This window comes from Abrus precatorius, unplaced genomic scaffold (assembly GCF_003935025.1).
Source record: "Abrus precatorius isolate BTA unplaced genomic scaffold, Abrus_2018 Scaffold10, whole genome shotgun sequence".
In the NCBI taxonomy this organism is placed as follows: Eukaryota; Viridiplantae; Streptophyta; class Magnoliopsida; order Fabales; family Fabaceae; genus Abrus; species Abrus precatorius.
In genome coordinates, this window is record NW_020874292.1 from 17,042,294 (window position 1) to 17,114,382 (window position 72,089).

A 72,089-nucleotide genomic window follows, 5' to 3' on the forward strand; every position below is an offset into this window, starting at 1 on the left:
ATGAAGAATCAAGTGTTATGTGTTGGGCGTAGCCACTTTGAGTGCATAGAGTTAACACTTTGAAGAAGAAAATTCATGAAGATCAAGAGAGTAGCTATTTCAAGTGTTCATAGTAGCTACGCAGAGAGCGTGTAGCCACTTCAAGTGTTCAGAGTAGCTACGCCCAAGGCCAATTCAGAATTGCACAGTGTGCGTAGCTACTTCAAGTGTTCAAAGTAGCTACGCAGTTAAGCGCGTAGCCACTTCAAGTGCTCAGAGTAGCTACGGAGTAAGCGCGTAGCCACTCCAGGCGCTGAGAGTAGCTACGCAAAGCTACACGTAGACACTCTAAGTGCTGAGAGTGTATGCAAAATAACAGAATTTTGAAAGACACTTCTAATTGTCATCTTTGGACGATTTGAGTTCCTATTTCAGTTGTAGAAGCTTCTAGAAGACCTTTCATGCTATAATCCTCAGAGATTAAAGTCTGGAAGTGGAGAAAACGGGAAAACATTATAAATAGAAGTTAAGAGTTCAGAATTGGAGGTCTTTTGCCATTTTTTGTTTTCTTTTCATTTTTACACCTTAGGAGAGTTAGAGAGGGAGATTGGGGGTGACTTCCAAGCTCTGGACCTTGAGGAATCAGGCTGGGGATTGGATTTATGAAGAAATTCTGTAGCTCCTCTTCTTTTACTTTTTCTCTCTCTTTTTTTTTTAGGAACATGTTTTGATTTCTTTTTGTTAGGGATCCATGGATCCAAATTTGATATTGTGATGTAATTTTGGATCTGGACCTTGAGGTTTTGATTGAATTGAGTATGTGATTCTGTTCTTAATGTAGTTGTGAACTAATCCTTCATTCAATTGAACCTAGAGGAATCTTCATCAATGGAAATTGAGTTTATTTCTTAGATCTGAATCATATGCCTAGGTTATTGAGATATTAGGAATAAGTATCATAATCTAATAATCCTATAATTTCCAGAACTTAATGCAATATTTGATTGAATTTCACCTAAGGAATTAAGGAGGTTTAATTAGGTATTAGGATCAATGATGCAAGGAATTGTCCTTTGGTTAAAGAAGTGAAATTGATTATCAATCAATTAGAATTCTTAAGAGTCCAGAATATTATTACATTGCAATTGAAAATCTGGTGAAGTGATTCCTAACTATTTTCCACATAGCATTTTAATACAAAATTCGTATTTTTATTTTGCTGTATTTTTCAGATTTCTGCACTTTATTGCTTTTGTTTGTTAAATGATTCAAAACACTCCAAATTTGTTTGGCTCAACTAGTTATTCATTTGTGAAGTGGTAATTGATAGACCTAATCCCTGAGGACGATACTTGGGACTCATATTGATTTCCAAATTTTATTACTTGCTACAACTACCTAGTACACTTGCTAGTTAGTTCTCCAATTATGTAACAGGAAGCACATTAATAAATAAGCTCAGTCAATTCAGTATTAAAACTAATTTGCTAGATACAATTCTTAATAAAATTCCATCTGAGCCTATCATAGGCCTTTTTTAAGTCTAGCTTAATCATCATACAACCATTTTTTTTCAATTTATTAATAGAATGAATCAACTCATAAAGGATTAAAGTATTATTATGCCCTGTCTTCCAGGAATGAAGGTGGTTTGATTGGTAGAAATTAAGCAAGGCAAGGATCCTTTGATTTTGTTAGCTAAAATTTTTGTAATAATTTTGTAGCTAATATTTCATAAGGAGTAGGCTTAAAGTTCTTAAGATGATTAGGGCAATAGAAGTAGCATTAACCTCAACAACTTTAGAGGGGTTACTGAAGACATTGGACCCAAAATCATAGACAAAAGGAGCTAAAAAATCCCATTAACTTTTAAAGAATAAGGAATGAATACCATTAGGCCCAGGTGATTTCAGGTTCCCTTTACTGAATAAAGAGAATTTTATTTCTACCATAGTCATCTCAGCATTCAAAATACCCACCTCAAAATATTCAAGGAAGGAGGAGAAGAGGAAACAGTGCTAAGGAGAGGGCTATTAGGGTAGGGATCAGAGTATATGTTCTTGAAGTAGTTCACGACAATGGTTTAGAGTCTCTGGGGTCAAATTTTCAGTTGTTCAAAGTCATCTCTAAGGGTTTTAATAAGGTTTCTTTGCCTAGGGATTAAAACAACATTACAAAAAAAGTTGTTGCTCCTGTCACCTAGCCTAAGCCAATTAGATTTATAATGATGAAACCAAAACATTTCTTCCTGATCTGAAGTCTTTTGATACTTTATCTACAATTTTTTCATAAGGTTACTCAGGAAAGAGTATCAATTAAGGCTAGTTTATTGGAGATACCCTTAAATTTATTTAATAATTATCTCTTCCTTTTAAAAATATTATTAAAGGTATTTATGTTCCAATTAGATAATTTTTTTTTTTTGGAAACAAGTAATATTTTCACTCGAAGGTCTAGAAGCTATCGAAGAATTTTTAACTTGGTTAGAAAAATCACTATGATATATTTATAGGGCCAGAAATTTAAAAAGCTTACTATGAGACTCAAAGCTATCCTTATCTCTAACTTTTAGCTAGAGTCCATCATGGTCATATTTTAAGAGAGGAAGGTGGATAAAAGAGTTGTTTTAGAACATCATTCTCTAAGCGTCATTAACAACAACTCTGTCAATTCTTTCCCAAATATTGCCTTTATACCAAGCGAAATGGTTTCTTTTAAAACCCAAATCCTAGCCACAAGTATCCAGACAATCAGCAAATTGCTAGATAAGTCTCAAACTAGCAGGCCTACCCTAGATTTTTCATGTTGATAGAAGACTGAATTGAAGTCACACCAAGGCTTATTCTGTCACGACTGCTTTTTGTAAAGGATCAATGAAATTTTGAATTACTACTCCTAATTTAATTTCATTTATGAGATAATACAGGCATATTACAAATAATATAATTTTCAAAAGAAATTTTAGACTTTAACATCCAAATAAGCAAAATAACAAAGCCCCAAAGGCATTTTCATATAATACAAAATTTATATAAATGTATATACATAATTACAACAATTGCTAGAAATGGAGTTTAAAATACAGTCTTTACATAATGGTTACATCAAACCATTAGGTCTATAGCCAAGTAGCTTAGGTTTATACTAAAACCTGGACTAATAAAAACTAAGCTACATATCTCAATCTTCAACCCGAACTACTCCTTAGCCAGACTCTCCAGCATGGAATGTGGATACTCCACGTGTCACTCCTGCTCACGTATCACCATACGATCATTGCAGCACACATTAGAACACAAATAAGTGCAAGGGTGAGCTTATATTAATAAGAATTATAGCTATAGAGTATGAAAATATTAAAATCATTTAAACAAAACATATGGTTCACAGCAATCAGCACAACAACTTCAATCAATTAGTGCAACATGTTCAGCCCATTCTTAGCCCATCTAATGCAAATGTAGAGATTCAATTTCATCTTGTTTCACTGCCTAAGTAATCGAGAAGAACTATTTTCTGGTCTGGGAGTGACCCATCCTGGTATGTAATGCAGCACAACTAAATCAACATAATATGGCACAGCTAAATCTATTCTTAGCCTCAGCAATACAACAATATATATATTTTCACAGTAAAACCAAGCATTTCATAGTATTGATTAAGCATTTCAGTACATATTACATTTTTGGCACATTTATCACATCTTTTCAGCATATTAAGTTCTATCACAACATTTCAAACATTTATCTCAAGCATGGAATCATTTTCTACCGTTCACAAAACAACAGAGATCCCACTCGGTCAAGCATGCTCTGGGTTTGACCTTAAGGTTTATCTATATGTCAATCATTTTTAACTAAAGCAAGATTATGAATGATATCATGATAGCAAGATTATGAATGTCACCTTCTCAAGAAGTAAAATTGACTAGCAAGTATACTAGTGTTATTGTAGCAAGTTATAAAACTGTTAGAACTATTTTTGAGTCCCAAATATCGTTCTCAGGAAATAGAATTCTCAAATATCACTTCACAAGTCTACAATTAGTTGAGCCTAACAAAATTCAGATAAAGTTTAGAAGTAAAAGCAACAAATATTAAACTCAGAAAATAGAACAAAACAAAGATCATGAAAATGTGTATTTAACAGATGTAGAAAACATAGTTAGGGACTTATTTTACCAAAATTTCAGTGTTGATTCAATAAAGTTATGAACTTTTAAGCATTTAGATTGAATGACAATCAGTTTCACAATGTATTAATCAAAGGTTAATTCCTTAACTCAATGAATCTAACATTTAATTCAATCACTCTAATTCCTTAGATCTGATTCAATTAAATGTTGCATTAAGCATTAGAAACTAAAAGATTGCAAAATTAAGATGACTTATCCCTAAGAAATCAATAATCTTGGTAGTTGATTCAGATATGAGAAACAAATTCAACTTCCATTGATAAAAGTTCCTCTGTGATTAGTAAATCAAATTTACATTTAATAACTGCTTGATTAATAGAATCAACTACTCAATCCAATCAAATACTTAAACTTCAAATCCAAAATTAATTCAACACTTCCATTTCAGATCCATAATTCCTAACTGCAAAGATTTTTAGCAACCATTATAAAATGAAAAGAGAAAGAAAGAAAAGAAGAAGATGAACGGAGAAGCATCTTCAAGACAATCTTCAATCTGATTCCTCAAGATTTGAAGCTTGGTGTTCATCCCCAATCTCTCTCTCAGACTCACTCAACACCAAAGAACAAATGGAAAGTAAAAATGAACAAAAGATCCAAACAGATCTGAGCTAACTCATATTTATAGAATTTTTGCCTTTATGGCGTGGTCACTATTTTTCACTATAGTAGCAACACAGAGGCCTTTCTGATAATCTTCATGACTGGAACGATAACTATTCTTCATAGAAGTAGTAACATAGAGATTTGTGGTCTGCGCGTGTTCACTTTCTTGAACAATAGGAGACACGCGCAAATTGCAATGATGGAAGGCTTTCTAGAACGATCACTTTTGTGAACAAAAGTGATAACGCGCATCTTGCTTTGATGGAAGCTTCTCTGAAACGATCACTTTTGTGAACAAAAGTGATAACGCGCACCTTGCTATGCTAGAGAGCTCTCTAGAACGATAACTATCATCAGTGATAGTGATAACGCACAGGTCATCTTTCAATATTATGCTTTGGAACAATCATTTTTATGAACAAAAGTGATAACGCGTAGCTTGCTTTCCTAGAGGCTTATCTGGAACGATCACTTTTGTGAACAAAAATGATAACGTGCAGCTTGCTTTCCTAGAGGCTTCTCTGAAACGATCACTGTCATTAGTAATAGTGATCACGCACAGGTCTACCTTCAATGTTAAGCTCTGGATCGATCACTTTTACCAAGAAAAGTGATCACGCCAGCTCTTGCTTTATTAGACCTTGTTCCTTGATTCCAATTTTTGCTACTTTTCTTCTATCTTTTCCTTGATCTTCCAGCCCTATGAACTTAGCTCAGAATTTCCTACAAAAATATGATTGAATCAGTAATTTTTTACACAGAAAATTCATAAAATCTAAACAACTATATATTTTGACAAGACTTTGAACATTCTATTATTTTTATGAGTTTTTCAGCTTTTTTCAACATGTTTTCTTTATCAAATGTATTAAAACTATGGTAAAATACTGGTAAAATATGGATTTATCACCACCCCAAACTTGAATTTTTGCTTGTCCTCAAGCAAATCAAAACATATTAAGGGCATGAATTCATTCATCAATTAAAATCCATAATGAAAAACTTTTTACATATTAGAACAATTCAAATTTTCAAAATTCATTCCACTTTAATCCATTCTGATTATTTTATTACTGAGTCATTTACCATTTATCCATCATGACAATCACACTTGAATCATCTTTTTGCTGCAAAATCTTATTCATTTCAGTCAAGCAAATCATCAAAGCTATATGCAAGTAGAATTTAGAAATATTATCATAGCTCTCAGGAAGTTTTTCTTTCTAACTCAATCAGTGTTTAGTTTTGTGTTTACTCTCAGCATCACCAAATTCATCAAACTTTACCATAAGCTTGCCTATATTCTCAACCTCCTTTGCATATTTATAGTTAATCACAAATTAAGAGGACTTTTTTAGGTAATATTGAGGCTAAAGGACAGGTGTGAGTTCAATGAATTAAAGAAAGCAATGCAGCTGATTCCAAACAGAAAAAGGTGCAATTTAAGTAGATAAGCTCTATACTTAGTATAGGACTGCATCACTTGTTTCTATTATGTATCAAACATAATTAAATCAAAACACAATTTCAATTCTGCAAATTGATTATCAAACTTTTCCTTCCTTTTTGATTTGCTACTTTCTTTTTATTCCTTTTTCACTAACTTTTCTATTTGCAGCTTTTTATTTCCTTTTCATATTTTTATTTATTTTCTCTATATGACTTTTCTAACTTTGCTATTCTCTTCTCCACCCCAAACTTAGAACATTGTTTGTCCTCAAGTAATGCACTAGAAACTTGATACCACCCCAAACTTAGTTTTAAAACTTATCTTTGACTAAACTCAATTTTCCTTTTTCCATTTGGATAGGTGACATGGTTTTTCTAGGAAGTTTGTATTGAGGTTGATCAAAGAAAGGTTATCATCTCAAAGGGGTTAAACTAAGATATGCAAGAGAGAAAGGAGGTTTATTTGGCTAACTAGGTGTAATTGAACAATGGCCTTCATCCTTTATGTGATTACTGTAAAACTGCATATTTAGTTAAGAAACAAAGCAAGTTCCAGAGAGTGTATCAAAATTTGAGATTAGTCACACATCAAAATGTAAAGGTTCAAGTCTCACCAAGGAAGTAAAGTGATAGTATTCATCAATTCAGTTCACAATTTACTTCAAAAATTTGCATGAATAAAATGGCAAGACTTCCTTATTTTAAAAATACAAGTATGACAATCATGTTAAGAATGGGAAAAACAACTTATGTAATTCAACAATCAGAATTTCAATCAAGTGGAAATCAGGTTTAAATCAAAGGAAAACAAAATCTAATCTAATATTTTTCTGTTTTCTGAAAATTTTATGCAAAAATAAAGTTGGACACATGAAAATAGAGGTACAGAATTCAACCCCTCTTTCATGGTAGCTTTCCATATTTTAGAATTCCATGCGCTGCTTGTTCAGGACTTTTGAGAGCATGGTCCGCACAAAACATTATAATTATTCATCAATTAACAAGCAAAAATCAATTAAACTTAAACTAGTAAATATTTAAAGCATAATTGCTTACAATCAAAGTTAAACCACAATGTAATTACAACTACAAAAGTCTGAAAACTAATTATAATCTGACTACACAAATCAACTACATGACATAATTTAAAATTCCTAAGCTATTCTTCTGCATCCTCTTCATTTGAGGTATCCTCCTCCAAATAATTGTCTTCTTCATCCTTTTCTTCTTCTGCAGCTGCTGCTGGCTGTGGGAAGTGAGTCCTATAGATAGGAAGATCTTTGAAAACTATGGACCTAAGGCACTAAGCATTTTCTGCCACTTCTGGTGTGTGGTACAATTCATCTTTGGTCATTCCCATCTTTTAACCAATATTCATTAAGACACACTCCAACAGCATTATTCCAGACTTCACACTGCTTGCAATTCATTTTACCTTTTAGCTAGTGAGTTCTTTCTTTTAGCTAGGAATGCTATTTTGTCCTTCATCTTCATTGAATTTTTTCTCTTGAACTGGAAAGGTAGAGGAGCTGCTGATGTACAGAAAGTAGTAGCATAAATTTCCTTCACTATTGCTACTAAAATTGAAGGTGCTGCTCTGATCCTTTCCTGATATTCACCAAATTCTATCCCTGCATCCTCACACAACACAGTTATTAATGTCTAAGATACAACCACTAATTACTTCCCCTACATTAATATACATGTCATTCACTATAGCAAATAAGAGTTCAGTCTTTTTTACTGCTAAACATGAATAAGCTGAGAATGAAGGCATTCCACACTTTGGCAAACGGTAGGAGGTTCTTGGTGGTAATGCACTTGGGTTTCTCTGCTGTGTTCAGCTCCCATGTGGTCCCTGGTCTTCCAATCCTCTGCAGGATTTCAACATAGTCCTTGTCTTGAAGGTCTTTGAAAGCACTGAACTCTTGTTGCCCAGGTTGTTTTTGAGTGTTGATGTTGTCAGCAGAAAAATCAACCCTCATTCCCTTGACCATTGTGTGGTATTTTGGTATCTGATCTCCCTTGAACCTCATAGCATTTGTATAAAACACCTGTGTAATTTCTCTCTAGCCTATGCCAGCTAATGAGCAGAAGGATTCCCAATCTCTTTTCTGAATCTTTTCTTTGTACTCTGGGTAATTGTCTTCAGCAATTTCAAAGGCTCTATCCTGTACTATTTTCCTTCTTAGAATGTTAGCTCTGAAGTAGTTTTCATGAGCTATACTCCTGAATCTTGGGTCATGTTGAGGAATTGGCCTTGAGGAAGAAGCTGCTGCTAGTATACCCTTCTTTGTTCTTAGGGTTCCCCTTAAAGATCCAACTGGAGTGTTGTTAGATGTTCTTGCCATTTTTCAGATACTTGTTAAAAAAAATCCATTTTTAAAAAATTGCTAGAATACATTCTGCTAAATCATGAAAAATGCAGATATATATAGCCACAATGAAGTATAGAATGTAGGTGTAAGGCATTATTAATCAAAGTTAAGGGAATTTCACTTTGTATTCACAATGTACAATAAATTTCAGAATCATATTGAATATGCTCTAGCCTTCAGTTCTAACACAGAATATCAGAATAATGCAGACGAACACATCCAGAATTTCAATTAAAATTTTCAACAAAGTCCCTTAGTTCAACTTACTAAAATATCACAATGTAGCTACGGTTCTTCCAATGAAATTGTCAAATAAAGTGAGAACTTAGCCACATTATCCTTTAATTTCATGTTTAAAACAATCAATATCAAAAAAGTCTCAGTTTCCATATTTAGGATTTTCCAAAATTTTTAACAATGAAAAACCCTAATCTTACTTTGCAGATATGAGAAGGAACTTACCTGGAGTAGAGTTGCTGAAATGTAGATTCAAATGTGCTAGAAATGGTAGATTGCTTGATCAAACAATTCACAGAGAGTGAAAATCTTAGAAAAATTATCGAAGAAATGTGGTTTTAGGTTTTGGGAGTGTGTCTGCGTGTTCACTCTTTTCTGAATATATAGTCACATAGATGCACGTGACCGCTTTTAAGAACTCAAATAGTTCACTTTTTCAATCCTAATCCCTTCACTATACACTTACAACATAAAACTCAATCCATTCAACACAGTTAACTCCAAAATGCAGAAAAATGCAGAATCACAGCAATTAGAATTGCAAACATGAAATGAAATGAATATCAAAATTCAAGTACAACTCTAAGTAAGGTAAATTGGTTCAGAAATGTGAGTTGCCTCTCACAAAGCGCTCTTTTAACGTCACTAGCTTGACGTTAAATGTTCCTCACTGTTGAGGAACCAAGTTAATGCAGAAGTTATTCTTAATGACTTCTTCTCCATGGTAGATCTTTAATCTTTGGCCATTTACTTTAAGTTCTCTTTCTTCTTTTTGATCTTCAAGTAACACAGCACCAAAGGGAGAAACTTCTTTCACCATATAAGGTCCTGACTATCTTGATTTGAGCTTTCCAGGAAATAACTTCAATCTTGAATTGAATAGCAGAACTAGCTGCCTTGATCTAAACTCTTTCTGCAGGATGAATTTATCATGTATTCTTTTAGTTCTCTCCTTATACAATTTTGCATTTTTATATGCAAATTGTCTGAACTCCTCAAGGTCATGTAACTGCAACATTCTCTCTTCTCCAGCATTGGTTAAATCAAAATTTGACCATTTAGTAGCTCAATATGCTTTATGTTCAAGTTCCACAGGAAGATGACATGCCCTTCCAAACATTAATTGATATGGTGACATACCAATTGGTGTTTTGAATGCAGTTCTATATGCCTTTACTGTGTCATCTAGTTTTCTTGACCAATCCTTCCTTGAACTATTAATTACTTTCTCCAAAATTTTCTTGATTTCTCTGTTCGAAATTTCAACTTGTCCACTGGTTTGACGATGGGAAGGTGTTGCTATTTTCTGTTTTACTCCATACTTTTCCATAGCAGATTCAAGGTATTTGTTGCAGAAGTGAGATCTTCCATCACTTTATCTTCATTTGTTCTGGTTGGTATAGCTTCAACCTACTTAGACACATAATCCACTACCACAAGTATATATTCATGAGAAAAAGAGGTTGGAAAGGGTCCCATAAAGTCTGTTCCCCACACATCAAACAATTCTACCTCCAAAATGTTGTTCAAAGGCATTTCATATCTTCTAGAAATGTTGCCCACTCTTTGGCATTTGTCACAACTCTCTACATTGGCTTTTGCATCTTTGAACAATGTAAGCTAGAAGAAACCTGCTTGTAGAACTTTAGTAGTTGTCCTAGAACCTCCATGATGGCCTTCATAATCTGAATTATGGTAGTGCCATAAGATATCAGCTTGCTCTTTCTGTGGAATGCATCTTCTCAATATACCATCCACTCCAATTTTGAATAGATGAGGATCCTTCCAAATGTAGAACTTGCTGTCATGAAGAAACTTCTTTCTCTGCTTCCAACATATTCTCTTTGGAATATGTTGAGTAGCCTTAAAGTTTGCTATATCAGCAAACCAAGGTAATTCTTCCATAGCTAGCAGCTTTTCATCAGGGAACTCCTCATTAATGTCATAGCAATCTGATTGCAGTGCTTCCAAGGGTTATCGAGACAAATGATCTGCAACACCATTGTCCTTTCCCTTCTTGTCTTTAATTTCCAATTCAAATTCCTGGAGTACCAAGATATATCTCAGCAGTCTTGGTTTGGCATCGTGTTTAGAAAGCAAGTATTTCAAGGCAGCATGGTCAGTATAAACCACAACCTTTGATCCTACCAAATAAGATTTGAACTTATCAAAAGCAAACACTATTGCTAGCAGCTCTTTTCCAGTGGTTGTGTAATTAATCTGTGTAGAATTCAAGACTTTACTAGCATAGTAAATTACATGCAGTCTTTTATCTTTCTTTTGTCCTAATACAACACCTATTGCATTGTCACTTGCATCACACATTAGCTTAAATGGTAAGGTCCAGTCAGGTTTAACAAGTATTGGAGCAGAAATCAACTTTTATTTTAAAATGGAAAAAACATGCAAACATGATTCATAAAATATGAATTCTGCATCTTTCATAAGCAAGTCACTATGAGGTTTGACAATTTTAGAAAAATCCTTAATGAACCTCCTATAGAACCCTGCATGGCCTAAAAAGTTTCTAATTCCTTTTATATTCACATGTGGAGGTAATTTACTAATCACTTCTATTTTAGCTTGATCAACCTCCATTCCTCTCACAGAAATCTTATGGCCAAGCACTATTCCTTCTTAAACCATAAAGTTACATTTTCCCAATTCAACACCAAATTAATGTCTTTACATCTCTGCAAAACAATGGACAAGTTAGATAGGCAGTCATCAAATGAATCTTCAAATACAGAAAAATTAACCATGAATATTTCAATTATTTTCTCAACCAAGTAAGAAAAAATAGCAAGCATACACACTTTTGAAATGTGGCTGGAGCATTACAAAGCCCAAAAGGCATCCTTTTATATGCAAATATTCCAAATGGACAAGTAAATGTAGTCTTTTCTTAGTCAATTGGATCCATACCAATCTAGTTATAGCCAAAATATCCATCTAGAAAGCAATAAAATGCACGACCAACTAACCTTTCTAACATTTGATCTGCAAAAGGCAAAAGAAAATGGTCTTTCGTGGTCACATCATTCAATCTTCTATAATTTATGCACATCCTCTAGCCTGTAACTATCCTTGTAGGTATCAATTCATTTTTTCATTTGGTACCATAGTCATTCCTCCCTTTTTAGGTACTACTTGTACAGGACTTACCCAGCTGCTGTCTGAAATAGGATATATAGTTCTAGCATCCAATAATTTCATGACCTCTTTTCTTACCACTTCCTTCATGGAAGGGTTCAATCTTTTTTGAGGCTGCACAATTGATTTAAATTTCTCTTCAAATAAAATTCTATGTTTGCAAAAGGCTGGATTAATATCTTTTAAGTATGATATGCTTCATCCTATTGCTGACTTGTGTGCTCTCAAGATTCTCAATAGCTTTTCTTCCTCTTCTTCCTTGAGTTCATTGCTGATTATAACTAGATTTTCGTGATTTTGGTCCAAAAATGAATATCTCAAGTGAGAAGGTAGTTGCTTGAGTTCTAACTTCTGAGTTTGTTCTTCTTCTACTTCCTTTTTCAATTCTTCCTTGATTGGTTTCGCTGCAGGGGTCAAGACTGGTAGAGTTTCCAATTGCTACACAATTTCCATAAGGTGTTCTTCTTTATGCATCACAGATTTAGTATTTCCTACAACTATGGTTTCTTTCAACACAGAAATTTCATCAAATTCATTAAGATAATAAGGAGTAATAAGAGAATCCAGTATATCCACTCTCATACATGAGTTATCATCAATTCGATACTTGAGTGCTTCAAAAACATTAAATATTACCTTTTCATCCTGCATTCTAAGCATGAGCTTTCCCTTTCAAACATCAATAAGAGCTCTTCTAGTTGCAAGGATTGGTCTTCCCAAAATCAGAGGTATATTTGCATCCACTTCCATGTCTAGAATGATAAAATCTGCAGGAAAAATAAATTTGTCAACCTTAACCAACAAATCTTCTACAACTCCATTTGGATAAGTGAAAGATCTATCAGCTAATTATAGTGTAATGTTGGTTGGTTTCACTTCTTCTATTCTCAACTTCTTCATGATAGCTAGGGCATGAGATTAATGGTTGCTCCTAGATCACATAAAGCTCTTCGTACAGTATATTTTCCAATTTTGCAAAGGATGCTGAAAGATCCTGGATCCTTGAGTTTTTGAGGAAGTTTTCTTTTAAGAATAACACTGCATTCTTCTGTTAATGGCACTGTCTTGTCATGGTCCAACTTCCTTTTCTTGGAAAGCAATTATTTCATAAACTTAGCATAAGATGGCATATGCTCCAATGCTTCTACAAAAGGAATGTTGATCTGTAGTTTCTTGAACACATTCAAAAACTTTCAAATTGCTCCTCTTGCTTAGGATTCTACGCTCTTTGAGGATAAGGTAACCTTTTATATTTTTCTGGATCAATTGGTCTGCAAGCATCCTCAAAGAGCTGCTTCCTTGTCTTTCTCTCAGAATTTGTAGGAGCTTCTACCTAATATTCTGAATGTTCTCTCTTTAGTAGCTTGAAATTTTCTTATTGCAGATCTTTTTCTATTCTTCCTTCTTCTACTGCATTACTCACTTTCTTTTCTGTAGGTTTTGGACTGGCTACCATAGCTGATGAATCCATATTTCGACTGATATTTTAGCATAATTCTAACACATTTGATAAGAAAAATACATAAAGAAAGCAGGAAAAACTCAGAAAAAGAGAAGGAATTGAAGTTTTGTTTAAATTTGTAGTTATTTTAGCAATTGTGAAATTTTTGCTTAGGAATTAAGTTTTTAATCTTGTTTTTGCAGGAATAAATTGAGCAAGGATCATATCCATGGAGGTTTGATGACAAGGAAGAGGACAGAAGCAAGTCTGAACTCCAAAAACACAAGAATCAGAAATTGCAGACTGGGCGTGATCACTATTGTCAGTGAAAGTGATCACTTCAGAGCTCAAAGAAGAAGTGAACCTGGGCGTTACCACTTTTATCATTAAAAGTGATAGTTCCAGAGAGGCAAAATATCAGGAAAGCTCTGCGTAACCACTATTGTCATCAAAAGTGATCGTTCCAGAGAGTCTTCAACTTGGCGAGTTGCGCGTAGTCACTTTTATCAGCAATAGTGATAACACGCAACTACCTTGGCTCTGCGTTGTCACTTTTATCATCAAGAGTGATAGTTCCAGAGAGCTCTCAATATCAGGAAAATGCGCGTGGCCACTATTTCTGGGAAAAGTGTTAACACGCAACCAAAAACTCTCTGCGTAACTACTATTTCTAATAAAAGTGATGACGTGAAAATCTGGGAAATTTTATAAATACCATAAACGATCCGAAAAAAAGGGATTCTGTTCATTTTCAGTTTTTTAGTTAGCTTCTTGTTAGAGGAAGTGAGAGAGGGGAGTGGGGATTTGAATCTTGGAGCTTCACGAAAAGGAATTGGAGTGGAGCAAGCTTCCATGGCGTTTCTGAGTTTCTTCTTCTCTTATTCTCTTTCTTTTCTTTTCTCTACTGCCATGGCTGTGTAATTCGTTCATAGTTAGGGATTGTAGATCTGAAATGAACATGTTGAATTGATTTGGATCTGAATTTCAAGCTTTGGAATAGATTGAGTGATTGATTCTGAACTTCACGTGGAAATTGAATGGAAATTTGATTAACTAAATTCAGAGGAACTCTTGTCAATGGAAATTGAATTTGTTCTTCAGATCTGAACCAATCACCGAGATTATAGTTTTCTTAGGGATAAGGAACTTTGATCTTGCAATCTTTTGGTTTCTTACACTTAAAGCAATATTGAATTGAATCAGATCTAAGGAATTAGAATGGTTTAATTGAATGTTAGATTCACTGAGTTAAGGAATTAACCTCTGAATAATACAATGTGAAACTGATTGTCATTCTTTCCAATTGCTTGTTAATTCAGAACTTTATTGATTACACATTGGAGTTTTGGTGAAGCAATTCCCTAGCTATGGTTTCTTCCTCTGTTATCACATAACTGTGTGTTCATTGTTCTATTTTCTGCAAGTTCATTTTACTTTTAATTGTTCTAGTTTGCTGTTATTACATGTTACTACTCTCCTTCCAATTTCGAAAAAGCTTAAATGGTTATAATTCTATGAAGTGGTATTTGAAACCTAAATTCCCTGTGGAGATGATATTTGGATCTTAAATTTACTCATTACTTGCTGCAATCCTAGTGCACTTGCTAGTGTAGATTGCGAACAACAAGTTTTTGGCGCCGTTGCCGGGGAATTTTGCATTTCAATATCATTAGTAGAAAAGTAACTAGATTGAGCATTTATTTTGTTGCTTTGCTTTCAAATTGCTTTCTGCATAATTTTACTGCACCTTGTGTAGTATTCTGCATAATATTTCTGTCTGCTGCATAGAATTTTTACATCCTTGTTTACCTGCATAATTTTATTTTTCATTGTTCTTCATATTTGTAATTGCCATTTTGCATATTTTTACATGATTTTACAATTCTTTAACTGCTAGATTTAAGTTTCTATATGCTTTTACTGATAGATTTTGTATGATTTCTGTTGTGCATTTCTGAATATTAATTGTAGTCTAATTTTGCTTCAATCTGATTTGTATATGCGTGGTAAAAACAAGAATAAATCAATTCTGGTCTTTGATCCTGACATAGACATAACTTTGAGAAGATTGAGAAAAGAGTCTAGAGTAGAAAAAGCCATAGGGAGTGATAGTGAATTAGAAGCTGTCCATTCTCCAGAATTTCAGAGTAATCCTAAAGTGAAAAGAACATCTACACCCTTGAGACAACCAAATCCAGCAATAGAAATGGCAGAGCAGAACAGAATTAGAACATTAGGGGACTATGCTATTCCTAACATGCAAGGTTTTAACTCTTCTATAATTAGGCCAACTATTCAAGCCAACCATTTTGAGATGAAACCTGCCCTACTACATTTAGTCCAACAGGATCAGTTTTCTGGAGGAAATTCTGATGATCCTAACTTACATATTTCAAATTTTCTGCAGCTATGTGACACCATAAGAATGAATGGATTTATTGAAGAAGCTATCAGATTAAGAGTATTTCCTTTTTCCTTGAGAGATAGAGCAAAATGTTGGTTACAAGCTCAACCACAAGGAAGCATCACAACCTGGACAGAACTTGTGAATAAGTTTCTAACTAAGTACTTCCCTCCATCCAAAGCTGCTAAGTTGAGAGGAGAAATTACATCCTTTGTGCAGCAAGAAGGAGAATCATTGTATGAAGCTTGGGAAAGATACAAAGAATTACTTAGAAGGTGTCCACATCATTGTATCCCAGACTGGATGCAATTGGAAACTTTTTATAATGGGATGAATGCAGTAACAAGAACAATGGTTGATGCTGCTGCTGGAGGTTCATTAAATACAAAGTCCTTGGAAGAAGCTCAGAGAATTATTGAGATGATGGCATCTTCAATGTATCAGAATTCAAACTCAAGAAATCAAGGAAGAAATTCTTGTCATGAAGCTAAGGTTCTCGAAACTTTTCTTGCACAGAATCAGTTACAAAATCAAATTTTTTCAAAACAATTAGCTGTCTTAACACAACAAATCAGCAATCTGCAAACAGGGAGTATGCCTACCAGTCAGCTAAGTTGTGATTTTTGTGGAGGAAACCATGTAAATGGTGCATGTGAGGCATCCACAAGTGAACCACAAGAGAAAGTGAATTATATGAATAATTTTCAGAGACAACAGCCATCATATCCCCCTGGATTTCAATTTTCGAATAATAGAACTCAGCAGTATTCTAATTGGAATAATCAATATTCTGCTGCAAAGAATTCTAACTCAAATTTGCCTTTTTCTAATGCAGGTCCAGCAACACAATAGCCTTATTTTCAGAGGAATTCATCCACTCAACCTCAAGGAAATCAGAAATTTTCCAAGCCTATGAATGAGAGGTTGACTGAGATGGAAGAAACTATGCTGCAATTCATGAAGGTGACTCAATCAAGCTTCAAAAACCAAGAAGCTTCCATGAAGAAACTAGAAACACAAATCAGACAATTAGCTGAACAACTATCCAGCAGGGATGAAGGAAGATTTCCAAGCAATACAGTAATCAATCCTAAAGAGCAATGTCAAGTCATAACTACAAGGAGTGGAGCTGTAGTTGCAAGCCCTAAACCAGCAGAAAAGGAAGTAAATGATGCAGAAGAGAGAAAAATTGAACAAGATCTGCAACAAGGAAATTTTAAGCTATTGAAGTAAGACCATTCAGAAGAAAAAGTAGATGTTCCTATGAATTCTGAGAGGAAAACCAAAAAGCAACTCTTTGAGGAAGCTTGTAAGCCAATAGATCCAGAAAAATACAAGAGGCTGCCTTATCCTCAAAGAGTCCAAAATCCTAAACAAGAGGAACAATTTGAAAGGTTTATGAATGTCTTTAAGAAATTACAAATTAACATTCCTTTTGCAGAAACTTTGGAGCAAATTCCTTCATATGCAAAGTTTATGAAAGAACTACTTTTCAGAAAAAGGAAGCTAGAGCATGATAAAATAGTACCTTTGACAGAGGAGTGCAGTGCCATTCTCAAGAGAAAGCTTCCTCAAAAGCTGAAAGATCCTGGATCACTTAGCATTCCTTGTGAAATAGGAAACTGCACTGTGGGAAGAGCATTGTGTGACTTGGGAGCAAGCATAAATCTGATGCCATTGGCTGTTCTACAGAAACTTGTCATAGAGGAAGTGAAGCCCACCAACATTACACTGCAGCTAGCTGATAGATCATACACTTATCCATATGGAGTTGTTGAAGATTTATTAGTTAAAGTTGATAAGTTCATTTTTCCTGCAGATTTTGTAATTCTGGACATGGAGGTGGATTCTAACATCCCTTTGATCCTAGGGAGACCATTTCTTGCAACCGGGAGAGCCTTAATAGATGTGCAGAAAGGTGAACTTATGCTTCGAGTTCAAGATGAGAAGGTAGTGTTTAATGTGTTTGAAGCTTTAAAATATCCAATTGAAGATAGTACATGTATGAAGGTAGATATACTGGATGCTTTTATTACACAACGCCATATTAATGAAATTGATGAACTTGCTGTGTTAGAAGAAATAATATCTGCAGGGAATAACAAATCTGAACTTCTACATGAAGAATACATCATGGAAGTGCAGCAGCAACTAGAAGCTGTGCCAATTCAAAAATCTACAGAAAATTCAGTGAAGGAGAAGCTAGAAAAGGATGATAAAGAAGAAGAAAAGCAAAAGATAGAGCTGAAACAACTTCCTTCCCACCTGCGGTATGCATTTCTGGATGAGAAACATGAAAATCCAGTCATCATCAATAATGAACTTAAGGAAGAACAAGAGGAAAAACTGCTGAGAATTTTGAGAGAACACAAATCTGCAATTGGATGGAGTATTGCAGATCTAAAAGGTATAAATCCTTCATTTTGTAAGCACAGAATTTTATTTGAAGAGAATTTTAAGCCTTTCGTGCAGCCACAAAGGAGGTTAAACCCAGCCATGAAAAAGGTAGTTAAAAAGGAGGTCATGAAGCTGTTAGATGCAGGAATAATATATCCTATTTCTGACAGCAATTGGGTAAGTCCAGTCCAAGTTGTTCCAAAGAAAGGTGGTATGACAGTTGTACCTAATGAAAAGAATGAACTTGTCCCTACTAGGACTGTGACTGGATGAAGAATGTGAATAGACTATAGGAAATTAAATGATGCAACCAGAAAAGACCATTTCCCACTACCATTTGTAGATCAAATACTAGAAAGACTTGCTGGACATTCATTTTATTGTTTTCTTGATGGGTATTCAGGATACAACCAAATAGCTGTGGATCCTTTGGATCAAGAGAAAACTGCATTTACATGTCCATTTGGAGTCTTTGCATATTGGAGAATGCCATTTGGTTTGTGTAATGCCCTAGCCACTTTCCAAAGATGCATGCTTTCTGTTTTTTTCTGATTTGGTAGAAAACATCATAGAAGTGTTCATAGATGATTTCTCTATTTTTGGTGATTCTTTTGATGATTGTTTAGCTAATCTATCCACTGTTTTACAGAGATGTCAAGACACTAACCTTGCGTTGAATTGGGAGAAGTGCCATTTTATGGTACAAGAAGGCATTGTTATTGGTCACAAAATTTCAGAGAAAGGAATGGAGGTGGACCAAGCTAAGATAAAAGTCATTAGTAAATTGCCTCCACCTATCAATGTTAAGGGAGTTAGAAGTTTTTTAGGACATGCTGGTTTTTATAGAAGATTCATAAAAGATTTTTCTAAGATTGCTAAACCCTTGAGTAATTTACTTATAAAGGATGCAGATTTCATATTTGATGATAGTTGTTTGCATGTATTTTCTGTTTTAAAAGAGAAACTGATTTCCGCACCTATTCTTGCAAAACCAGATTGGAAATTACCTTTTTAACTCATGTGTGATGCAAGTGATAGTGCAGTGGGTGCTGTGTTAGGACAGAGAAAAGATAGGAAATTACATGCTATCTATTATTCAAGCAAAGTGTTAAATCCTGCACAAGTGAATTACACAACAACGGAAAAAGAACTTTTAGCTGTTGTATATGCTTTTGATAAGTTCAGATCATATTTAATGGGTTCAAAAGTGATTGTATACACTGATCATGCTGCTCTTAAATATCTTTTGACAAAACAGGATGCAAAGCCCAGGTTATTAAGATGGATTCTACTCCTCCAAGAATTTGAGCTAGAGATCAAAGACAAAGAAAGGGAAAGAAAATAGTGTTGCTGACCACCTATCCAGATTACCTTCGGAGAGTTCAACCACTGAATCATAGGAAATAAATGAAGAATTTCCAGATGAAAAGCTGTTTGCAGTGGAAAACATGCCTTGGTTTGCTGACATTGCAAATTTTAAAGTCACTCAATTCATTCCAAAGAGGTTTACTTGGCAGCAAAAGAAGAAGTTCTTACATGACAGCAAATTCTATGTGTGGGAAGACCCATACCTGTTCAAAATTGGAGTAGATGGATTACTTAGAAGGTGCATTGCACAAAGTGAGCAAGCTGAGATACTATGGCATTGTCACAATTTAGAATATGAAGGCCACCATGCAAGTTCAAGGACTGCTGCAAAAGTTTTGCAAGCAGGTTTCTTTTGGCCTACACTCTTCAAAGATGCCAAGAAGTATGTGGAAAACTGTGATAAATGTCAAAGAACTGGAAATATCTCAAGAAGACATGAGCTGCCATTAACTAACATCCCAGAAGTGGAACTATTTGATGTATGGGGGATTGATTTCATAGGACCATTTCCCCCATCATTCTCACATGAATACATTCTAGTTGTAGTGGATTATGTGTCTAAATGGGTAGAAGCAATTTCCACTAGATCAAATGATGCAAAGGTAGTGATTTCTTTTATAAGAAAGAACTTTTTTTCAAGATTTGGTGTGCCTAGAGTGCTGATAAGTGATGGAGGTACTCACTTCTGCAACAAGTATCTTGAAGCTGTATTAATGAAATATGGTGTGAAGCATAAGGTTGCTACTCCATACCATCCACAAACAAGTGGACAAGTAGAGGTTTCAAATAGAGAAATCAAGCAAATTCTAGAGAAAGTAATGAACAGCTCAAGAAAGGATTGGTCAAAGAGGCTGGATGATTCATTGTGGGCATATAGAACTGCTTTTAAAACTCCAATTGGTATGTCTCCATATCAGTTAGTATTTGGAAAGGCCTGTCACCTACCTCTAGAGCTGGAACATAGAGTGTATTGGACTACAAAATGGCTTAACTTTGATCTGTCAAGTGCTGGAAGGAAGAGAGTTCTGCAGCTGCATGAATTGGAGGAATTCAGACAACAAGCTTATGAAATGCAAAGTTGTACAAAGAAAGAACCAAGAGAATCCATGATAAGTTCATTCTACAAAAAGATTTCAGACCTGGCCAGCAAGTGCTGCTATTCAATTCAAGATTAAAATTGTTTCCAGGGAAACTGAAATCTAGATGGTCTGGACCATTTTTAATTAAGGAGACTTCTCCCTTTGGAGCAATTCTTATAGAAGATTAGAAAACAAGGAGGGAATTCAAGGTTAATGGCCAAAGATTGAAGATCTATCATGGAGAAGAGTTTGCAAGAAACATATCATGCTTGAAATTGATTCCTCTCGAGTGAGGAACCACTAATGTCAAGCTAGTGACATTAAAGAAGCGCTTTGTGAGAGACAACTCACATTTCTAACCCAGTTTAAGCTTTCTATAGTGTTTTTAGAATTCTGCATATTAATGTTCTGTAAATTTATGATATTCCTCAAAAATTCTGCAAAAATACTACTGAATCTGATTTTCTGAGGTGCATTTGGATGCTTAAATTGAGAATTGATGAGGTGAATGTGAATCAAAGGGTTAAAATTCTGCATAATCAGATTTTCCAATTTTCTGTTCTTCTGCTATGTAATTTTGCTGCGTATCTTTGTTGAGGTGAAATTAATATGTGAATTGAGATCCAATATGTCTAATGTGTATTTGCAGAATTAGAAATATGTATAATCATGTTTTACAATTTTATCCAAGTTCTGCATATATGTTGCTACAGCTATCTTTATGAATTGAATCTGATAAATAGTCAGAGGTTTGAAATTGAGATTCAATGTGGAGAGTGTGTATTTGATGGATTCAAGAGTGAAAATTGAATTAATTGAGGTTTTAGAGGTATTTGATTAATGAGAGGAGTCACTATTTTGCAGAAAAGAAGCTACGCTAAGAGTTCAGTTTGGAAGATCTATGTTGGAACAATCACTTTTTCTGATAAAAGTGATCACGCAGAGACAAATGGAAATACTAGCTCTCTAGATCGTTCCCTTTTATTGGCAAAAGTGACTACGCACAGGTAAGTAAACTTCCAATATTTTTGCGTAGTACTTTTATTTAAAAAAGTTATCACTTTGCTGCGCGTTATCACTTTGCTTAGCAATAGTGATAACGCACGGCTCACTCTGAAAAATCCACTCTCTAGAACATTCACTCTTACGAATAATAGTGATAACGCTGGGAATTTTAATAACATAAAAGTCACTTTTATTCTCTAAAGTAGTCACGTGCTTAGGTGTGCCTATAAATAATGCTAAGGGTGAATACGCACATACGTTTTTAAATAAATTAAAAAATCCCTTCCCTCTCTGAGAGCTCTCCTCATAAATCTCTGCATTGTGATTCAGAAACTTCTTCTTCCATGTTCGAACATCATTTCTGCATCTTCAACCAAGGTACACTTCCCTTACTTCTGAAATGTGTGATTGGGGTTTTTGTATGTGTTTAAATATTTTGCGGAAGTTGATGAAAAAAGGGTAACTAAGAATGTTCGAGGCATTTAAATCAATTTGGGGAATAGAAAGTACTGAGATTAGGTTTTGCTGTAATTTGAGTTCTCTGAGAAGATTCACTTTTGCATTGCATCTTTCACATTAACAAAATTCTGCAGAAAATTACCTTGACCTAAAAAAAAAAAGATTCAAATTGAGTTTTGATTGAGAGATATTGAATTTAAAGTCTGAAATTATCTACTGAGCTGTGTTCTGCATATAGTGTTTTGAGAAAATGTCGAGATAAGTGTTGGAAAACTATTTTGATATTATTTGCTTCAAGAATAGAATATGTCAACTATGACATTTCTACTAGATAACTGACATTGCATTGCAAACTATATGTATCACATTCTGCAGCATTTTAGTTGACTTAAATTGAAGTGTGTGAATTGGTTGATAGGAAATCTTTGAATATGATTATTTAAAATTACCTGCTATGATGGAACCACTTCTTCATTAATCTGAAAATTACAATAAGTGAGTTGCAACAATATTTTTGGAAATTGATTGAAACCTGAACAGATTGCTCTGCACTAGCCTAATTCTTTATGACAGTGAACACATCCTGAATTTCTAGATTAGAAGTATCCAAATTTCTCTGAATGTGATGGATTAATGTTGAGCATCTATACTGTGCATCTGTATAATACATGTTTTGACAGCAGACTTAAATTCACACTCTGAGGCTATTTGGTTCAAAATAGAATGGATAATACTCTAAATAGTTGTTCTCTGTCATGTATGTTAGTTGATGGGATAGTTGAAATCACATTGCACTATATGAACCAAATTTCTGCACAATCTGAATTGATAGCAACAGAATTTTCTAAAACTGTGGAATTGGAAATTAGAATACATAACTGTGCTGAAAGTGAGTTAGACATTAAATTGGGAATATCTGAAATGCATACTTGATTGCAAAATGAATACAACTTGTGAATTTTTGCTGACAGCACAAAATTGGTTTGAAAATTTGGTCAAGGCATGTAATTATCTTTCTGTGTTATCCTGATATTTGATAAGAGTGTGTACTCTGAAATCCTACTGTTAGATTTTGCATGTTTTGACTAAGTTGTGCAATTGGGTGTTGATATTTGCATGTGAATGATATTATTAACAAATTGCATGCTGTGAAGCATTAGAAAAATTAAAATTCTGCAAATTGCTTGATTGAACCTTCTGCAGTATAGGATTATTCTATGGTTCTAAAAATTTAAACTGACAGTTATTCCTTTCTTGCAAAAAATTACAAAATGGTTAGGACTTCATTCAACACACCCGTGGGTCCTCCCAAGAAGAAGCAAGCTCCATTTTCTACCAATCCTGAGAAGAAGAAAGCTGCATCTTCCACAACTCCAACAAGAAAATCTAGCAGAAATCTTCAAGCTAGGAATAATTCAGCTGCAAAGAGGGCTAGAACTGATGGTGCCTCGAGTTCTTCACCTATTCAAATCTCTGACCCACCTCAACCAAGATCACCTGAACCTTCACCATCTCCACCACCTCAGACAAGATCTCCTGCACCTACACCTTCACCTTCGCCATCACCTCCACCAAGAACAGCTGCACCCTCAGGATCTTCACCACCTGCCACACATGATCCAAGATTCAGAAGTTTGGCTCATGAAAACTTTTTCAGAGCCAATATTCTAAGAAGAAAAATTGTTCCCGACAGAGCTTTCCAAATAGCTGGGAACAATTATCCAGAATTCAAAGAGGAAATCCAGAAAAGAGGCTAGGAATTCTTCTGTGCAACAGCTGGCCTGGGTTGGAGGGAAATCACTCAGGAATTCTACGCCAATGCCATGAGGTTTAAGCGAAATCGAATCTCTAAGTCCAGCTCCATGGTCAAAGGCATAAGGATTAACTTCTTACCAGCAAACATCAACAGGGTGCTGGAAATTAATACTGCACAACATGCTGCACAACTGGGCTTCAAAACATTTAAGGAAAGTCCAGATATTGATTTTGTGCAGATTCTGGAAAGGATTGGGAAACCAGGAACCACATGGGAGCTTAACCAGTCTAAGAAGCCAAAGCACATTGTCACCAAAAATCTTCTGCCCTTTGCCAAAGTATGGAGCATGTTTATCTTAAACTCTTTCATGCCTGTCAAACATATTTCCACACTAGCTGTCAAGAGGGTTGCTCTGCTTTTTGCCATAGTCTCTAACATCTACATAGATGTGGGAGAAGTCATAAGTGAATGCATTTTGGGAATAATGAAGACAAAAAGGGATTAATTAGCCTTCCCTTCAGTAATTACATTACTTTGTGAAGACGCAGGAGTAGAGTTTGGCGATTATCAAGAGAAAATTAGAGCTGCACCATCCATTTCTGCAGCTCTGATCAAAGAGATTTATGTAACTATCTCCTGCACCTCTGCAGCTCCAATTCCTTCACAATACAAGAAAGAGAAGCCGATGATGATGAAGGACACTCTGAAGCAGCTAGCTGAAGGGCAGAATCAATTGGCTGAAAGGCAGACTGAGCTGTACAATAGCCTCAAAGCTGGAGTTATGTTAATGGAATGTATTATGCTGAACATTGGTCAGAAATTGGGAATGACCAAAGATGAAATGTATCATACTCCAGACTTGGCAGAGAATGCCCAGTGGTTTCGTTCTTCTGTATTCAAAAATATGCAAATCTACAAAACCCACTTTCCTCAGCCAACATTTGAAGAGGTAGTGGAAGAAGAAGAAGAAGAAGAAGAAGGTTCTGAAGAGGAAAACTCAGAGGAAGAAGATACAGCAGGAGACTAGTTTAGGAATTTAATTTTTGTTATTAGGAGTTTGTAAATTTCTGGTAGTTTTAAACTTTTTGGGTTGTAATCACTATTTGGTACAATTTGGGTTAATTTTCACATACCTATTCTGCATTTATAATAGCTTTCTAACTAATTACCTTTCTCTTGCTATGACTTGATGGAATTCTGGTATTTTTGTGCAGAGAATGTCACACACACAACACTCACACACAATGGATGGTGACACTTGCACAAGCTGCCATGAAAGTGGGGTTTCATTCTCTACCTCTTGTTCATGTGTTAGCTTCACATTATACTGAATTAATTTTGAAAAACACCAAAATACTAGAATAGATCATAAACTGCTGGCTGTGAATCAAATAAAAATAATTGACAATTTTGTGAATTCTGTGTGAATTTCTTTTTAAGTTGTTTTTCCCATTCTCAAAATGAGATCACACTTGTATTTTCAAAAATGAGGCAGTTGCCACTAGGTGCATATATTTCTGAAAAGTGCATTGTGTTTTCATTAATCCACATGATCACTTATAAATACCTAGTGAGATTTGAGCTTTCTAATTCTATTTCTTGTGTGATTAATCATATTTGGCTGCATTCCTTAGAACTTGACCTTGTTCTTAATTGAATATGCATGTTACAGTTTTCACCCACATGATAAAGGCCATGATTGATATCGTTAGTTAGCCTAAAATGCATTCCTTTATGCTTATTTGCCCTAGTTCACCCCTTTGAGCTTAATATTCCTTTTTCTTGAATTAACTTCATTACAAGCCTTATTGAAAAACCAATTTTACCATTCAAAAAAAAAATAAAAAATCAGAGGCATTGTGAGTTTAATCAAGAAGGAGTTTTAAAACTAAGTTTGGGGTACATCCATTTATGTTGCTTGAGGACAAGCAAATCTATAAGTTTTGGGTAGGGGAATAACAGGCTATCTAAAGTCTGAAAAGCTATCTAAAATCAGAAAATAAAAATACAGTGTTGTAGAAAAATAAAGAAATTATGCAACAAAACTGGCTACAGGAAATTCTAAAAAAAAAAAATTGAGTTCAAGAGAAAAAGAATTGTAGTAAAAAGCTGCAGAAAAAGTTTTGAACTCAGAAAAGTAAGGAAAGAAAAATCAACATGACAATTCTGCTGCACAAAAACAAATTGATTGCTGCAAAATTAAGGAAGTTAAGGAGAAATGAGGAAAAACCAGAGTAGTTTTTAAGTCATTCACTCAAAATGCCTCTGATTTGTTTTTAAAATTGCAAATTGCTCCTTATTTTGTTCAGTATCTGCCTTAACCTAAGCCATGTTATAACCTGTAAAAAGCCCTCTGGATGTGTGATTAACTGTATTAAGCAGAGGAGATGGAGAAATTGGGCAAGCATATGGTAGAGTGTAGCTGAATTGATGATTATAGAGAGAAAACAGTACCTAAACACTGTTGAGCAATGAGGAAAACACTGTCCAGTGAGAAGTGATCATGATTTTTAATGTTTCTCACATGAACTTGGCTGATATATATTCACTTAGATAGCAATTCGTGTTTAAAACTTAAGGAATGCATTGTGATTGCCATGCTGAGTAATTGGAAGAACATCTTAAATGAAAATTATGCAGAAAATACGGAATTATAAATTGGAAAATTCTAATATAGCAGTTTGTGAATTGGTTTTTTGAAAATTGGAAGAATTACCCTTGGTTTAGTTTGATTTGCTTGAGGACAAGCAAAAATTTAAGTTTGGGGTAATGATGAATCCATATTTTTACTGATATTTTAGCATAATTCTAACACAATTAAGAAGAAAAATATATGAAGAAAGCAGAAAAAATCAGAAAAAAAGAGAAGGAATTAAAGTTTGTTTACATATGTAGTTATCATAGCAATTGTAGAAATTTTGCTTAGAAATTAAGTTTTTAATCTTGTTTTTGAAGGAATAAATTGAGCAAGGATCATGGAAATGGAGGCTTGATGACAAGGAAGAAGAAAGAAGCAAGTCTGGACTCCAAAAACACAAGACCAAGAAAGTGCAGACTGGGCGTGATCACTATTGTCAGTAAAAGTGATCACTCTAGAGTTCAAAGAAGAAGAAAGCCTGGGCGTTATCACTATTATCAGTGAAAGTGAACGTTCCAGAGAGCCTTCAACCTGGCAAGTTGCTCGTAATCACTTTTATTCATAAGAGTGATCACACGCAACCACTTGAGCTCTGCGTAGTCACTTTTATCAGCAAGAGTGATAGTTCCAGAGAGCCTTCAATATCAGGAAAGTTGCGCATGGTCACTTTTTCTCATAAAAGTGTTAACGTGCAACCATAAACCTTTTGCGTGGCTACTATTTCTCATAAAAGTGATAACGCGCAAATCTGGGAAATTCTATAAATAACAGAAACATGCAGATTTTTAGGGATTCAGTTTTATTTTTCCGTTTTTCTGTTAGATCTCGTTGAGAGAGCTTGAGAGAGAAGATTGGGGTCAAGTCTTAAAGCTTCCACAAAGAGGAATCGGATTGGAGCTTCTAGCCATGGCTTCTTAGAGTTTTTCTTCTTTTTCTTCTTCTTTTTCTTTCTCTACTCCCATGTCTGAGTAGTTTTCTTGTAGTTAGGGGTTTATGGAACTCGAATTGATGTATTGATTGGACTCTTGCTTCTGAATTTTGAGTTCTTGGATTAATTGAATTGTGAATTCTGTTTTTCTTGCAATCTATGAATGGAAATTCATTTGATTCATCTTAGAGGAACAATTACCAATGGAAGTTGGATTTGCTTTTCCAATCTGAGTTAGCAATCAGAATTTGGGGATTTTTTAGGGATAAAGAGACCTAATTCTGCAATCTTAAGGTTCTAAGTCTTAATGCAACTTGAAATTGAACTTCATCTAAGGGATTGGGGTGGTTTAGTTGCTTGTTAGGGTCAATGAGTTAAGGAATTAACCTTTGGCTATTGCTATACGAAACTGATTGTCAATTAACCAAGTTCTTGAATATTCAGAGGCATAATTGAATTAATACTGATATTCTTGTGAAGTAAATTCCTAACTATTCTTCATTCCTATCTCATTTCATTACATACTCTATTTTTCTGCAAGTTCTTTGCTTTAATTGCTTTGGTTTACTGCTATTACATGTTACAAATCTCATTCAAATTCGTATGGCTCAAATGGTTATAATTCTGTGAAGTGGTACTTGAAATCTAAATTCCCTGTGGAGACGATATTTGGATCTTAATTTTACTCATTACATGCTACAATCCTAGTGCACTTGCTAGTGTTAGATTGTCAACAACAATATGCACGGCCACGCTGATGCTGCAGAAACAAAATAAGAAAAGGAAGAAGCACCATCAACAATGTCAAGGCCTCAAGAACTTCGAACCCTTTTCCACAAAGGTTGAGAAGCAATCAAAAGGACCCATAGTTCAACAAATTCCTTGACATTTTGAAGAAGTTGCACATCAACGTACCCTTTGTGGAGGCCATCTCTCAAATGCCTAAATATGCTAAGTTCCTCAAGGAAATATTATGCAATAAAAGGAGGTTAGAGGAATTCAAAATTGTAAGGCTTAATGAGGAATGCTCCGTAATCGTTTTGAAAAAGCTACCCTCAAAACTCAAAGACCTAGGGAGTTTTACTATTTCTTGTACTATAGGTAGCTCTCATTTTGATAAAGCCCTATGTGATTTAGGGGCTAGAATAAATCTAATGCCTCTCGCTGTTTTTAGAATGTTGGGTATGTAAGAACCCAAACCTACCTCTGTTTCTTTGCAGTTAGCAGATAGATCCATCACTTACCTAAGGGGTATAGTAGAAGACATCTTGGTAAAGGTAGACAAATTCATCTTCCCTGCAGATTTTATTATACTAGACATGGAGGAGGATAATGAGATTCTCATTATTCTGGGGAGACCATTCTTAACCACTGGGAAGACGGAAGACCATTATAGACGTCGAGCAAGGGAAGCTCACATTGAGGTTAAATGATGAAGAAGTTATTTTTAAAGTTTTTGATTCTCTTAAACACCCTTCTAGTTTTGAAGAAATTCTTTAAATATATAGTTAGTTTGGCATTTATGAATTTTCTGTGTAAAAATTAATAATTGAAGTGTGTTTTTGTAGAAAATTCTGAGCAAAGTCCATGAAGCTGGTAGATCAATGGAGAAATAGCAGCAAAGTAGCAAGTCTGCACTCAAAAAACATGGCCTATGGAGTTTAAGCTGGGCATGGTTACTCTTGCCAGCGAAAGTGAGTGATTTATAGCTTAAATAAGAAGTTGAGTGTGGGCGTGATCGCTACTATCACTGAAAGTGAACGTTCCAGAGAAGTTCAATCTCAGCAGAGCTGTTCATTACCACTCTCGCCAACGAATGTGAGCGTTTCAGAGAAGGTAGAATTTCAGCAAGCTCTGCGTTACCACTCTTGCCAGTGAAAGTGGATGTTCCAGAGAGGAGTGTATCAAGGCAAGTTGCGCGTGGTCACTCTTGCTCTCGAAAGTAATCACGCACACTCCTAGACCTCCTGCGTTGCTACTCTTATCAACGAAAGTGAATGTTCCAGTCTTCTAGAAACCATATGAGCTTTTGCATGGCCACTCTTACCAACAAGAGTGACAACGCACAGAATCGGGATTTCTATAAATACATGTCTCAAGGTTAGAACTCAGGGTCTTTTGTTCATTTTCCATTTTTCCTGTTAGATTCTCGTTGGGAGAGAGTGAGAGAGAGGAGTGGGGTTGAACCTCGAAGCTTCAAGAAGAGGGATTGGATAGGAGCTCATGGATATGGCTTTTCTGAGTTTTTTCTCTTCTTCTCCTTCTTTCTCTTTCTCTATCACAATGTTTGTGTAATTCTTTGTAGTTAGGAGTTTATGGAACTCGAATTGATGTATTGATTTGATTCTTACTTCTAAAATTTGAGTTTTTGGATTAATTGAGTTGTCAATTCTGCACTTTATGTAATCTTTAAATAGAAATTCATTTGGTTAATCAAAGAGGAACATTTGCCAATGGGAATTGGATTTCATTCTCTGATCTAAATTAACAACCAGAATTAGGGGTTTCTTAGGGATAAGTACACTTAGTTCTAAAATCCTACGATTCTAACTCTCAATGCAACATGAAATTGAACTCCACCTAAGGGATTAGGGAGGATTAGTGGATTGTTAGGGTCAATGGGTTAAGGGATTAACCTTTGACTAGTTATATGTGAAACTGATTGTCAATTAACCAATTGCTTGAATATTCAGAAGCATAGTTGAATCAATATTGACATTCTTGTGAAGTAAATTCTTAACTATTCTTCATTCCTATCTCATTTCATCACAACTTTCATATTCTGTTTTTACTGCAAGTTTAATTCTTTGTATTGTTATGGTTCATTGCCTTCATATGTTACATCCTTTCCAAATTTGTATGACTCAACTAGTTTTTGCTTTGTGAATTGGTAATTGAACTCCTAATTTCCTATAGAGACGATACTTGGATCATAAATTTACTCATTACTTGCTACAACTCCTAATGCACTTGCTAGTGTTTAGAATTGTAACAAGTTTTTGGCGCTGTTGTCGGGGAATTGAGTTTCAATATCATTAGTAACAGAAAAATTGCTAGATTGAGTTTTGTTTTCTTAATTTTTCTCTATAGTTAGTATTATATTCAAGTACTCTATTCTGATTTTTAAAGATAAGTGTAAGATACAGTAGATAATTTCTGCATGATTCTGCAATTTTGCAGTTGTTAGACTTCAATTTTATATGCTTTTGCTGATATTTTTTTGCATAATCTTTGTGAGTGTATATCTTACGATTGAGTTTTAGTTTAACTTGTTAATTTTGATTTGTATATACGAGGGAAAAACAAAAATAAAGCCACTTTGGTATTTGATCTAGACATAGACCAAACTCTAAGGAGGCTAAGAAGTGAAGCAAGATTTAAGCAAATTCAAAGAAAGGAACACAAAAGTTCTACACCTCTACCTTAACCCAGTCAGATTCCAGGACAACTAAAGATGGGAGAACAACCAAGATTGAGAACACTAGGGGACTATGCAGTTCCTAATTTACAAGGATTCAATTCTTCTATTCTAAGACCTACAATTTAGGCCAACCACTTTGAGATAAAACCTGCACTTCTAAATCTGGTACAACAAGACCAATTTGTGGACACCATTCAAAAGATCCAAATCTGCACATCTCCAATTTCTTGCAACTTTGTGACACAATTAGAATCAATGGGGTAAGTGGGGATGCAATCAATCTTAGATTATTCCCATTCTCACTAAGGGATAAGGCCAAGTGTTGGCTTCAAGCCTAGCCACAAGGGAGTATATCAACATGGGCTGATTTGGTGAACAAGTTCCTAATCAAATATTTTCCCCCTTCAAAAGCTGCAAAAATCATAGGGGAGATTACATCTTTTGTTCAGCAAGATGGAGAGCCTTTGTATGAGGCATGGGAAAGATACAAGGAGTTATTAAGGAAATGTCCTCATTACTGCATACCTGAGTGGATGCAACTTGAAATATTCTGTAATGGAATGACTACTGCAACTAAAACCATGGTAGATGCAGCAGCTGGTGGTTCATTGAGTTCAAAGACTTTGGAAGAAGCCCAGCAAATCATAGAAATGATGGCATCTTCGATGTATCAGAATATGAATGAAAGACAAGTTTCAAGGAGAGGAGGATATGATGTAAAATTCATAGAAGCCATGTTTGCTCAAAGTCAACTTCAGAATCAACAATTTTCTGAACAGATTGCTGCCTTGACTCAACAAATAAGTAACATGCAGACTGGTGTGGTTCAAAATTCACAACTGAGTTGTGATTTCTGTGGTGGCAACCATGTGAATGGAGCTCGTGATCCCACAGTTATAGATCAACCTGATTAAGTTAACTATATGGGCAATTATCAAAGGCCATAGCAACCATATCCACCTGGTTTCCAGCTAAATAACAATAGAGGACAGCAGTTTTCTAAGTGGAATCCACAGAATTCTACTGCAAGAGGAAATACAGCTACTTCACCTTTCCAAAGTGCAGCTCCTCAAGTCCAGCAACAATATTTTCAAGGAAGTTCTTCTGTACAATTTCAGAAAACCAAAGGTATTCAAATTCAAGACCCTTGAGTGAGAAAGTGAATGGAATTGAAGAGACACTACTGCAGTCTATGAAGGTGACATAAACTAATTTCAAAAATCAAGAAAGTTCTATAAAGAAGTTAGAAACACAAATTAGGCAGTTGGCTGAGCAACTTGCAAATAGAGATGAAGGAAAGTTCCCTAGGAGCACAATAGTGAATCCAAGCTATAGCCACTAGAAGTGAAGCAGTAGTTTCCAGCCCAAGAAAGAAAGATGAAGCCACCAATTCGAAGGAAGAAAGTGAGCTGAAACAAGAAGATTTTGAAAGTGGGAAATATACTATGTTAAAGAGAGGAGATGATGAAGAAAATTGCAAAAACAAGCAAGATAAAAGGGGCAAGAAGCAGAGATTTGAGCAGGCCTGCAAACCTATTAATGAAGAGCAGTATAAGAGATTACCTTTTCCAAAAAGAGTACAAGATCCTTGACAAGAAAAGCAGTGTGAAAGGTTCATTGATGTGTTCAAGAGGCTCCAAATTAATATACCATTTGCAGAGGCATTAGAACAAATGTCTTCATATGCAAAGTTTATGAAAGAGCTCTTGTCTAAAAAAGGAAGCTAGACATGGAAAAATTGGTACCACTCACTAAAGAGTGCAGTGCCATTTTACAGAGAAAACTGCCTCAAAAGTTGAAGGATTCAGGGTCATTTAGCATACCCTGCTCTATTGGAAACTGCACAATAGGAAAAGCTCTTTGTGACTTGGGAGCAAGCATAAATTTAATGCCTTTAGCCATTATGAAGAAGCTGGGAATTGTAAAGGTAAAGCCAACAGGGATAACACTTCAACTTGCAGACAGATCTTATACATATCCCTATGGAGTAGTGGAAGACCTTTTAGTCAAGGTAGACAAGTTTATATTCCCTGCAGACTTTGTTATACTTGATATGGAGGTAGATGCGGATATCCCTCTCATATTAGGAAGGCCATTCTTAGCAACAGGGAGAGCCTTAATAGATGTGCAGAAAGGTGAATTAATGCTAAGAGTACAAGAGGAGAAAGTCATTTTTAATGTATTTGAGGCCATCAAACATCCAAGTGATGATATGAGCTGCATGAAGATTGATGTAATAGATGTTGTGTTACCACATTCATTGGAGAAAAATGATGAAAGTGCAGTCTTGGAAAGCATATTAGCTGCAGTAAAATGTAGTATTCATGAAGAGTAAGATGAGGAAGTGAAAGACTTCATTCTGCAATTAGATTCCCTTTCCTGTATGAACAATGAAATAAACCAATTCAAGGAAGAACTACATCAAGAAGAGAAGAAAGAAGAGCCCAAAGTGGAGCTCAAGCAATTACCCTTTCATTTGAGGTATGTGTTTCTTAAAGAGGGCCATAACAAACCTGTCATAATAAATAGCAATCTGTAGAAAGACCAAGAAGAAAAGCTCTTGAGGGTGTTAAGAGAGCACAAATCTGCACTAGAATGGCAGATTTCAAATTTGAAAGGTATAGATCCTTCTTTTTGCATGCATAGAATTTTATTTGAAGAAAAATGCAAGCCTGCTGTCCAACCTCAAAGAAGACTTAATCCAACTATGAAGGAGGTAGTGAGGCAAGAGGTGATGAAACTACTAGATGCAGGAGTTATTTATCCAATTTCAGATAGTTCATGGGTAAGTCCGGTTCATGTAGTGCCTAAGAAAGAAGGTATAACTGTTGTTCCAAATGAAAAAAAATGAATTAATACCCACTAAGACAGTAACTGGAAGGCGAATGTGCATAGATTATAGGAAGTTGAATGATGCATCAAGGAAAGATCATTTTCCTCTTCCATTTGCTGACCAAATGCTAGAGAGATTGGCTGGGTTTGACTACTATTGTTTCCTAGATGGATATTCTGGTTACAACCAGATTGCAGTTGACCCAAGAGACTAAGAAAAGACAGCATTCACTTGTCTTTTTGGAGTTTTTGCATATAGAAGGATGCCATTTGGGCTGTGTAATGCTCCAGCCACTTTTCAAAGGTGTATGCTGTCCATTTTTTCTGATATAATTGAAAGAATTATAGAAGTTTTTATGGATGATTTTTCTATATTTGGTAATTCTTTTGATCAGTGTCTAGCTAATTTATCTCTTGTTTTGCAGCGTTGTCAAGACTCAAATCTTGTGCTCAATTGGGAAATGTGTCATTTTATGGTACAAGAAGGAATAGTCTTAGGACATAAGATTTCAGCAAGGGGAATGGAAGTGGATCCTGCAAAAGTAGAAGTGATTGAGAAGCTGCCTCCACTAGTAAATGTTAGAGGAATAAGAAGCTTTTTGGGACATGCTGGATTCTATCATAGGTTCATTAAAGACTTCTCTAAAAATACAAAACCATTGAGTGAGTTGCTGAGTAAGGATACAGAATATTTTTTTTTTATGATAAGTGCTTAGCAACTTTTAATACTTTGAAAGAAAAATTAATTTCTGCACTTGTACTTGTTAAACTAGATTGGGAATTACCTTTTGAGCTGATGTGTGATGCTAGTGATGTAGCTATAGGAACAATTTTAGGCCAAAGAAAAAACAAAAAACTGCATGTTATTCATTATGCTAGTAGAGTTCTTAACCCTGCACAAATTAATTACACTATTACTAAAAAAGAACTCTTAGCTATAGTTTTTGCATTTGACAAGTTTCGGTCTTATTTGATAGGGTCCAAGGTTATAGTTTACACTGACCATGCTGCTCTTAAGTATCTTTTGTCAAAGCAGGATGCTAAGCCCAGATTATTAAGGTGTATTTTACTCCTTCAAGAATTCGAGTTAGAGATCAAAGACAAGAAAGGGAAGGAGAATGGAGTTGCTGACCACTTGTCAAGATTACCACTTGAGGCAATACCATTTGAAGTATAGCAAATAAAAGAAGAGTTTCCAGATGAGAGCTTATTCAAGATTGAATCTCAGCCTTGGTTTGCTGATATGGCCAACTTTAAAGCTACAAATCATGTTCCAAACTGGATGAGTTGGCAGCAGAGAAAGAAATTCTTCCATGACAGCAAATATTATGTGTCGGAAGATCCATTGTTGTTCAAAATTGGAATAGATCGGCTGCTGAGAAGGTGTATACTAGAGGAAGAGCAGGAAGATGTTTTGTGGCATTGTCATAGTTCAGAATATGGAGGACACCATGGTAGTTCAAGGACAACAGCCAAGGTCCTATAATCTGGTCTTTTCTGGCCCACATTGTTTAAGGATGCTAAGAACTATGTGGAGAGATGCAATAGATGCCAGAGAATGGGAAATATTTCCAGGAAAAATGAGATGCCACAGCAAAACATACTTGAGATAGAGCTATTTGACATGTGGAGAATAGACTTCATGGGTCCTTTCCCTACTTCATTCTTGAATGAGTACATGCTAGTAGCAGTGGACTATGTGTCCAAATGGGTGGAAGCAATTCCTACTAGATCCAATGATGCAAGGACTGTTATTTCATTCATCAAAAAGAACATTTTCTCAAGATTTGGAGTTCCCAGAATTCTGATAAGTGATGGAGGAAGCCATTTCTGCAACAAATATCTAGAATCAATCCTAGAGAAGTATGGAGTCAAGCATAGAATAGCTACACCCTATCACCCTCAAACAAGTGGTCAAGTGGAGGTTTCCAACAAAGAAATAAAACAGATTTTGGAGAAGGTGGTGAGTAATTCAAGGAAGGACTGGTCCAAGAAAGTGGATGATGTTCTGTTGGCATATAGGACAGCCTTCAAGACACCAATTGGCATGTCTCCTTATTAGCTAGTGTATGGAAAGGCCTGCCACTTACCAGTGGAGTTAGAACATAAAGCCTTTTGGGCTGTAAAATGGTTGAATTTTGACCTTTTGTGGTGAAAGAGGTATTTCCATATGGTGTTGTACTAGTAGTAGATCCAAAGGATAGGAGAGAGTTCAAAGTGAATGGGCAGAGACTAAAAATTTACCATGGTGGTCAAGTAGAGAAAGCCCAAGTGTGTATGAAATTGGTTCTTCTTGAATGAGGAACAACTAGTGTCAAGCTAGTGACATTAAAGAAGCGCTTTGTGAGAGGCAACTTACATTTCTAACCCATTTTAAGCTTTCTGTAGTATTTTAGAATTTTGCATATTCATGTTTTGCAAATTTCTGCTTTTCTGCAAATATTCTGTTAAGTCTCTTTTCTAAGGTACATTTGAGTACTTAAATTGAGATTCAATTCTTAGAGTGTGTAATTGAAGGATTAGAGTGTGAGAAGTGAGTTAAGATTTAGAGGCATTTAATTAATGAAAGGAGTCACTATTTTGCAGGAAAGAAGCTATGCAGAGAATACATTTTGAAGATCTCTGCTGGAACAATCACTTTTACTGACAAAAGTGACCACTCAAAGACAGATGGGAAAACTAACTCTCTGGAACGCTTCCTTTTACTGGCAAAAGTGGCTATGCATAGGTAAGTAGACTTACAATCTTTGTGCGTTACTCCTTTTATTCAAAAAGTTGTCACGAGGCTGTGCGTTATCACTTTGCCCAGCAATAGTGATAACGCACCCCTCACCCTGAAAAATCAACTCTTTGGAACACTAACTCTGATTAAAAATAGTGATGACGCTAGGACCATTTAATGATGCAACGTTCACTTTTGATTTTAAAAGTGGTCACGTGCCAAGCGTAACTATAAATACTCCTTAGAGTAAACACACACACACACTCTTCACTCTTAAAATTTCCTTTATCTCTCTGAGCATTTTCTGCATTCTTAATCGCTATGTTTGTCGACCTAGCAACATGTTTTTCATCCACAGTTCTGCATTTTCCTACCAGCTACGCTTACCCTCATATCTCTGAATCTAAAGTTAGGGTTTTATGTGTTGATGTTTGGGGAACATATCGAATAGGGAAAAAGAGGGCATTGTTTTGATTTTATTTTATTCAACAATAAAGAAGATAATACTCTGAATGGTGTTTCCTGATATCCATGACATTTTTAAGGAGATTCAATCTGCATTGTGCCATTGCTCTGAACAAAATTTCTGTAGAAATGAGATTGGCTTAAAAAGACTTCAGTAAAAATGTTTGAACTGAAATTGTTATTCAAATCAGAATAGTAATCTGTACTTCTAACTTTTAATCCATTTTCGATAAAAAAGAAATACTTTGAATAAAAATTGTGAAAATGATTGTTTGGAGTTACATTCTGCAATGTTTTCTGGTTTTAAGTTAGAAAAAAATCTCAAATAAACAATGAGAAACTATTCTGGTATTATTTGATTCAACAATAGAATGAACAAAATGTTGAATAAGTGTTCACTATCATTCATGATATTTTTAAGGAAAGTCGAACCTACATTGCACACTATTTGAACCAAATTTCTGCAGAACCCAATATGTCTAAATAGACTTTTATGTAAGTGTTAGAGTGTGAGAAAGTGTGCACTCTGAACTTACAAATTAGGGATATCAATTTAAAAATTTTCTGAATATGGTTGATCAATTTTGTGCATCTGTGCTTTTATATCTGAATTTTGACATACCCTGTTCTGCTAAAGTAGCTGTTATGCTGAAATTACAGAGTTTGTTGGAAAATAGATTGATAACCTGTAATAATCCCTCTGCGTTAACCTAATATGCTCTGAGAGTGTACACTCTGAACTCATCTATTAGGATTTAATATGCTTTGACTGTGAATGCTTAATATTGTGCAGTTGTACTTTTGTATATGTATGATTAATTTTGTCTAATAGTAGACTGCATGATTATATTGTTAGAAGAAATGAATTTCTGCAAATTGCTTGATTGAACTTTCTTCAGTACAGAGATCTATACTTTCACCATTATGTGTTACAAATTTAAACTGTCAAATTACTTTCTTTTTGCAGAAACTTAAAAATGGCCAAAACTTCTTTGAACACACCAGTTGGCTCCTCCAAGAAAACTCAGGCTGGATCTTCCAGCAATACTCCATAGAGGAGATACAACAGGAATATTCAAGCTGGAACCTCCAGAAACACACCCAAATCAAAGAAGGTCAGAACAGATGATGCATCAGCTTCATCTCCAATTGAATTATGCGATCCAAGATTCAGGAGCATTGCTCATGAAAACTTCTTCAAGGCATATATCCTGATGAGGAAAATTGTCCCTAACAGAGCATTCAAAATTGTTGGGGACAATTACCCAGAATACAGAGAGAGGATCCAGAAGATGGGATGGGAGTCCTTCTGTTCTACAGCTGGCCTGGGTTGGAGGGAAATATCCCAGGAATTCCATGCAAATGCCATCAGGTTTAAGGGAGACCAATTCCCTAGGTACAGCACAATGGTCAAAGGGATGACAATAGATTTCTCACTTGCCAATATCAACAGGGTTAATAATGGATGTTTTTCCTACAGATGTTTAAAAGATTTGTCGCAAATCCTCATCAAAATTTAAACAACTTGATGTAGTACTAGGGTTACCCTAGATTGTCTCCCATGAACATTGGTTATTAATCTTCATTAAACATGTTGAAGGCATTAATTGAACAAACAATTAAAAGGGGGGGTTTCATGGTTTCAAATCAAAATAAAGAGCAACGAACAAACAAGTTTAATTAATTCAAACAAAAGAAAACAACAATCCTTAGTTCATCCATAAAGATTCTATCCTCATTCCACTCAAGATTTAACATTCATCCTCTCTCCCATGAATTAGGTTAATTTAACAGGCGAAAATCAACCTTATTGTCCTAACAAAATTACGCAATTTGCTAGGCTCTAATCTCTCATCCCAAAGTTATGCAACCTTAGAATTAAACTTAGGATTAAGCAATCCCTAGTTTAGAATCTCCTTAAAATGAATTAGGGTTAATTAAGCAATATCCCCCTCATTCACCATTAATTCAATTCAAATGACAAGGAAGAAGTAATTCATGAGAAGAAAGAAATTATATTATCATTAAAATCAAGGAACTCAAGAATCCATGTGAACTTACTAAGGATTACACAAAATTTAGCCCTCCATGGAAATGGGGGTCAAAAACACAGTTTGGAAATGCAGAAAATTCATTAACATTAATGTAAAAGCAAGAGAAATGAGAAACAAAACCCTAGGTTAGACCCTTGGCTGTCACCCAAGGTTGCCCTAAGCTCTAGAAAATCGTCCTAATTTAGTAAGGAAGAGAAAAGATATAAAAAGTGTAAGAACTCCCTACCCAAATTTAGCAAAAATCTATTTATACTAAAGCTGACGCCCTCCAAAGTAGTTACTTTTCTTCTTTCATAGTAAACACGCGTACCATCAGTTGGATTTTGCCTCTCTGGAGTGATTACTATGAACTTTCATAGTAACCACGCGCAGCACTGGGACATTTTGGACTCACTGGAGTGATCACTATGACCTTTGATAGTAACTACGCGCAACACCTTCAATTTACATGCTTTGGAGTGATTACTATGAACTTTCATAGTAACCACGCGCAAGTTTAGTGGATTCTGGGCTGCTGTAGTTGTCACTTTAAGCTTTGAAAGTGATCACTTTGGTCCCTTTGCTAGAAGTGGCTTGCTGTAGTTGTCACTATCAATCTTGAAAGTAGTTACTTTCACCTCAAATTCCTCAAAATCCAATAATTCTTCAAAATAAGCTTGGGAATTGATGAATCCATATTTTGACTGATATTTTAGCATAATTCTAACACAAATGATAAGAAAAATATATAAAGAAAGCAGAAAAACTTAGAAAAAGAGAAGGAATTGAATTTTGTTTATAGATGTAGTTATTTTAGCAATTGTGAAATTTTTGCTTAGGAATTAAGTTTTTAATCTTGTTTTTGTAGGAATAAATTGAGCAAGGATCATATTCATGGAAGTTTTATGACAAGGAAGAGGAAAGAAGCAAGTCTGGACTCCAAAAACTCAAGAATAAGAAATTGCAGACTGGGCGTGATCACTATTGTCAGTGAAAGTGATCACTTCAGAGCTCAAAGAAGAAGTGAAGTCTGGGCGTTACCACTTTTATCATTAAAAGTGATAGTTCCAGAGAGGCAAAATATCAGGAAAGCTCTGCGTAACCACTATTGTCATCAAAAGTGATCGTTACAGAGAGTCTTCAACTTGGCGAACTGCGCGTAGTCACTTTTATCAGAAAAAGTGATAACGCGCAACTACCTTGGCTCTGCGTTGTCACTTTTATCATCCAGAGTGATAGTTCCAGAGAGCTCTCAATATCAGAAAAATGCGCGTGGCCACTATTGTAACATCCTATATTTTGATTTAAATAAAATGAGGTTTATTAAAGTATAATTGGAATAGAATTGGATAGAATTTATTTAAAAAAAAAAAGTGAACAGTAAAACCGCCTATGAACAGTGTCGATGAACAGTAAACTGCCTATGAATAGTAAACCGCGTATGAACAGTGAAACCGCCTTTGTACAGTGACGATGACGTCATCAATGACATCAGCATGACGTCATGGCTGACGTCACATCCGCGTACAGTACGCGTACAATCCGTGTACAGTACGTGTGCACAGTGTTTCTAGCGTGAACAGTTACCGCGAACAGTGTTTCCGGCATGAACAGTAAGGCAGTGAACAGTGTTTCCGGCGGTGAACAGTAACTTCAAAATTTTTCTATAAAAAGGGGGTTGCAGACGAAATTTTCATTTCTTCACTCCTATCCAAGGTTCTCAAAGGTTCTAAAGTCATATCTCGCCATTTTCTCCCATACTAAACCTCCTAAACTTAGATTTTTCTTCAGATCTGTGATTCTACGTTCGATCTAAAGGATTACAAGTAAGTTTTTCTAAGTTTGAAGTTAGATTTACCGTTCGTTTCTCTTTTTCTTCTTCTTATAGATGTTCATGATGTTCTTAGGAAAACCTCCGTTCTAGAGTTAAACCTTCGGTTAAATCCTTGTAAAAGCTCTGTTTTGAGGTAAGGGGGCTCTACTTTATCATTTCGTTATGTTTATTACTTGTATTCTCATAGATCTTGTCATGTATGTAATTATATGTGAAATAATCCCTGTTTTATGAGAAATAATCGGTGAAAAGTGAGAATAATTAGTTGTTTATGTGATTTTATGATGAGTACATGGTGAAATTGGGATATTATGTTCAAATAGGGCATGATAAGGTATATTGAGGATGGTTGATATGATTTTATGATTTTGTGATATAAAATATACGAAGAGATGGATGTTTCATGTTTGAATATATTGTGTTTTATGTAAAAATGATGTGTATTGTGAATGTGCCATGGTTTGATGTATATGATGAAAAGTATGTGGAAATATAATGAAAAATATGTGTAAACATGATAAATGGCATATGTGAACATGTGAATATGCTCAAAAGAGTATAAGATGGAAAAAGATATGATGTAAATAGTTACAGAGATACATTGGGAAGTGGAAGATGGAGACGATATGGGATATCTTGGGGAAATGCAGGGTGGTGAGTGACATTCGGGATTGTGCACGGAATATTGTGTTCGAATGCACCACATGGCCACACACTCATTTCTCGACTTGACTCCTGACCATTACCTTTGCTAAGGGGCCGTCTATTGCATGCGTTGTATCCGTATTGCATTGGGCCATCCGGCGACTATTTACATGAATGTGTAAGACCTCGAGATAGAGGCATCGGATAACTGTGGCCACAAAGCACGGTAAGCGCAGATAAAAGTAAAAGAAATTGTGAATCTGTGTAATGTAATGCGCGTTGAGATGAGAATATGCTTTATATAACCTTGTGATATGTAATGCCATGATGTTTTCGTTAATCGTGATAAGATGTGTTTTGTGAAGAATGTATATGTTATGTATGAGTGGTAGGGTAGAGACTCACCCTTACACAACATTTTTCAGGAAACCAGGACGAATAGTACCAGGCTCACAGTGCATGGATGGATGAGAACTGCTATAGGACTTAGTTATTTTGAGTTATGTAATAAATATTTTCAGTTCTATAGCGTTCTTTTGAAAATGTTGTAAAACTACTATTCCTCTTTATTGCTGATGAAAACTTTAGAATCTTTGTTTTCCTAAAGTACTTATGAATTAATGAAATTTTACTCTATGAACCTTATATCATTTCAATGTCTTTTCCTTATTAGAAAGTTTTGAAGGAAAATTTACTTTACCATATTAATTTTTATGAAAATTTATCATGTATTGAGGAAAGAAATATAAGGTGTTACAACTATTTCTGGGAAAAGTGTTAACGCAAAAATCTGGGAAATTTTATAAATACCAGAAGCGATCTGGAAAAAAGGGATTCTGTTCATTTTCAGTTTTTTTAGTTAGTTTCTGGTCAGAGGAAGTGAGAGAGAGGAGTGGGGATTCAGATCTTGGAGCTTCATGAAGAGGAATTGGAGTGGAGCAAGCTTCCATGGCGTTTCTGAGTTTCTTCTTCTCTTCTTCTCTTTCTTTTTCTTCTTCTGCTGCCATGGCTGTGTAATTCGTTCATAGTTAGGGATTGTAGATCTGAAATGAACATGTTGAATTGATTTGGATCTGGATTTCAAGCTTTGGAATAGATTGAGTGATTGATTCTGAACTTCACGTGTGAATTGAATGGAAATTTGATTAACTAAATTCAGAGGAACCTTTGTCAATGGAAATTGAATTTGTTCTTCAGATCTGAACCAATCACCGAGATTTTAGTTTTCTTAGGGATAAGGAACTTTGATCTTGCAATCTTTTGGTTTCTTACACTTAAAGCAACATTGAATTGAATTAGATCTAAGGAATTAGAATGGTTTAATTGAATGTTAGGTTCACTGAGTTAAGGAATTAACCTCTGAATAGTATAAAGTGAAACTGATTGTCACTCTTTCCAATTGCTTGTTAATTTAGAACTTTATTGATTAAACATTGGAGTTTTGGTGAAGCAATTCCCTAGCTATGGTTTCTCCCTCTGTTATCACATAACTGTGTGTGCATTGTCTTGTTTGCTGCAAGTTCATTTTACTTTTAATTGTTCCAGTTTGCTGTTATTAGATGTTACCACTCTCTTTACAATTTCAAAAAAGCTTAAATGGTTATAATTCTATGAAGTGATACTTGAATCCAAATTCCCTGTGGAGATGATATTTGGATCTTAATTTTACTCATCACTTGCAGCAATCCTAGTGCACTTGCTAGTGTAGAAAGTTAACAACAGGAATTCCTGCACAATATTCAAATGATCAAAACATGTAAAATAAACTATCTAAATCAATGTAAATTAACCAAAAACTAAGAAACCTATATTATTTAGCCTAATTGGAATATTCATCTTATTTACACTATCTAAGTCTATTCTTTTCTATAAAAAGTAATAAATGATGTATAAAAATTTAGTAAAATGTGGATTCATCACAACTCCAAACTTAAACTTTTGCTTGTCCTCAAGCAAACCAAAGTTCAAGGATTTAAGTAAAAAAGGCTGGACTTATCCAAAAAAATTTCTCAAAATTTTTCTGTTCCAATTTTTCAACTCTAACATACACTTCCTCCATTTCAAAATCATGGAGTCATTCAACAAAGAAAGCACACTCATATCAATTAATTTTATGCAAAGTCCCATACAAGTGAAACAAAAATTCGACAAGGTTCATCATACTTCACACAATGCAAAGAAATTATCAAGCTCACAAGGTGGTGTTTCACTTTTCACTCGTCAGTGTTTCAGGCTAGGTATTTTCCTCAATACATGCAAATTGCTCTACCCTACCATATGCTTGCCCATATTCTCAATCTCCTTTGCCTTAATACAATGATGTACCTATCAAAAGGGCTTGGTTGGTCACAAATAGGGATAGGTAAGGTTCAATTTGATCAAGGAGGATCAAAAGCTCAAGTGGGATTTCAAGATAGGGGAATCCTTTTGAGTGAGTGAATACAATAATTAGAATGAAATGCATCAAATGAGGTATCCTAAGAGGTTCAAGCATTCTTTCACCTTGTTTTTATCATTTTTCATTATGTGAAGATCTCTTCAATCTCTTGGACCTTGCTTCATTTTATTTTATTTTTCTTTTTTCTTTTTTTATTTCTTTTATGATTTCTTGGACTTTGACAACCACTCTTTTTCTTCAATTTTAAGCAAAATTTATTTTTACATGTATTAATAACATGTATGACGTCCACCACCCCAAACTTGAGAGGTTGCTTGTCCTCAAGCAACTACCGTCAAAATCAGCACCCCAAACTTAGTATTTGCATACACTCTTGATGTAACTCAAAAGAAATACGTTCTTGATGGGAAAAAAATGTTTTGGCAAACTAAGTTTGGCAAAAGAAAGGAATGTAATGCAATAAGGTGCAAAGGTGGGCAATGGTGAGTGGGTGTGTGTGTGTGTGTGTAAAGGAGGCCTCAATCATCTAGATAAAAATTGCATAATGCATGTTCAACTAAGAAACAGGGCAAGTTCTAGAAGATAGATGCAAAATTACATGGAACATACACACAGAAAGAAAATTAGGGATCAATTCTCTACCATGGTAAAAATGGTGATAACTACTTGACATCATGTGAGGATAAATCACCTTGCAAGAACAGATATTCAACATGGCATGGAGAGAAAATTATTTACAAAAGTCGAGTGTGTTCATGAACTGAATGAAAATTGCAGTAAGAGTCTAGAATTGGAATTACAAAATTGGATTCAATAATTAAAAAAAAGAACAAAGATATATTTTTGTATTTTGATGTATAATTGTGCAGGAAAAATGAGGTTAAGAGTATATGAAATAGAGGCAATGAACTTCACCCCCCCTTTCAAGAATGATAGTGCCTCAACTCATGGCAACAAAAATTGATGCTCCTCTTGATGGAACTGAGGGCATTCTCTGCACAAAGAGACAATAAATTCAGCACCAGAAGAAGCAAAATACTCAAATTTAGATAATATATATATATATATATATATAGCATAAAAGAGTTAGGTTGCTGTTCAGAGTAGAAGCAATAAAGGGAAATTAAAGGCAGGGAAAATAAATGGAAAAGTATACTAATTACAGGAAAATTAGCAGAAAAAAAAATGTACAATGAAAGAGAAGGTTAAATAAATAACAGAAATAGAAATTTGAAGCTAAATTGCATCCTCAGCAGAGCTGGAGGATAGGTCATCATCAGCTGCATCAGTGTCGGTGTCTTCATCATCCTGCTCCTCTACTGCTGCTGTTGCTATTGGGTCTGGTACTTGCTCCCCCTCTGAGCTGCTATCTTCCTCTTCCTCCTCTTCTTCTGCTGTAGGTGTGAAAGGTCGAAGATCACTCTGAACTGCTGCTCGAAGATAAGGGACTGAGAAGGTGGGGGCATAGTAGATCTGGTGAGCAGTCATCCCCACCTTCTTCCCTATGTTGAGCAACATAGTCTCTGTAAGGGTCAGAGCAGCCTTCTACCAGCATGTATAGCATCTTGTCGCAGAGCTATTTCCTTCAGTTGGTCCTTCATTTTGGAAGGGAAGCCTTTCTTTCCTGCAGGTTGGGGAGGCATCTCTGGGGCTGAGCTCTTCTTTGCTTTAAACAGCTCCTTCACCATAGCTGTGGTGATGTAGGGAGCTGCTCTGATTTTCTGCTGATATTCCCAAAGTCAACTCCAGCATCCTGGTAGAGCATAGTAATGATGGAGGGAAAACCCATGGAGTCCTTCTTCCTAGCTAGGATCTCCATGATGGCATTGCTAATAACATCGCCAACATGGATGGGCATCATCGTCATGATGGCATAAACTAGCTCTGCCCTCTTCATTGCCAGGGTAGATGAGTGCATGACTGGCATGAAGGAGCTAAGGATGAAGATGCTCCAGACTTTGGCAGGTGGAAGGAGGTGCTTTGTAGTCAGATTCTTGGGCTGGAGCTTCATGTCAAATTCCCAGTTTTCTCCAGCCTTGCATATTGCTTGAAGGATTGGCTTGTAGTCCTTTTCCTCCAAGTAGCTGAAAGTAGTGTAATCCAACTGTCCAGGCCTCTTTTCAGGAAGAGGAATGTTGAGGATCCTCTGGATGTTGGAAGGGTTAAAGTCTATCACCTTGCCTGTTACCATGGAGTGCCTGTAAGGGAAATCATCTCCCTTAACCGTGAAGGCATTGGCATAGAACTCCTGGGTGATGTCCTTCCACCCATGCCCAGCACATGTGGTGAACAAATCCCATCCCCTCTTCTGGATTTCCTGCTCAAATTGAGGGTAGGTCCCTTTTTGCAGGTTGAAATTCCTGTCCTGCACAATGTGTCGTTTGAGAATATTGGCTTTGAAGAAATTCTCGTGAGCCAGGGACCTAAATCTGGGATCATGTGCAGGCTGAGGCCTGGAGGAAGAAGCAGCTGTCTTGGCCCTCTTGGCCCTGAGTGCGTTCTTTCTAGGAGTGTTTGCCATTAATCTGCACAAAGAAAAGGGATAAATGAGTGATAGTGCAGAATTAACCATGTAGCAAGAATTTTACACCATTTGAAAATGAAAGAGAGAAAATGCAAGCAATTTACAGCACTATTGCAGAAGAAAGTAGCTACTATGATGAATGAGAGTAGTTACTTTGGCAATAAAGCATGACAGAATGCAGAGGTAATGTGTAGGCATAATTTCACAGCAAATGTACAGGAATCAGAGAAAATTTATGACAAATCAGAGTAATTCTGCATACAAAAGTAACTACTATGCTAGTTAATAGTAACTACTTTGACAGTGACAGAACAGACATTTAGGCACATGCAGAGTAGTCACTATGAACTGAACTTTGCCAGTGTTTTGCAATATTGAAATGATAAAAGTGGCCACTATGATTTCAGTGAAGCTTAGCAGCATGAAAATAGCATGTAGACACATAACACTTGCAAGTTCAAGCAACAAATGAGGTCCAATGTAGAAAGAAATAATTTTCAGCCCAAAGTGATCACTATGTGTTGGCAGGTAACTACTATGACAGCGAAAATAGTTTCAAAATGAAATCCATAATTCATGTGTTTAAAATGCAGAATAGCACATGTCATATAGTGAATCATGGTCTGCAAAAGAGGTTCATTTGATGGTCTGGAAAATTTAAACACATTGTACATTTGGATTCAATCAAATGAATTCCTAACTTCTGAATCAAGCTGTGACATGTAAAATGCAGAGAACAGCTATGCATAGGATGAATGCCACTAGATCAGCAAAGGTAAAACGCATGTGCAGCAATATGGATCTAATTTCAAATCAAATTTTCAGAATTCAGAACAAGGAATGAGTGAAAATGTAATTACAGGGCAGTGCAACTGAATTAGATCAGCAATGAATGTATGAAATGAGCAGAACACAATATATTCACAGAGAGTAGTTACTATGAATGTTGATAGTGACTACTCCAGAGCAAAAACACTTCAAATTCACAAAGGAAAAATGCAAATTGATTTTTGATCATGAGAATTGGAATTTCAATGCATAGAAATCATAGTCAGGACTAAAACGAGCCTAGGGGAAGCAGAATTTCAGCATTACATACATAGTGATCACTACGAATTATGAAAGTAGCTACCCTAGGGTTCAAGCATGTCAATTTGCACACACAGAATCAAATTAATCACCCCACTAACTTAAAATCATATAATTATCCCTACAGAAATTGATTCTAACCAGTAATTTCAACTAAAATTGGTTCTAATAAAAAATCCCTAATTGAAAAATGAAGAACCCTAACGCAAAGAGTGAGGAAGAGGAAATTACCTGGATTGGAGTTCTTCAAATCAAGTGCAAAAGTGCAGGGAATTGACGTTCAAATGCAAGGAATTGAATTCGAGGGAGTGGGTGCTCAGGAAATTTGAAGAAGAGTGAAAATTTCTCAGAAATGAAGAGTGAGAGTGAACGTGAAAGGGGCCCTATTTATATTAAAATGTTGGGCGTGGTTACTCTCAAGAATCATAGTAGACACGAGCAAGGGATTTAGCAAAATTAGGGTGCGCGTGGCTACTATGAACTTTCATAGTAATCACTCTAGAGGCGCCTTTCTAAGTTAATTCAAAAGAGGCTGCGCATGGTTACTATGAACTTTCATAGTAACTACGCGCATAAAATGTTCAAAAATGGTTTATGTAGTGGTTACTATGAAAGTTCAAAGTGACCACTACAGAGGCGCCCTTCATGTGTATTTTCCCAAAGTGTTGCGCGTGGCTACTATGAACTTTCATAGTAGTTACACGCAGACCAATGAATTTAAAAGCCTTCAAAGTGATCACTATGGAAATTGAAAGTGAGAACTACAGAGAGCAAAGTCACATACCTTGGCGAAAAGTGACCACTATGGCTTGGGAAAGTGATTACCTTCATGGCAAACTTCAAAATTCTTTCTAAAGTGAATGCTTGGTGCCATGGAAATGGTTATTCCTCCCTCTCTACTTAGACTTCCATGTTTGTGCAAAATGAACTAAGCAACATGACTAGTAACACAGCTCAAATGAAAGAATGCTTATTGAAATCAAAAGAGAACTAGAAAGTGCTATAAAAACTGTGAGTTGCCTCTCACAAAGTGCTTCTTTAACGTCACTAGCTTGATGTTTTATGGAGCTCTCACTCCAAAACAACCAAAGAATCAAGAACAGCTAGAGGTTGTTCTAGGAAAACTTCCTCCACATTAGCCTCAAGAGTAGGATTCCCATGGAAGGGCTTCAGGCGATGGCCATTCACTTTAAAAACCTTGTTTGTGGATTCACTTTTTACCTCCACTGCTCCATAGGGAGAAATGGAAGTCACAATGAAAGGTCCGATCCACCTAGATCTGAGTTTTCCAGGCATGAGCTTCAAACGAGAATTAAACAGCAAAACTTTTTGACCTATGAAAAACTCTTTCCTTGTTATTTTTCCATCATAAAAGGCCTTTGTTTTCTCCTTATAAATTCTGAAGTTTTCATATGATTCAAGGCGAAGTTCTTCTAATTTTTGCAAGTGCAATTTCCTTTGTTCTCCAGCTTTGTCTATGTCCATATTGCAGGCTCGCATTGCCCAATAAGCACGATGTTCTACTTCTACTGGGAGGTGGCAGGCTTTTCCATAGACAATTCTGTAAGGTGACATTCCCAAAGGAGCCTTGTATGTTGTTCTATAAGCCCAAAGAGCATCATCAAGACGCTTGCTCCAGTCTTTCCTATTTGGCTGAACAATCCTTTCCAAAATCTTCTTAATTTCTCTGTTGGAGAGCTCAGCCTGCCCATTGTTTTGGGGGTGATAAGGTGTAGATACTTTGTGCACTACTCCATACTTTCTCAGTAGAGTCTCAATGGTTCTATTGCAGAAGTGGGTACCCTGATCATTAATCAAAGCTTGAGGTACTCCAAACCTACAAAACAAATGAATACGCACAAAATCTGCAACCACTCTTGAATCATTAGTTCTTGTAGGCTTAGCCTCTACCCACTTAGAGACATAGTCTACAGCAAGCAAAATATGTAAGAAACCAAAGGAAGGAGGGAAAGGACCCATGAAGTCTATACCCCAAACATCGAATACATCACAATATAAAATGGATTGTTGAGGCATTTCATGCTTCAAGGTGATTACCCCTCCAGTTCTTTGACATCTCACACATGTAGAACACACTTGCCAAGAGTCCTTGAAGATTGTAGGCTAATAAAAACTTGCATCCAATACTTTCCTTGCAGTCCTTTGGGGCCCAAGGTGGCCTCCTATAGTGGATGCATGGCAGAAATGAAAAACTGATGCAATTTCTTCCTCAGGAATACACCTCCTAATTACTTGATCACTATAGAACTTCCACAAATAGGGGTTATGCCAGAGGTAATGCTTGGCATCATTCTTGATATTTTCCCTTTTACCCCTTGGTGCATCTGCTGGAAAAGCTCCTGCAACTAAAAAGTTTACAATATCAGCAAACCAAGGTAACTTTGAAGTACACAACTCTAATAGTTGCTCATCAGGGAAATCATCTTTTAGAGGAGTGAGTTCAGGGACTCCCTCTATCCTGCTCAAATGATCTGCCACCAAATTTTGTGCTCCACTTCTATCCTTTATCTCTACATCAAATTCTTGAAGTAGAAGCATCCACCTTATTAGCCTTAGCTTTGAATCTGTCTTTTTCAAAAGGAACTTAAGAGCAGAATGATCAGTAAACATCACAACTTTTGACCCTAGCAAGTATGATCTAAATTTATCCAAAGCAAATACTGTGGCCAATATTTCCTTTTCAATTGTGGTATAGTTACACTGTGCATGATCCAAAGTCCTAGATGCATAATAAATGACATGTGGATCCTTACCAAACCGTTGTGCCAAGACAGCACCCACAGCAAAATTGGATGCGTCACACATGAGCTCAAATGGAAGTGTCCAGTTTGGTGGCTGAATGATGGGGGTTGTGGTCAAGGCTGTCTTAAGATAATAAAACGCCTCCTTGCACTTGGCTCCAAACTCAAAATCAATATCTTTCTCCAGTAACTTGGAGAGAGGAAGGGCTATCTTGGAAAAATCCTTGATAAAGCGCCTGTAGAAACCTGCATAGCCAAGAAATGCACGCACCTCTCGTACGCAAGAGGGGTAAAAAAGCTGTGAAATGACATTAAGCTTAGCAGGATCTACCTCAATTCCCTTCTCAGATATTATATGACCTAAGACTACCCCCTGCCTAACCATAAAATGGCGTTTCTCAAAGTTCATAACAAGGTTAGTCTTTATACATCTTTGTAAAACTCTATACAAGTTTCCTAAACATGCAGAAAATGATGACCAATATACAGTGAAGTCATCCATGAAGACTTCAATACAATGCTCAACCAAGTCAGAAAATATGCTCAACATGCATCTTTGAAATGTACCAGGAGCATTGCAAAGCCCGAATGGCATTCTCCTATATGCAAATGTACCGAATGGGCATGTAAAAGTGGTCTTCTCTTAATCCTTAGGAGCTATGCATATTTGAAAATAACCAGAGAATCCATCTAGGAAGCAGTAGTGAGACTTACCTGCCAGGTGCTCCAACATCTGATCTATGAAAGGTAGAGGAAAGTGGTCTTTCCTGGTTGCATGGTTGAGCCTCCTATAATCAATGCAGACTCTCCAGCTGTTCTGCACTCTAGTGGACAAGAGCTCATCCTTCTCAGTCTTCACCACTGTAATACATGACTTTTTGGGCACCACCTGCACTAGGCTCACCCATGTGCTATCTGATATCGGGTAGATGATGCCTGCATGGAATAGCTTGGTGATCTCCTTCTTCACCACCTCCAATATGATCGGATTTACCATCCTCTGGGGCTGTCTCACTGGCTTAGATCCTTCTTCCAACAAAATTTGGTGCATGCACAGGGAAGGGCTGATTCTAGGGATGTCAGCCAAGGTCCATCCAATAGCCTTTCTATGCTTCTGAATCACATCGAGCAACTGCTCCTCTTGGTCCTCATCAAGCTCAGTGGATATGATCACAGGGAGCTTCTCACCTGCTTCTAAATAAGCGTATTTTAGATGCTTAGGCAAGGGTTTAAGCTCCAAGATGGGAGGCTGCTCAATTGAAGGCAGTGCTTTAGCACTTTCATTTGAAATGATCTCTGCAACATTTAAACCACAAGGGTTAGATTCAATTATACTTGTTGTACTCAATGAACCACATTCTATCCCTTTTGATTTTTCAATATCATTAATGTCAGAAGTTGTAGAATCTAAATCTAGAAAATCAGCAATACAAATATCACACAAAGATGAATTAGTACAATATTCACAAATTTTAGTATCTATGGTATCTACACAATCAGAAAAATCAACGAAAAAGTCTCCTAAAAATTCAACAAAACTATTATCTATCAAGCTATCAAGAACATCAACATGGAAAATTGAATGCTCCTCAGGTGAGTGCTTTATAGCATCTAGTATGTTGAAGCGAACCACACTCTCTCCAAACTCCATAGTGAGAGTTCCAGCATGTCAATTTTAGTCCTTGCCATCTTCAAGAATGGCCTCCCCAAGATGATTGGTGCAGCTCCTTTTATAGGCTCTTCTTCTTGCATGTCCAAGATGTAAAAGTCAGCAGGAAAGATCAAATCATTCACTCTCACTAGAACATCCTCCATAAGGTTGGCTGGATTAGTGGTGCTCCTATTTGCTAGCTGGATGATGACACCTATGGGCTGTAATGGTCCAAGAGACAAAGATGTGAAGATAGATAAAGGCATAACATTAATAGATGCACCTAAATCAAGCATGGCATTATCTATCCTATTGTTTCCTATAATACAGGGAATAGTAAATGTCCCTGGATCTTTGCATTTCTCAGGCATGGAAGTTTTCTGCCTCTCAAAGAGGGTTGATACATTCCTCCCCATATTCACTCTTTCATTACCCTTTAGTCGCCTTCTATGAGTGCATAAGTCCTTAAGGAATTTGGCATACTTTGGGATTTGCTTGATAGCATCTAACAAGGGGATATTGACTTCAACCTTTCTAAAAGTATCCAAAATTTCTTTGTCAACCTCTTCTTGCTTCTTGCGAGGCTGAACCATTCTTTGAGGGAAAGGAATAGGAACGGACCTCTCTTCTTTGTCTACCACTTTTGGTTGACATGGTGTGGTCGTAGGTGCAGGATGCTCTTCGCTCTCAACCTCTCCTTCTTCACCTTTTGCAGCTAGAGTGCAACTAGGATCCTTTTCCTTAAGCATCTCTGGCTCTTGCATCACCTTACGAGATCTCAAGGTAATGGCACTCACATTCTTTGGGTTTGTTACAATTTGTGCAGGGAGATTGCCTGAACCTTGAGATTGAAGTTGATTTAGGGATAAAGCAAGTTGACCCATTTGATTCTCCAAGGTCTTAATACTTGCTTGAGTCTGTTGTTGGAAAGCCTGACTCTGTTGCTAGAAATTGAGATTATTCATAGTGAGTTGCTTCACAAGGTCTTCCAAGGATGACTCACTCTTTTGAGGTGCAGGAGTTAGTGAAGAAGATGCTTGATGGTGCGGCTGAGATGAAGATGATGGATGGTGATGTTGCTGGGCTGGATATGGCTTACTTTGTCCAGCTTGATGCAGTTGGAAATGATTGTTGGTTGGTTGGCTAGAGCTTTGATGCTGTGCATTTCCTCCCCACCTTAAGTTAGGATGGTTCCTCCAACCGGGATTATATCTATTAGAAGATAAATCCCAGCTTTGTTGTTGCTGCAGCTGCTGAAAAGGAAATTTATTAGCATAAATATTAGCAGCATAAGCTTGAGGATTACCTTCTGAAGATTCAGTTTCTTGCAATGTGGGGCAACTATCAATGAAGTGATCCGTAGATGAACAAATCCCACAAAGCATGGCTGGAATGGATGGAGGTGGAGGTGTATATGCAGCAGAATTCTTTTGAATGGATGCCAACTGTTTTACCATAGAAGCCAACTCATCTAGCTTATGCTCCAGCTTGTGTGAATCTGAAGTTTGAATTTCATTAACACTCCTAGAGATGATGGAATTTTGCCTTGTAGCAAACTGTTGAGAGTTAGCTGCCATATTTTCAATGAGGTTTCTAGCGACAGTGGGAGTCTTGTCAACTAGGGCTCCCTCACTAGCTGCGTCGATCATGCTCCTATCCATTGGGTGTAAGCCCTCATAGAAGTATTGGATTAGGAGCTGGTCACTTATCTGATGATGGGGGCGGCTAGCACAAAGTCTCTTGAAACGCTCCCAATATTTATACAAACTTTCCCTCTCCAGCTGCCTAATACCACATATTTCCTTTCTATTGAGGCAGCCCTTGAGGTAGGGAAAATTTTTTTCAGGAGCAATCTCTTAAGGCTGTCTCAACTTGTAATAGAGCCAGGTGGAAGATAATACAACCAATCTTTAGCCAAATCCATAAGAGAGAACGGAAAAGCCTTCAATTTCACATGCTCTTCAGGAACACCTTGTGGTCTCATTGTAGAGCAAACAATATGAAATTCCTTGAGGTGTTTATGTGGATCTTCACCTGCAAGACCAGGAAATTTAGGCAAAAGATGGATTAGGCCAGTTTTAGGAACAAAAAGGGCATCCACATCTGGGTATTGGATACACAAAGTCTGGTAAGTCACGTCCGATGCGGCAAGCTCCTTAAGTGTCAGGTCATTTTCTGTCATTTCTAAAGGTTCAGAATTTAAAGAATGCAGAGAAGAATATATGGAAGATGGAGAAGATGGTTCCTCAGTATGTGCAGAGTTTTGTCTATTAAGGTTTCATTCATTAGGAATTAACTATGGAAAATTGAAAAGAAGTAAACTAATGAAGCAGTAAAAATGCAGAAAAATTCAGATGACTATTATGCAGAAAAACTAACATCTAAGTGCAGTAAAATAAAGCATTAACACCAAACAGAAAAAACAAAAAGAAATTACAAACTATGGAACAAAAATATGCAACACACAAACACAAATTCTGCAGAATTATGCAGCAAAAACATAATATAGTGCAGCAAATGAAAATGCAGTGTGGTAAACTAAATTGCAGAAGTCAGAATTCAAACAATATGCAGAAAACAACAATTAGTTGTACCCAAATGCAAGATATCTCTACTCTAACATGTTTATAAAAAAGAGAATTCACTAAACATGCAGAAAATGAAAATGAAAATAGAGCAAATAACATGTGTACTGGATAAGGGAACTGCTCGGACCTACATTTAGAAAAAGGAAACTGAATACTTACTCGGTCAATGTGGACCAATATCTCTTCAGGATTTAAAGGTAAATAACTTAATTAAGGATAATATTTAAAATATTATTTAAATCAAGAAAAGGGCCAAAGTCAAGGCTGACTCAACAGGCCCATTAGCCCATTACAATGCCTATAAAAGGGAGGTAGGAAGTACAGGTAGGGGAAAACTTTTCATTATTGAATACCATTTATTACTCAGAACCGAATCTTGACTTCAGCATCGGAGTGCCTTTTGCAGGTACCCTCCCCACGTCAGCGAATACCAGAGAGATGTCATTATAGCAGATCAGAGACTTGAAGATCAGTGCTACCCTTGCAGGAACATTTTGGCGCCCATGGTACTGATGCCTGATGCCGGTCGAAATTGGAGAACCTTCATTTCGGAGGGAGAATTTCGAGGAATCGGCTAATGAGGAGGCTCTGGCCATCAACCTAGACTTAATAAATGAGATGCGTGACCAAGCAACCATTATGACTGAGGCTAGCAGAAGAATGATGGCTAGAAAATTTAACTCCAAAATCAATCCATGACAATTTTATGAAAATGACTTAGTATGGCGAGTAACCGGAGATGCACGCAGGGATCGGCGAGAAAGGAAGTTGGCAGCTAACTGGGAAGGCCCCTTTAGGGTAGCGTCAAGATTAGACAATGGAGCATACAAGTTGGAAACGTTGGACGGAAAATTAATACCGAGAACTTGGAATGTTACACACTTGAAGCATTATTACAGTTAAAAGTTTGTAATTTGTAATCAGTGTACTCTTTTCCTCCCCTAGGTTTTGTCCTCTTAAAAGAAAGTGAAAAGGGGTTTTCCTAGGAAGGCTTTTAATGAGGCACCGCATTAATAAAATACTTCTTCTCAGCTATCGGTTTTTTTTTTATGAATTAGCATTTCTTTCAAGCACTTCATCTGAAATAATTAATTCTCTCCCGAGTACCCTTACTCGGTCAATGATGAATCTATTAAAATTCCCTCCCAAGTATCTACTTGGCCAAGGTTGAATTAATTAATTCCCTCCCGAGTACCCCTACTCGGTCAAGGATGAATCTATTAAAATTCCCTCCCAAGTATTTCTACTTGGTTAAGGTTGAGTTAATTTCCTCTCGAGTACCCCTACTCGGCCAAGGATGAATCTATTAAAATTCCCTCTCGAGTACCCCTACTCAGCCATAGATGAATCTATTAAAATTCCCTCCCAAGTATTTCTACTTGGTTAAGGTTGAGTTAATTCCCTCCCGAGTACCCCTACTCGGCCAAGGATAAATATTAAATTATTCCCTCCCGAGTATCCCTACTCAGTCTAGGATGAATTGTTAAAATTAATTCTCAAGTACTCAGCTAAGGATGAATCAATTACCTATGACTAAGAACGAATTCATCAATACCGTCACATGTACCATTATTTGGCCAAGAAATGAAACAGAAATATCTTCGGCTAAAGAAAATTTGGAACAAGGAGGAATTAAAAATTCTATTTCATTGTCAAAAAGATTACAAAATTTGGGCACTATCGGCCCATGAATACAAAAGAAAAATGAAAAAACTCAGTTTCCTTCATCTCCACCATCTGGACCAGAGGCGTCGGGACCGGCAGCCTCCATAACAGGGGCTTCAGCATTGTCATTTATATACACTCTTGGAGGGGCTTCGGTGTCAGGTTCTAGATCCCCATCTACGTCATTATATGGCAAAAACCTACCACCGAAAAAATCTCTGGTAAGATCGAAATGGAAGTCCGAAGGCACTTGGCAGAAACCATAGCACTAGCGAACGACATGGTTAAAACCTTATTCATGTTCAATAGCCACTTGGGCTGAACACTTGTCGGCAAAGGCTTTCATTTCAGCATCAGCCTTTTGCCTTTCAGCAGTCAGTGCTTCCTCCATTTCAACCGATTTGGCCCTCAAAGCCTCCTCTAATCATACAGATTTTACCCTCCAAGCCTCCATTTCCTCTTCCTTAGCCCTCAGTGCTCGCTCTGTAGCTTGGAGTCGGTTGTCCACTATATGATAGTGTTCTTTGTACTGAACGACCTCGGCTTCCAAAGCTTTATTGATTTCGGCTAGATTTAGCCGAATCTCCTCATTTTCTGCTAGAGCTTGCTAAGAGATAGCGTACTCGTTTTGCACCTTCTTCATCTCTCGTGTCGGCTCCAAAGCTAGCCTTCAGAGCATCATCATAGCTCGGATTTGAAACTCCGAGAAGTATTTCCACAGAGATTCAAGGTCAAGGTTGTTGACCGCTTCCTTTCCTACATCTGAAAGCAAGTCAGGTGCAACTACTCGGCCAGCATGGACACCTTGGTTGAGGAAGGAGTCGGTTAAGAAAAAGGGAGGAAAGACAGTATTTGAAGAGCTGCTGGCCCGGAACATCATATCACCCCGAGATTGATGTCGGGCCCCATCCGAACCACTCAGTTTACCCGAGTGGGAGTGCTTCCTCTTTTCCTCTCTCTCCGAGTCCTTGCTTTTCTCTCTTTCCTTGCCCTTGTCTTTACGCTTTTTCATTTGATTCTCTGCAATGACAAGGTCTTGGGGAGGAGGTTGGGGCTCGGTTGCAACAGGAATATGATCCATTTGAGGGTGTCGGTGCTCCTCAATGGGTGTGTTTTCAGGTGCCCTTGACTTCAAAGTTTTACGATATGTCGACAGGTGAACACCACGCTGGGCCATTAAACCTACAATAAAAGCAGATAGTCAAATCAATATCATTTAATTCAAAAATGAAACCACAATGACGGAACATACCATCCATGTCCAGGCGAGGTTGAGGAGATTTTAATACTAAAAGTATGTGTTGGGCGGGAAGGTCTCAGGGAAGAGACTTTAAATAATCCAAGGCTGCTAACTCCCTAGCCGACAACATGTCCTCAGGAATCCAATCATACCGGCGAGGCACCCAGGTCCAATGGAAGGGAAAAAGAGGATTATTTTTACTATCAAAGAAAAAATTCTTACCTACGGGATGAACGGTTACTTTGAAGAAACGGGTTTTAAAACCTTTAAAAGACAAAGCATAAGGCTTAAACAATGGCAATTTTGGTTGCCTTATCAAGGATATCCATCTTGCTAAGTCGGATGGACGAGTACAGAAAAAATGAAGAAATAAGCCTACACTAGGTTCTATATAATGAAATTTACAAAGTACTCTAAAAGCTTGAATAGTCGCCCACCCATTGGGATGGAGTTGTGTCGGCACTATATTCAAAACCCTTAACACTCCCATTTGGAAGTTATTAAAGGGTAATTTTATACCTAACTCTCTAAACATATATTCATACACAAAGAAGGTGTCGGCCATTGCAGCACCCCCTAGAAAAACAAATTCAGGGTCTTCGGTTTCATCTCCACGACATAGATCAATGGATATGGGGTAGGGGTCAGATGGCTCCCACAATGAAATGTCAACATGATCAACAAAAGATTGTAGAACCTTATTTCTTTTATGCCGAGAGAAGTAGGCGGCTACCTCACCATGTACCCACTCATATCTGGAAACTGTACAAGGGGGAAATACTGGTCTTTCCCTAGGGGGCTCGTGCTTGGTAAGGGTTCAGAAGAATCAGAATTGATAGACTCCGATGATTCAGCTTCATTGTTGCATTCCCTAAAGCAAATCTCTACGTCTTCATGACCCCCACTCGGTCCTGAACCAAATTCTACCACCCTTTTGGTTTTCTTAGCACGTTGAGTGTCGACACTAGTCGGCATAGATGACTCTGACAACGAGTCTTCCTATTCTAAGGATCCGACCATGATAAAAATAAGGAAAGAAGAACAAAGCGTACCTCATAGTAGTCGATTTGAAAGAAAAAGTTGGAATACCCTTCGATTTGGAGCGACAGTATATACTTCTCGGTACAGAGAAAAAGTAGAGAACAAAATACCTGGACCACCGCGTATTTATAAAGGGTCCTCGGGCATGTGAAAGGTCACGTCCCTCCCTAACCGACAGATCTATCCCAGATCAAACAGTCAAGATCGAGTACCCTTTTGTTTCGTACACACATCGAGGAAACCCTAAAAAACCTGAGGTTCTAGAATAATCTATTTCCATTATTTATCATTTATTTTATGAATCTTTATTATTCCTTATTTTTTACTTATTTCATTAGCCTATATTCACTTTTCTAGCAAACTGAATACCCCCTCGTTATTCCTAACCACCTAATAAACTGAATATCCCCTCGTTATTCCTAACCACCTAATAAACCGAATACCTTCTCGGTATCGGTAACACGTCCCATAAACTGAATACCCCCTCGGTATTTTTACCATTTCACCACACCGAGTACCCTCTCCTTTACATATGCTTGTCACTTATCTGATTTTTAAGCCCTCAATTCGTACCTCTTCGGGCTTAGGGGACTAGTGTACTGGATAAGGGAACTGCTCGGACCTACATATAGAAAAAGGAAACCGAATACTTACTCAGTCACTGTGGACCAATATCTCTTCAGGATTTAAAGGTAAATAACTTAGTTAAGGATAATATTTAAAATATTATTTAAATCAAGACAAGGGCCAAAGTCAAGGATGACTCAACAGACCCATTAGCCCATTACAACGCCTATAAAAGGGAGGTGGGAAGTACAGGTAGGGGAAAACTTTTCATTATTGAATACCATTTATTACTCAGAACTGAATCCTGACTTCAGCATCAGAGTGCCTTTTGCAGGTACCCTCCCCACGTCAGCGAATACCAGAGAAATGTAAAAGCAAGAGAAATGAGAAACCAAACCCTAGGTTGGACCCTTGGCTATCACCCAAGGTTGCCCTAAGCTCTGGAAAATCGTCCTAATTTAGTAAGGAAGAGAAAAGATATAAAAAGTGTAAGAACTCCCTACCCTAATTTGACAAAAATCTATTTATACTAAAGCTGACGCCCTCCAAAGTAGTTACTTTCATTCTTTCATAGTAAACACGCGCAACATCAGTTGAATTTTGCCTCTCTGGAGTGATTACTATGAACTTTCATAGTAACCACGCGCAACACTGGGACATTTTGGACTCTCTGGAGTGATCACTATGAACTTTGATAGTAACTACCGCAGCACTTTGAATTCTGCATGCTTTGGAGTGATTACTATGAACTTTCATAGTAACCACGCGTAATTTTAGTGGATTCTGGGCTGCTGTAGTTGTCACTTTAAGTTTGAAAGTGATCACTTTAGTCCCTTTGCTGGAAGTGGCTTGCTGTAGTTGTCACTATCAATCTTGAAAGTAGTTACTTTCACCTCAAATTCCTCAAAATCCAATAATTCTTCAAAATAAGCTTGGGAATTCTTGCCACAATATTCAAATGATCAAAACATGTAAAATAAACTATCTAAATCAATGTAAATTAACCAAAAACTAAGAAACCTATATTATTTAGCCTAATTGGAATATTCATCTTATTTACACTACCTAAGTCTATTCTTTTCTATAAAAAGTAATAAATGATGTATAAAAATTTAGTAAAATGTGGATTCATCAAGGGTGCTGGACATCATGCTGAAAGACACCCTGCACAGTTGGACTTCAGCTCATTCAAGAAAAGCCCTGATATTGATTATGTACAGATTTTGGAGAAAATTGGCAGGCCAGGTACAACTTGGAAGTTGAATCAGGCCAAGAAGCCAAAATGTATAATCACCAAGAACTTACTACCTTTTGCCAAGGTATGGAGCATGTTCATCCTGAACTCTTTCATGCCAGTAAAACATAGCTCAACCTTGGCAATGAAGAGGGCTGAGTTGCTGTTTAGAATAGGAACTGGTATGTACATTGATGTGGGGGAGATAATAAGTTAGTGCATCCTGAATATTTTGAAGACAAAGAGGGATTCTTTGGCCTTTCTTTCAATCATCACAGTGCTTTGTGAAGATGCAGGAGTGGAGTTTGGGGAATATCAAGAGAAGATCAGAGTTGCATCTCCCATCTCTGCATCTATGGTAAAAGAAATTTATGCCACCATTTCCTGCACCTCTACAACTCTTATTCCATCCCAATACAAAAAGGAGAAACCAATGTTGATGAAAGATGCATTGAAGCTGATGGTTGAGAAACAAAATCAGCTAGCTGAAAGACAAACTGAGCTGCACAGCAGTCTCAAAGCTGGAACAATGCTGCTGGAATGTGTGCTACTCAACATTGGACAAAAGCTGGGAATGACTAAAAAGGAGATGTATCGCACACCTAATCTGGCAAAAGATGCCCAGTGCCTACGATCCTCTGTGTTTAAGTATTTACCAGTTTATAAAACACACATTCCACAGCCAGTAGAGGGAGAAGTGGTAGAAGAAAAGGTGGTGGAGGAAGAAGAAGGAGAAGAATAAGAAGAAGAGGAAGATACCTTAGAGGAGAAGGATGGAGCAGAAGAATAGTTTAGGATTTTAATTCTATGTTTTTAATTTTAGCTTTTGTAAATTTTAGCAATTAGTAGTTAATTTTTGTAAATGCAGCTAGTTACAGAACAATCTTAATATTTAGTTGTAATGAAGTTCAGTTTTTGTTCATTTTAGAATTTTGCAGTTTTAATTACTTTATATTTTTTTTATAATTGAGGGAATTTTAGTGTTTTGTGTAGAGAATGTCACAATCACAGCACTCACACAATGGATGTTCACACATGCACAAGCTGCCATGAAAGGGGGGTTATTCTTTACCTCTTGATTCATGTGTTAGCTACACAATACACTGCAATTTTACTAATAGTAGAATACATATTGAACTGCCTTCTGTGAAACAATTGCTTTTCAATTAATAATTCTCTGAATTCTGATTTATTTTTTAAAGTTGTTTTTCCCATTCTCACAATGAAATCACTCTTGTATTTTCAAAATGAGGTAGGATTGCCACTAGGTGCATATAATTCTGAAAAGTGAATTGAGTTCATTGATTAACATGTCACTTACAAAACCCTAGTGAGACTTGAGTGTATGCTTCTTTTTCATGTGTGATTAATCATAATTTGCTACACCCTCTAGAACTTGCCCGGTTTATTGATTGAATATGCCATTTACAGTTTTCACATATATGATGGAGGCCATGTTTGACTATGCCTATTTAGCCTAAATGCCTTCCTTGTGCTTAATTGTTTTAGTTCACCTCTTTGAGCTTAATACTCTTTTTCTTGAAATTACCTCATTATAAGCCTTGCTGAAATACCAATTTTACCATTCAAATGAAAAGAGGCACAGTGAGTTTAATCAAGAATGAGTTTTCAAACTAAGTTTGGGGTGGCATCCACATTTTAAATGCTTAAGGACAAGCAATGTTCTAAGTTTGAGGTGGGGAATAGCAAACTATCTAAGTTTTGAGTTCCAAAAGTCAGAAAGAAAGATCAAAAGTGCTGCAGAAAAATGAAAAATATGCAGCTTATGCAGAAAAGTGTGAAAAGAGCAAAATGTGAGTTCAAAAGAAAGATTTACAGCAAATTGTTGTAGACAAAGAAAAACAAATTCAATGAGAAGAAAATAGTGAATGAAAGCAAGAAAAGAGAGAAAGAAAATGAAAATTCTGCTCCACGAAAATAATTTTGTTCGCTACATAGTTGAGGTTATTAGTGTAAAATAATACAGACCCATGCTAGTTTTAAAGTCTTTCACTCAAAATGCCTCTGATCTTTTGAAATTGCATATATTTTTTCCTATTTTGTTCAACACCTACCTTGACCTTAGCCATGTTATAATCTGAAAAAGTCCTCTGGATGTGTGATTAACTGTATTAAGCAGAGGAGATTGAGAATATGGGCAAACATATGGTAGAGTGTAGTGAAATTGATGACTTAGAGAGAAAACAGTACCCAAACACTGTTGAGTGATGAGAGAAACGCTATAATCATCTTTATTAATTGTTCTCACATGAATTTTGATGAAATGTATGAACTTAGATAGCAATTCTTACTCAATGATGATTATGCAGTATGAATATCATAGTATTTGGATGAACAACTTGATTGAAAATTTTGCAGAAAACACAAAATTGGAAAATGGAAAATTTGAGAAAAGCAATTTGTTAATTGAATTTGAAAATGGAGGAACTTACCCTTGGTTTAATTTGATTTGCTTGAGGACAAGCAAAAATTCAAGTTTGGGGTAGTGATGAATCCATATTTTTACTAGTATTTTACTATAGTTTTAATCCATTTGATAAGGAAAATGTGTTGGAAAAAGCAGAAAAAAATCATAAAAACAGAATGATTGAAGAAATTCTTTAAATACATAGTTAGTTTGGCATTTATGAATTTTCTGTGTAGATATTAATAATTGAAGTGTGTTTTTCTAGAAAATTCTGAGCAAAGACCATGAAGTTGGTAGATCAATGGAGAAATGGCAGAAAAGTAGTCATGGCTATGGCTTTTATGAGTTTTTTCTCTTCTTCTCCTTCTTTCTCTTTCTCTATCACAATGTTTGTGTAATTCTTTGTAGTTAGGAGTTTATGGAACTCGAATTGATGTATTGATTTGATTCTTACTTCTGAAATTTGAGTTTTTGGATTAATTGAGTTGTCAATTCTGCACTTTACGTAATCTTTGAATGGAAATTCATTTGGTTAATCAAAGAGGAACATTTGCCAATAGGAATTGGATTTGATTCTCTGATCTGAATTAATAACTAGAATTAGGGATTTCTTAGGGATAAGTACACTTAATTCTGCAATCTCAAGGTTCTAACTCTCAATACAACATGAAATTGAACTTCACCTAAGGGATTAGTGGATTATTAAGGTCAATGAGTTAAGGGATTAACCTTTGACTAGTTATATGTGAAACTGATTGTCAATTAACCAATTCCTTGAATCAATATTAGCATTCTTGTGAAGTAAATTCCTAACTATTCTTCATTCCTATCTCATTTCATCACAGCTTTCATATTCTGTTTTTACTGCAAGTTTAATTCTTTGTATTGTTCTGGTTCATTGCCTTCATATGTTACATCCTTTCCAAATTTGTATGACTCAACTAGTTTTTGCTTTGTGAATTGGTAATTGAACTCCTAATTCCTTGTGGAGACGATACTTGGATCTTAAATTTACTCATTACTTGCTGCAATTCCTGGTACACTTGCTAGTGTTTAGAATTGTAACAACAGTAATGCCCCCGCGACATTTTGAGAGATGCATGATGGCTTATTCTCTGATTTATTAGAAAATTGTATGGAGATTTTTATGGATGATTTTTCTATTTACGGCAACACTTTTGATAATTGTTTGAATAGCCTTGATTTGGTTTTACAAAGATGTAAAAAGGCTAATTTGGTTTTAAATTGGGAAAAATGTCAGTTTATGGTTGATGAATGCATTGTTTGGGAGCATAAAGTTTCTAGTAAGGGTATAGAGATAAAGCTTGCTAAGGTAGAAGTTATTGCTAAACTTCCCCCTCCCACATGTGTTAAATCTGTTAGGAGTTTCTTAGGGCATGCAGGGTTTTATAGGAGGTTTATTAAAGATTTTTCAAAAATAGCAAAACCTCTTTCTAATTTATTGGTTAAGGGTATATTGTTTAAATTTGATGATGCTTGTTTACATGCTTTTAATACCCTTAAGAGTAAGTTGATTGATGTCGCTGTGGTTATTTCTCCTGATTGGTCTTTACCCTTTGAGCTTATGTGTGATGCTAGTGATATAGCTGTTGGAGCAGTTCTGGGCCAGAGGAAGGACAAGAGTTTTTAAGCCATTTATTACGCGAGTAGAACTTTGGATGGAGCACAGGGGAACTATACCACTACTGAGAAGGAGATGCTAGCTGTGATATTTGCATTTGATAAATTTTGCCCTTATTTGATTATGTCTAAAGTCATTGTTTATATTGACCATTCTGCTCTTAGATATTTGATGGCTAAACAGGATGTTAAGCCAAGGATTATTTGATGGATTCTCTTGCTACAAGAGTTTGATGTAGAGATCCAAGATAAAAAGGGGAGTGAGAACTCTGTTGCTGATCACTTATCTAGATTAGACCCCTCGGTGAAGGAGAGCACCAAGGTAGAAGTTAAAGAGATATTCTCTAATGAAAGCATTTTTACTATTTCTGGGGTATCTTGGTATGCAGATTTGGAAAATTTCTTGGTTGCTAAAATCTTTCCTCATAGACTCATCCTCACAAAAGAGAAAATTTTTATTTGATGTTAAATACTATTTGTGGGAAGAGCCTTATTTGTTTAAAGTTTGTGGCGATAATTTGAAAAGGGATGTGTTCCTGAAAGTGAATTTACCGCAGTTCTTGAGCATTGTCACTCTAGAAAGGTGGGAGGCCACTTTGGCCCCACTAAAATTTCTCATAAGGTTTTGCAAAGTGGTTTTTATTGGCCTACACTTTCTAAAGATGCTTATGATTTTGTTAAATCATGTGATAAATGTCAGAGGAGTGGTAATATTTCTAGAAGGCATGATATGTCTCTCAATAATATTTTGGTTTGTGAAATATTTGATGTTTGGGGTATTGATTTTATGGGACCTTTTCCTAAGTCTTTTAATAATGAATACATATTGGTTGTAGTGGATTATGTCTCCAGGTGGGTGGAAACAACTACTTTACCAACTAATGATGCTAGCCTGGTTACTAAATTTCTTAAGAAAAATATTTTTTTCTCGGTTTTGGAACCCCTAGGGCAATTATCAGTGATGGGGATATACATTTTTGTAATAAACTTTTTGATAATCTCTTAGAAAAATATGGTGTTACCCACAAGGTCGCTTTACTCCCTACCACCCCAAAACCAGTGGACAAGTTAAGGTATCTAATAGGGAGTTGAAAAAGATTTTAGAGCGCACAGTTAATAGTTCTAGAAAAGATTGGTCTATAAAATTAGATGATGCGCTTTGGGCTTATCGTACTGTTTTTAAAACTCCTATTGGCATATCCCTTTATCGTTTGGTTTTTGGAAAAGCTTGTCACTTACCTGTTAAATTAGAACACAAGGCCTATTGGGCCTTGAAGTTCCTTAATTTTGATTTGTAGCTCGCAGGTAAGAAAAGATTATTAGAGCTTAATGAACTGGATGAGATGTGCCTTACAACATACAAGAATGCCAAGCTGTACAAGGAGCGCACTAAGAAGTGGCACGATAAGCATATCTTACATCGTGAGTTCCATGAAGGAGAAAAAGTGTTGATCTACAACTCATGACTACGATTATTCCCTAGAAAACTAAAGTCCAGGTGAACTGTGTAGCGTCCTAAATCACTAAAACACTGATACCAACTTTATAACATGATAGATTAGAAAACACCAAACTCTTGTAATATTTTTTTTTTCTTCCTTCATACAGTTTACAAGTATAGTTCCCTTTATCTGAGAGAGAGTTAACATGCATATAACTTTTCGTTCCAACATATCATAATTTAATCTCAATAGCATGACAGAATAAAATCACCACCACTTATCATCAGGAAATGCCTCAAAGTAGTTTAAACATTGTTTGCAGGAACGTTAGGTGCATAATTCAAACAGAACGGTCAACATAGTTCAAGTACAACATAACTGAAATAGACCAAGCTTCCTAAGAGTAGTTCAACTAAAACATAAGTAAATAGACAACATCAATCGAGTGACGAGTAATCCTCAATGAGATCAGACTCATCAGATGATGTCAGCGAAGTAGAACTAGAAGCAGCAGCCATGCCATGACCTCCACCATCTTCCTCCATCCTTCCAGCTGTGCGAGGGGGTGAATAGGTAGCAGTAGGTGGAACTAAAGTGGACGAATATGCAGGATGCATGTAAGAAGGCATGGTAATGTACCTAATGGAGGATTCCACCACATGGACGTCTCTCTCCATTGGCACGGGTGAAGAAGTAGAGTCATGAAAGGGAATGGAACAGGTGCAGGGGTTGGTCTAGCAGTTGGTGTACGGGGGTCCACAGACATAGGTATAGGAGAAGCAAATAAGGCAGGATAAGGTAACTGAGTGTCACCAGGAGGGACAAAAAAGACAATCTCAATAGGTATGTCGGCAGTTGATGAATCCATATTTTTACTAATATTTTAGTGTATTTCTAACCCATTTGATAAGGAAAATATATAAGAAAAACAGAAAAATTCAGAAAAATAGAATGATTGAAAGTTTTCTTTTAATATGTACTTATTTTAGCATTTGTGGAATTTCTACTTAGATCTTAAGAAATTAATCTTGTTTTTGTAGGAATAATTTGAGCAAAAGTCATAGAAATGGAAGATCAATGGAAAGGAAGAGGAAGAATAGCAATTCTGGACTCCAAAACACAAGAACAATTGAATGCAAGCTGGGCATGATCACTATTGTCAGTGAAAGTGATCACTACAGAAATCAAAGAGGAATACACACTGGGCGTTAACACTTTTACTAGTGAAAGTGATCGTTCCAGAGCTTAAAAGAAGAAGGGAGTCTGGGCGGGGTCACTCTTACCAGCAAAAGTGAGTGTTCCAGAGAGTTACTCAGAAGAACAAGCTCTGCGTTAACACTCTTGCTGATGAAAGTGAGTGTTCCAGAGAAGGCAAAATTTCAGCAAGCTCTGCGTTACCACTCTTACTAGCGAAAGTGGATGTTCCAGAGAGGAGTGTATCAAGGCAAGTTGTGCGTGGTCACTCTTGCTCTCGAAAGTGATCACGCGCAACCACTCAACCTCCTGCGTTGCAACTCTTAGCAACGAAAGTGATAGTTTCAATTTCTAGAAACGACATGAGCTTCTGCGTGGCCACTCTTATCAGCAAGAATGATAATGTACAGAATCGAAATTTCTATAAATACATGTTTTAAGCTCAGAACTCGGGGTCTGGTTGGAGCTCGTGGAGATGGTTTCTTTGCATTTCTTCTCTTCTTCTCCTTCTTTCTCTTTCTCTATCATAATGTCTACGTAATTCTTTGTAGTTAGGAGTTTATAGACCTTGAATTGATGTATTGATTTAATTCTTGCTTCTGAAATTTGAGTTTTTGGATTAATTGAGTTGTTAATTCTGCACTTTACGTAATCTTTGAATAGGAATTCATTTGAGGAACCTTTACTAATGGGAATTGGATTTGCTTCTCTGATATGAATTAGCAACCAGAATTGGGATTTCTTAGGGATAAGGGAACTTAATTCTGCAATCTTATGGTTCTAATTCTTAATGCAACTTGAAATTGAACTTCACCTAAGGGATTAGGGTGGTTTAGTTGATTGTTAGAGTCAATGAGTTAAGGGATTAACCTTTGACTATTAATATGTGAGATTGTCAATTAAACATTTGCTTGAATGTTCAAAGGTTTAATTGAATTAATATTGATATTCTTGTGAAATAAATTCCTAACTATCCTTCATTCATATCTCATCTCAACACAACTTTCATTCCCTGTTTTGCTGCAAGTTTAATTCTTTGTATTGTTCTGGTTTATTGCTTGTACATTTTATTACTCTTCAAAATTCGTATGACAAATAATTCTTGTTCTGTGAAGTGGTAATTGAATTCCTAATTCCCTGTGGAGACAATATTCTGATCTTAAAAATTACTGATTACTTGCTAGTGTTTAGAGATTGTAAACAACAGTAGTATACTGGGTGATCCACGAACCTCCACTCTCCAATCCATGAATCACTCGCGTGAATCCGCGGAAGATACTCTGCTGAGCCACAAAGTTGAACACCCACATATCCTCCTTAGAAGGAAGGATCCACACCTTCACCTTGTTCCTGTCCATCTATATAAATAAAAGAAGAACAATACAAGACAACATAAACAGAGGGGTGAGTTCTCCAAACACAAACATCAATCATAGCCATACCCCAAGGAAGGCGGCATCATAGTTACAATTCAATCCAACAATCAACATTCAGCATCATCAAATGTTCAATCATATAAAAAGGTGATAATTATTATCACAATCATAGCCAATCTCACAAGTATTCAATCATCCCTAATAGTAATGCACATGATGCATGAATGCAGGTTCGATCTCACCCATATAGTCACTCATGTGTTCATAGCATGCGAATAATGCATGGGGATCCCATTCCTTTATGACTAGCGACTTGCCCAGCTTTTAGCATAGAGATAGATATAATAGATTCAAGTCGTATGGCGATCAGAGGACTCCATTCCCTACTCTGCACAGTGATATCATAGATAGAAATAGAATAATAGCACATAATTGATGTGTAGTGCCATCCGGCACGTTCAGGAATGGACCTCTACGACCCTAGTATTATGGAATTCACATCAGGTTTGGCTAAGGTCTTGCAAGTGGGTCACGACCCGGCTACAGGGAGCTCAGCTGCCATGTGCCACTTAGGTCGGATGTTCCCCTTTTCGCCACCCCTAGAAGGTCTACTTTGGACCGAACTTCCAATACCTACAGTTGTGCCTCTGTAATGCCATCAAGTCATTTCACAAGATAATATGATGTGGTGCTAAATTCAAGAAAAGGTAATTGATTAAAGTAATCATGGTGTCGGCATTTTGGAAGACAAGAAAAGAATTTTCCAAAATGATTATGTTTGCAAATCGGGAGACAAAATCTTCTTGCATGAAATTCTAGTGGCCGATACTAGATTTCAGAAGATTCGGCTAATCACGATGTTTACAATTTGGGGGACAAGGTTTCGTTGCATGAAAATCTAGTGGCTGATGCTAGATTTGGAAATCTTAGAAGTAATGATTACTAGATTTCGTGAGATTTCGTGCAATAATTTTGACGGCTAAGAAATGATTAAAAACTAATCCAATGATTACTAAATCTCACATTTTTCAAGGCGGATAATTATGATTTGACAATTATTTAAATAAGACAAAAATTGATTTTTTGGATAAAACTCTCAGGGGTACTTTAGACAGTACAACTGAACATAATCAGAGAAATTCTTGGACAATATTGAAACCAAATATATTGCATGCGGTTACCCTAAAATGCCGAATTCAGAAATCAATCAATATTTTATAAAAATAAAAATCAGCATCTATCTAATTATTCCAATACTAGTAAGTCGGAATTAGCAAGTAATTACGATTCAAGAGCTATTAGCTAATTTACGAAAATTGGGGCGTTACAAAACTACCCCTCTTAGAAAAATTTCATCCTCAAAATTTCTAACCTGAGTTGAATAGATGCGGATAGGCATTTCTCATGTCAGTCTCTCTTTCCCATGTGGCATCTTCCACATTCTTAGCATTCCAATGCACTTGCACCAGAGAGATTTCCTTATTCCTTAGCTGTTTAACCTTTCGATCACTAATCTGAAAAGGTTCAACCTCAAAAGTCAAGTTTTCTTTCAAAGAGATTTGGTTAGGTACCACCATATGTGAAGGATCAGGAATGTATTTACGAAGTTGGGAGACATGAAAAACATTGTGGAGATTGGATAATTCCAAAGGTAATGCAATTCTATTGGCTGAATTTCCAATCTTCTTTAGAATCTGATAGGGACCAATGAATTTTGGGTGGAGTTTGCGAGACTTTAAGGCTCTACCTACTCCAGTGGTCGGGCTTACACTTAGAAATATCTGGCTAAATCTAAAAGCACATATGCTTGGACTTCTCAAGAAACTAAGTTGCCTATCGGAGTAGTTAGATCTTTCAAATTCTCAGCCTTAAGGCTTGTAACACCTAATTCCTACTGAGATCCCATCTTATTATACTGAAATTTAAGGCTTCTATAAAATGGTGTACCTAAGATAAATGTGTACAAGAACTCATGCAAATCTTGCACCAAGGCGAATCTACTTACTATTTAACATCCATTTCACAAAAGAATAACTTCAACTTTCCATTCCCATGGTTCATTCAAAGGCACCTCCACAGCTAGTCATAATGAAATCCCTTCTCTTTCTACTCAACACTAACCACGTAATTCTACCGGGTTATCAGTTAAACCATAATCCAGTTTATCATAATGACTCAAGTTAATTTAAAGAGATAATAAACACAACAGTGCACTTGCATCAAGTTTATCCATCACAAAATCATATATTTTAACTAGTCCAGTATCTTAGCAACATGCAAATCATTTTTACTAATCACTTTAAATATTTGAAGCCTAATTTTATAACAACAATAGAGGTAAACGCTTAGCATTTTATATCGTTCGAAATAAAAATCTGAAAAATAGAATGAGGAGCACGTAGATAAAAGAAAATGTATATAAACCGTCTAGCCAAAATGTCCAAGGTAGAACCACGATAAAATAAAACCCCAAAGTTAGTATTTCAAAAGTAGTAAAAATAACCCGAAACCTACGAGCAGTATTCATCCATGACACAAATAAAATAATCAACTACAAATAAAACTTTAACAGAAGGGAATCCTCACTAGGGTCAGATTCCATTCCATCAGAGTCAAGCGAATCATCCACTGGCTGAGGGCGAGGAGAGGGCAGCAAGTCGTCTGGGTCACTATCAATCCAACCGATGGTGGATGGGGGTGAACGAGAGGTAGGTGGTGGTGAAGGGCGTCAGGTGGAAGGTTCAGCTTCATTGGAAGAAGGTGCTTGAATTTGTAGTGAGTGGCGAGGTACTGGTCTAATAGAACTTGTTGTTGTACCTCTAGAACTTGCTTTGTTTCTTAATTGAATATGTAATTTGCAGATTTCACAAATATGATGGAGGCCTTCTTTGATCATGCTTAGCTAGCCTAAATGAACCTCCCTTATGTTTAAGAAAATCCTAGTTCGCCTCATTGTGCCTTTAGCTTTTTCTTTGAAAAATCTCAATATAAGCCTTGCTGAAAAACCATGAGTCCTATCTAAATTAGGAAAAGGCAATTTGAGTTTTATTAAAGATGAATTTTTAAAACAAAGTTTGGGGTGGACATCTTGTTTTGTATTGCTTGGGGACAAGCAAAGTTCTAAGGTTGGAGTGGGCAGCAGCAAAGCTCTGAGTTATTTGAAAAGAAAAATGAGTGTTGAAAAGAAGAAACAATAAATGTGAAAAACAGAAAAGAATTGAAAAAGAAACTCTCCGCATAATTGATGCAATGATAATTCTATAAATGTTACATAAAGTTGAAAATTATGTGCAGACTTAGATGAATGAGAAAGATGAGGTAACCTCAATTTAAGTTTTGAATATTCATCTACTTGAATTGCATATTTTTTGTTTGGAAGTAACCACATTGTTTCCTAATTGATTGAACACCTACATGTCCTTTAACCTCAATTTCACCTAAAAAAGTCCTCTTAAAATATGACTTGTTGTATATTTATAGAGGAGATTGAGAATATTTGCAAGCCTATGGTAGAGTGTGGTAAAAATGATGATTTTGAGAGCAAACATTAAAGCCTAAACACTGCTGAGTGATGAGGGAAACACTACTTGTGAGCTGTGAATCATGTTTTTCAATTTTGCTCACATGAAACTTTGCTGAATTACTTGAACTCAGATGACAAGTTTTTGTTGGTTGTGTGATTAATTTAGTCTGATTGTTATGATGATTGAATGATCAATAACTTGATTGAGAATGAGAAATCAGAAAACATAGATCTAGAAAATAGAAATTTTTTAATAAAGTCAGTTTTGTTGCTTGATTTCAAATAGTGGATGAATTTTTCCC

At 36.3% G+C, this 72,089-nt stretch overlaps 1 protein-coding gene and 2 non-coding genes across 3 annotated transcripts; 1 reads left to right on the plus strand and 2 right to left on the minus strand.

Annotated features, from left to right (window-relative positions):
• Positions 1-16,028: 16,028 nt before the first annotated feature.
• LOC113853333 lies at positions 16,029-16,135 on the minus strand. Its single transcript, XR_003502506.1, has one exon. It is a non-coding gene; the product is annotated as a small nucleolar RNA R71 (small nucleolar RNA).
• A 15,174-nt stretch (positions 16,136-31,309) lies between these two features.
• On the minus strand, positions 31,310-31,416 carry LOC113853432. The gene has a single exon (XR_003502604.1). It is a non-coding gene; the product is annotated as a small nucleolar RNA R71 (small nucleolar RNA).
• Positions 31,417-32,622: 1,206 nt separating this feature from the next.
• Positions 32,623-33,228, plus strand: LOC113851969. Its single transcript, XM_027482237.1, has one exon. The coding sequence runs from the start codon at positions 32,623-32,625 to the stop codon at positions 33,226-33,228; it is 606 nt and encodes a 201-aa protein (XP_027338038.1).
• The last annotated feature ends 38,861 nt before the right edge of the window (positions 33,229-72,089 follow it).

What these genes read in the sequence shown, in the direction of transcription:
- LOC113851969 (XM_027482237.1), top strand. Translation starts at nt 32,623, where the DNA reads ATGGAAAAATTGGTACCACTCACTAAAGAGTGCAGTGCCATTTTACAG.